The sequence below is a fragment of the Malaclemys terrapin genome, chromosome 10 (genome assembly GCF_027887155.1).
Source record: "Malaclemys terrapin pileata isolate rMalTer1 chromosome 10, rMalTer1.hap1, whole genome shotgun sequence".
In the NCBI taxonomy this organism is placed as follows: Eukaryota; Metazoa; Chordata; order Testudines; family Emydidae; genus Malaclemys; species Malaclemys terrapin.
In genome coordinates, this window is record NC_071514.1 from 35,330,859 (window position 1) to 35,402,947 (window position 72,089).

Genomic DNA, 72,089 nt, shown 5'->3' on the forward strand with positions numbered 1-72,089 from the left:
CGCACTCCCTCCTGCACCCCAACCCCCTGTCCCAATCAAGGTACCTCACTTTATTTTCATTTACTTCCCATTACTTATAGGAGGAGGGTGAAGAAAAAAAGAATGAAAAACTGGGGAGATAAGAGAGAATTTTTTTTTCTTGGCTGGATCCCAAGGGGGGCCCCCCAAAAATGAAGCTGTGCACAGGGGCCCACTAACTCTAAATCTGTCACTGACCAGATGACCCTGGATATTTGTAGCATAATGATAGGCACGTACCTAGACTTCAATCCTTTTCAATCTTGCAATATCTATTTTACCCAAATGGCACCCATTTGCAAGCAAATTCATGGTTATGAAGAAAAAATAATTTGTCTTTTATGCCCTGGAAAGTCAATAAACTACATCCAATACCTTTAACCAGAAACTATCATAATAAAATACCTTTCATGCAATTCCTACATAAGGTTAGTATATATATAGCTCTTTAGAAGCAAATTTGACTTAGGAACACAGACAGTGCAATGTGGTCATAGACCAGTCACAGGCAGAACCTTAAATTTGTGATAAACAATAGAAATGTTGCTGACTTATTTTTGGAGTGCTCAGAAAATTGCTTGCTCCAAATTTAAATTGATATTAAACATGAGAACAGAACATATTTTCATGATGCTCATTAGGCCAAAATGCCTAATTTTATAATCTTATGTTGAATCCTTCATGTAAACTACAAATTGCAAACTAAGGATTAAATCCTACATCTTGAACACCTAAAATTAATGGGAGTTCTGGGGTGCAATGAATGCAGAATCAATCACTCAGTGTATGTAAAGCAAGAGATTGTCAATACTAAACAAGAAGATATATGTTCCCAGTGTATGAAATGTCATTTTTTACTGCAGAGCATTCTAATCCATATAACAGGCCACTGGAGGACTACACTAGAAAAACTACCATGTAAGCAATCGCTCTTTGGACGGCTTATGCTGACTGCATTATGACTACTGCAGACATGAATAATCTCAATATGACATTCAGCATATTAAAACAAAGAGCATACAGGAAAAATTTAATTTAAAAGTGTTAAAGTATTGATTTTCATTAAGGTAAACCAGTGTCTGACATGATGAAGTATTGTTTATTATTTTGGATGGTGTCACAAATTTTATGATGTATACAAATAGGCACACTGATCTGTTCTCTTCTGTAAAACAAATAATTGATATAAAATATAGTTTTGATCACTGACAATATGTATAACAATGACATCCCTAACACATATAATAAACATATTGAAAAGGAGAGAAAGAATTGCTAAAAATGATATGAGTTGAAAATGTTCTTCATTTTCTCAGAATAGAACAGATACACACATGTACCCCACACTAGTACCCAAAACAACTTTTAACATAATGGCTAATAAACATTGTGGCTAATAAATATTGTGTTAAAGTAATTTAACCTATTTTTTCCTCTCCTTCTCTCCACAAACTGAAAAGTATTATCAGGTAATACCTCAAATCAGAAATATATTAGTTTGAGTATGTCAGTTACTTCTATTTTCTGTTTTCATATGTATCTTTTTAAAAGTGTATTTATATTATATTGATATAGGAAAAATCAATAACAGCATTTAAAAATTAGTTTTACTGCTAAGCCCCCACTCAGGGCTGGGAGGAAAGTGAGGACCCACTGGAGTTGCAGGAGGATCAGAAGTGTGGACAGAATTAGTGGGTTGTTTGGGGGGCAGAACTGATGGGGGCTGGGGAGACAGGATTGATCTGGTGTTGTGGGGGCAGAATTAATTGCTGGGCAGGCAGATGGACAGATGTGAAAGTGACAGCTGGCTGCTGCAGTGGGGCCCAAAATCAATACACCTGGGAGAGACAGCCACACTAATTCTCAAACACATACACTGGAGGGGTAGGGGGAATTAAAAAAACAGAAGACAGATCAAAAACAACCAAAAAGCAAAACTTAAAGTAGTATGTTTTTAAAGGTCTCATGGCTTTGGAGGGTCTAACTCATGATTTTTGAGCTTTTGGAGTTGGCAGTAAGAGTCTATAGCAGAACAAGGAATGGGGGGGGCAACAGGATGGTACATGTCTGGCATGGTGTCCAAACATAAGGCCATCTGCCATGCCTGCCATAAGCTCATACACATGGCATACAGCATCTGCCCATGGGCCACAGATGTGCAGCACAGCGTCCAAACACGGACAACCCCATTGTGCCCAGTGTTAGCTGCCTACCAGGTCATTCTTAAGCTGCATGAGGAGCAGGGCTGCACCCATGCCACAGGGCAAGGAAGAGAGGTCTGAGAAACAAGCCCTTCATTACCTCAGCTGTAGCAGGTGTGATGCCCCTGCTGTGCCAAGGCCATTCCGGGACCCCTCCAGGCAGGGCTCGCAGACCCGGCTATAATCAAGCTGAGGCGCGCACATTAAGCACAAAGCTTCCAGATCAAGATAGACCCTCCACTTTATTCAGCCCACTTTAAGCACCGCCCCCATGTATCTTTTGTGACACCCCCCCTCACTTCAGTGCAAGAGAGCAGCCCTCCCCTCCCCCCCTTCAGAGGAGGAGAGCACGCGCCCCGCTGGGAGGGACACAGCGAGTCCCTAACGGGTTCCAGCGCGCCCCGAAGTGGGGGTGTCTCGCTGCGTGCCCCGCCCACTCCTCCCGGCGCGGGGCAGAGCGGGGAAGCCTCGCCGCGCTGGGGAGATGCTCCTTCCCCGAGCGTGAGGCGGAGCTGCCTGAGGCTGGGGCTCCGCGCGCTCTCCGGGCTCCCAGGCGGCGCTGCGCTGTGCTAAGCGATGGCGGAACGGGCAATCCTGGCGCGCCGCCTCCTCTCCCCCGGCACCCGCCTCCTGTTCCTCCTCACCTGCCTCTTCGTGCCCCTCCTCGGGGTGCCCGGTCCGGCCGGCAGAGCCACCGCCGCCAGGGGCAGCGCCCGGACCTCCTACACGGGTAAAGGGACCACGGCTGCACCCTCCCACCTGTGGGCGGGGGGGGGGGGCTTTGGGGGTGTCGGGGAGGCAGTCGAGTGCATGTTAGGAGGGAAGGTGAAGTGGGGCTGAGGAGGGGTATAGCGGGTATGTTGGAGATCGTGGAGGGGTTTGGAGAAGGGGGATGCAGGGGAAGGGGATCGTGGTGGAGTTTGGGGGAGGGGAATGTAGGAGAGGGGGTCGTGGAGGAGTTTGGGGGAGGGGGATGTAGGAGAGGGGGTCGTGGAGAGGTTTGGGGGAGGGGGATGTAGGAGAGGGGGTCGTGGAGAGGTTTGGGGGAGGGGGATGTAGGAGAGGGGGTCGTGGAGAGGTTTGGGGGAGGGGGATGTAGGGGAGGAGGTCGTGATGGAGTTTGGGCGGGGGTCTCAATGGGGAATCACGAATTATAATACTTTTTAACACTGGGTTTCAAATAACACAAGCTGTGTGCAGGGGTAATTTGCTTCCGATGGATAAAAGTCTGAAACCTATAAGGGGTGGTATCAGGGTTATGCTCCTCGTTCTCTTAGCTCATCTTCTCTCCTCACTCTTTATTGCCCCCTGCCTTTAATCCCACATCTCTGAATAGTTCAGTTTGGGACTTTGTGAGATAACAGTGGTGCAGCATGGTGCACAGCTGGCAGTACAAACTCTGTTCAAGAAGTGACAACGGATTTTGGAGTTAAACACAGTTTGCTTGGAAAATCCTGCAGGGATTTAAATAGCAACACATTTTATTTATTTTGCATGCTATGTCAACTTTTTGAAAGACCAGACTCAAACATTTTAAATCTGGTTTGAAGGACAAGTCAAGGCTTGAGCACTAGCTTTGCAATCCTTAGGGACAGTGCAGAGGTAGAGCTCAGAGGAATTTTTTATTTGATTTTTAATGAAAGTAATCTAGAGAGACCATGATTAAACAGACACAGCTTTATTTAACAGAAGAGAGGGAAAAAACACCCCACTAACAACCTTGTTTAGAGGTTTTTCTTTGCCCTTGTCAAGCAAAAGTTCTCTGGGCGCACACATACGTATTTACAAATACTGACCACAATGTCTCATTAGGTGGTTGTACAACTACTCCAAATAATGAAGAATGCTATTGTTGTCATTATATCAGACCTTAGGGTTTTTTATTTTGTTTTGGTTTTGTTCGCTGTAAGGTGTATTGCATTTATTCACAACTGATGTGGTCATGGATTTGTTATGTATTTGCTGAAGCAAGAGTGAAATTGACTTAATTAATTTTCACGTTCTAAACTGGGATGCAAAAAATAAACGAACAGTTCAAATAGTGAAATTTAAACTGGATTAAAAATGTGAATTTTAGTTTGAAATGTAACAAATCCTTACCTATGTTACTATCATGCTAAAAGTGATTTTTTAAAAAGTTACTGTGAATTATACTAGTTTGGAAAATGATATGTTTTCACTAAGTGAATCTCATCACAATAGAAAGAATAATTATATAGGGCTGTTAAAAAAGGTCATAGTCAAGTACTTTTGTGAAGCCAAATCTTGCCCTTGGGTACAAGCATGCAACTTTGTCTTCAGTGAGAACTGTCTATGTGTATCTGAGGGGAGAATTTGTTTCTCTCTTGGCCATTTTAACTACGATAAAATTGTAATTTACTAAAAATAGAAATTGGTGGTAGATATTTAACTAATTGTTTGAAAAATGTGGTGAATTGGGGCAGTAAACTATATTATAGTATTGCTTTAGAATAGTATATTAAAAGTGTGGGAGAAATCCTTTACAAGTTATTTAGTAAACAGCTTATCAGATGTAGGTGAACTAAATTCCATATGACTTGGTTATTATGTTTTCCAAACCCTTGAAAATTAAAATTCAGTTTTCTATTCATTAAAATGCAGCTATATGTGAGTGTGCATGTTGTAACTTTCTTCCTGGAGTATCCCAGTTTTACAAACTGTAGTTGTTTGTTGCAAAACAAAATATGAGATGATTGCCTTTAAATCAATGAAGTGTTTTGTAATATAGAAGAATTTCAACCTAAAGGATAAGAATTAGTTTTCTGAAGTGAATTTTGAGAGAAGCTGCATCCATTGCAATTGTACAACAAAGTTTCCTATATTTATCAGGTTACTTATATCATGATTCTCCTTTAAATGATTTTGCTTTCTTTTGAGAATATAAAAAAATTGAATCTTCCAGTAGATTGTAGAGAAATTTGGGATGGGAGCTCTTGTATAGTTCCACTCTGTCCAGAAACGAAAACCTTAATTTGATATTCTGGCAAATATGTATGGAAAACATACTTGCATAACTTCTGAAATCTACTACTGTTCTTGCACACTGAAGAAGAGTACCTGATTTGTACAAGCCATGGGGACAATACATACCTGTGTATCTGAGATTGGAATCTAGTGGCATGAGCAGAATTCTGCTGTGGACAGATGATGTACCAGTGCACAACATCAAGGGCTGTACTGGCAACTTGCCAGGAGCCTGAGGGCTGTACCTTATTTATATAAGTATTTACAAAATTGTCAATTTAATTCCATGATGCGTACAGAATAAATGAAACTTGTATAAATAAAATGTTTCTAACCTTAAAATCCTTCATTATGGCTTTTCCTTTCTCTCCTTCCACTTCCCACTTTACTTCGTTTGTACGCTTTTCCTACTTTTCCTCTCTCCTTCACCCTTTCAGATGTTTTTTTTCCTTCCAGATTTCCCCATCAGTTGTTTAGTTGCAGACTGCCCCAACATTCTGCATGTCTCTTCTTCTGTCCTCAGTGCCAGGTCCCTGGTCAGCAAGAATTATGCCTTTCCCCCATACTGTTCCTAGGCTGATAGTGGCTTATCCCATTGACTTCAGTGAAGCCAGGATTGCCACACAGTGGCTCTGCCTCCCACTTCCAGGCTGCCAGCCAGCCAGCATCTGGCATTTGGTTTCTTCATCTACCTTAGCTGTTTAGTAGGAAGTAGACATCACTTCTGCTCCCCACTGAACTTATCACTGAGCGGAAGAAACTAATGCTAAACCAAAAAAGAATGTTGCTAGGGCTCTGCAAGGCAGTGCATTTTATCATATGCACAGCAGTGCTGCTGGTATTCAGCGACCCTGGAGATTGGTGGAGCAATAAACATCTTGGCAAGCCATAGGCTGAGACATTGTTTATCATTTAATATTTACAGTAGTGCACACAATACGCTAAGCACATTACAGGCATTCAAGAAGGGGGGCAGTATAAGGTCTGAGGAGCTCTTAATCTAAGGACTAACAGACATGGGCCTGCGAAAGAATAGGCAATCTATATACAAGTCATTCTCTGTAAGCAGCATGGCCATATACTATGAAGATGCTGGTTATCAGCCAGGCTTGCAAAATCCACTAACCAGTGGTAAGTAGTAAACTTTCCCTGGTGCCAAGCCATTAGTAGATATTTTGCAGAAGTTTTGATTTAAAAGTTCCTTGCTTTTCTGACTGCAATAATAACCTTCTAAATGTGAACATAAAAAACATAAGTGTTCCCTTCTTTACTCCACAAACACAGCTCTGTTCTTCTGCTCATGTTCATAACTTTGCCAAGCAGCACCAGGATGAAACAAATCTAAAAAAATCTGGTCAGTCACACAGCTGCCATTCAAACTTTTGCTGTTGGCAGTGTGAAACTGTCAAGGACATCCATTTCACTCTGCTGCTGCTGCCGGGGAAAAAGGAGTGGTAGAAGTAGGCTCTGGAGTTATTCGCTAGGATAGAGGATAACTCTGCTCCCGCAATAGCTAGAAGGCTCTGATGGTGGGAGAAGAAACAGAAGGCTCTCCCTTTCCAGAAGCTAGAGAGGGTGAAGCTTCATACTCATAAGACATTTACTGGCCAGAGGCTGATACAAAAACAAAGCCTCCCCCCTGCATCCCATCCCAAAAAAGGAAAATAGAAATAGTAGCACCCTTTTCCCTTTTATATCAGTTAGGCATGGGGGGGGGGGGGAATCACCCCCCAACCAACATTGCCATACCAGCAAAAGTCCAGTATAAACAAAGTTATACTGGGGAAAAGGTCCTTTTGCAGGTACAGCTTATTTCATTCAGGGATCTGTTAGTTGGCAAAAACACTCTTACTGGTTCAGAACAAGTCTACACTACAAAATTAAGTCAACCTAAGTTATGTCAACATACAGCTGCTACAGTAATTAAATGTCTTTTGCATGTCTGCACTATGTTCCTTGTGTCCGCAGTGCGCATCCTCACTGGCAATGCTTGCATCCATGCAGACAGCAGTGCACCCTGGGTAGTTATCCAACTGTGGAACTCACAACCATCTAGCACAGGGTGTTTTGGGAAGGGTTTACAATGCCTCATTGGGGCAAACGAGTCATGCAGGGGTGATTGGGAACATGGTTTCAATATTCCGTGATGTAGTTTTCTCCATCCCAGAATTTTATCTGCATCCCATAATGTTTTGCACATTTTTTCAAAACCCGTGCAAACCTGTGCATCCGCCATCTCTCTGAGAAGCATGCACAGTTCTACACTATTGTGATGAGCGTTGCAAGCACAGCGCACGTGATCCTGCAATATCTGCAGAGTAGCCCTGGGGAACATGACAATTCTTTGGAGATCAGCTTGCTGTGGGATATGGAAAGAAACAATTCAAGGTTGTTGGCATTCACGGAGCAGCTGCAGAACATTGGTTCTGGGCCCGAGAAACAAGTACTGACTGGTGGGATCGCATCATTATGTAGGTATGGGATGAGGAGGCTGCTGAACTTTCGGATGCGCACGGCCACATTCCTGGAACTGTGTGCAGAGCTTGCTCCAGCACAGTGACACCAAAATGAGACTGCACTGATAGTGGAGAGGTGAGTGGCAATTGCTGTGTGGAAGCTTGCAACGCCAGGTTGCTATCAATCAGTCGGGAATCAATTTGAAGTTGGGAAATCCACCGTATGGGTTGCTGTGATGCAGTTTGCAGGGCCATTAATGGAGTCCTGCTACGAAGGACTGGGCAATATGCAGGACATACTGGATGGTTTTGCAGCAATAGGGTTCCTGAACTGTGGTGGGGTGATAGATGGCACGCATATCCCTATTTTGGCATCAGACCACCTTGCCACAGAGTACATCAATAGAAAGGGCTAATTTTCTATGGTATTGAAAGTGCTGGGTGATCACTGGGGACGTTTTACCTACATCAATGCGGGATGGTCAGGGACGCATCTTTAAGAACACAGGCCTGTTCAGAAAGCTGCAAGCAGGGACTTTCTTTCTAGAACAGAGGATTACCACTGGAGATGTTGAAATGCCAATAGTGATCCTGGGAGACCCAGCCTATCCATTACTGCCGTGACTCATGAAGCTATACACTGGCCACCTTGACAGCAGCAAGGAGCGCTTCAACCACAGGCTCAGCAGAAGCAAAATGACATTGGCACTGTCTACTCAGAAGATCAGCTGTCAGTGAAAAAAATATCGCAATGGTTATAGCTGTCTGCTGTGTGCTTCATAATATCTGTGAGGCAAAGGGGGAAAAGTTTTTGCCGGGGTAGAGGTGGAATGGCTGTCTGCTGACTTTGAGCAGGTAGGTGGAGGTAGGTGGAGGTATAGGGTTCAGGGAGGCTTTGAAAGACCATTTTAATTGTGAGCCACAGTAATGTGTGTTGCTGTAGTGTGCTGTGCCTGGAATTGTTTTTTTGCATCCCGGTATGAACCTTGTAATGAATGCTGTGTGTGCAGTCATATAACATTGCCAATGCACCTATTGCTATTATCTGTTAATGATGTCAGCCCCAGCCAGCATATGTTATGAACTAATAAAGATTAACTAAGTTTCCATAAATAGACTTTTATTCCAAACCCATGCTAACAGACATATTTATAATTGAATGAAACTTTATAAATACAGAGAATAGAACCTTTAAGGGGAAAGAACAGTCATTTTCATTTCACAAACACATATACCAATGTGCGTCTGTTACTGTCTGTACTCTCCCCTGGAGTGGAGTGGTAGGGGTAGTGCAGCAGCCCCAGATACCATGTGGGAATGAGGGATGTAGGGAGATCCTGGAATGCAGCTCTCTATGGGCTGCAGAGGGAGGAGAGCACAGGTCTGTTGAACCTGAAGATCAACAATAGTCTCCAGCATGTCTGTTTGCCGCTTGAGAAGTGCTAGCATCTCCTGCTGCATGTCTCTCCCTGTTCTGTTTTGCAGGGCCATCTCTGCCTAACTCTACAGGGGAATGAGAAGCAGATAACTAATAGAATTGCTATTTCACTACCTCTTCTAGCATGGTTAAAAAGGACTAAACGAACAGATATGTCCCTGCAATATCAAAGCAAATTACATACTTACCAGAGGTTCTTTCCCCCGCATCAGACTTGCCTGCGCTGGACTCTAGGGACTGGCTCAACTGCTCTGGAGTCAAACACAGGTCCTGGCTCACTGTGCTACTGAATCCCTGGTCGCCTGTCCCCCATACTCCTTCTCCTGCTCTTCCTCATCCAACAATTCCTCCTCACTGTTCACTCTGGGGTCTGTGACTCTGACTCCTCTGAAGTATCCACGGGGCTTTTGGGGGTGGTCGTGGTGCCTCTGCTGAGGATGGCATGCAGTTTTTTGTAAAAGCGGCAAGTCTGTGGCTCCACACCAGAACGACTGTCAGACACCATTGCCTTCTGTTCTGCCTGCTGCAGCTCCTTGGCTTTCATGTGGCACTTCTGCGGGTCCCTCTTGTAGCCCTTCTCCCCCATGCCCCAAGCGATTTGCTTGTAGATATTAAACTTTCTATGGCTGTATTGGAGCTGTGCCTGCACAGCCTCTTCTCACAGACTCAGGTCACCCACCACCTCCTATGTACGCCAGGCAGGAGCACATCTGCAGCATGTAGCGAGCACGGTCAGCTGGGCAGTTGCTAGGTGAGCTCTCCACAGCAAGCAAACAAGAAATGGAATTTCAAAAATTCACAGTGATTTAGAGGAGAGGGGCATATACTTGTGTGCTTGGTAGGGATGTAAAATAGTAATGGGTTAACTAGTAAGCATTGGTCTAACTGGTTAACCTGCCCTAACTATTAACCCCAGCCACGCCAGCCGGCCGCCAGCCAGCCAGCCAGAGCAACCCCAGCCCAAGCCGTACCAGCTGGCCAGAGCGACCTCAGCCAGAACAGCCCCAGCCGCGCCAGCTGGCCAGCTGGAGTGACTCCAGCCGTGCCGGCCGGTGGGAGCAGCCCAGCCCCAGCCGTGCTGGCTGGCCGGTGGGAGCAGCCCCAGCCGCGCCGGCCGATCGGCCGATGGGAGCAACACCAGCCCCAGCGGTTAACTGGTTAAACGATATAATTTTAATTATTTAAATGGTTAACTTTTAAAAACAATATTTACATCTCTGGTGCCTGGCCACCAGGTAGTGGAGTTCAAAACGGTGACCAGAGCAGTCATGGTGGGGCACTGTCGGACACTTCCTGGAGACCATTAAAGTTTGACATAAATAACACAATGTCTACACTGGCACTGCATTGATCTAACTACGTCAATCTAAGTGCTATGTCTCTTGCAGAGGTAATTATTAAGTCGGCATAGTGGGCGAGTTACATTGGTGGGAGCAACATTTTAGTGTAGAGGCTTACAAAGTTAGGGCGACATAAGACTTACAGGCCATAAACTCTCTCTCCACTAGGGTTGGCAAACCCTTTTTAGTGTAGGTAAGGCCCGAGTAACTGTGAGGATGGCAGGAATGCCTGATTTTTTCACTGCCTTCCAAGTGTATCAATAGTCCAGGAACACACACACTCAACATTGTTTTTTTCCATTAGAACATATTATAAAAATTACAAATTACCATTCTGAGTCGTCTTCTGCTTTCCCTAGAGTAGTTATTTCATGGCATAGAATTTTTTGTTTGTGTTGTTTTGTTTCTAGTTTGTCCCTTTGTTTTTACAGAAAAAGGAATTAATGATCTACTGTTAAATGGTATCTGGATTACCAAAGATCTCTTGCCAAAAAAATAAAAATAAAAGCAAAAATGTCTTTATAAAAAGATGGGCAGCAAGGATTTTCTGAAACAATTCTATAGTTTTCACTGGAAAGGGATTTTTTTTTTTAGAAATTGAAGGATTGAGTTTCAATCTACCTTCAGTTTTTAATTAAATACTTCTGATTTTGGCATGAATGTGGGGGGAATTCAGCATCCAGGACCTCATTAGGTGGGGACAATGAGTTTTGTTTAGAATTTCTGTTTATGTGGTTATATAGTCTAAAGTAGTTTAGGGCTCCTGGCCTTGAACAAAAAAATTTTTGCAATCAGATTACATTTGTGATTGGAACAGACCATATGTCATCCCAGGCATCAGTTTTAAAGGTGACCTACAATGGACTTGTTTTTAAAATTGGGGTTATGCCCTGTTCTCAGCCCATATGTGCTTCAAATTCAGCAAAGGTTTTTTCTTGATATTTTTGTACTTTTATAAGTATATTTATACAACTTAGAACAGCATCAAACATCCATTGCATTTGGAAAATGAATGTTAAAAAGGAAATGGCAAACAGATACTTTACTCAGTGACCAGAAAAATTTGCTCATTCATACTCTTGTTTGCAAATATTTGAAGTGGTGGCAATAGAAAGCTGATGAAAATAATCTTGCTTCTCACTTCCTTAGTACAGAGTTGTTGACAGTGGGTGAGATTTTAAATAATGTCTTGATCAGCTTTGAACTAAACTGGATATAATAAACAATTGATACAACATTATCACTAGGCACTTGAGCAATTAGATCCTTCAGAAATAGCTTCAAGTTTAACTAGAAGCAGGAAAATTATCTTTTCACTGAGAATTGAAATATCCCAGTTATAGACATTATACCTTAATTAGTAGCACACTCATATCCTAACTAAAAAAAAAATCAGCATGAGATTGACAGCTGTGGATACTGACAGCTTCTTTCTACAGAATAGGTGTCATGTACTTATGTACCAGATATGGATTAGAGTTGCCAAATTTGGTTGGGCATATTCCTGGAGGTTTCATCACATGACATAATCTTTAATTAAATATTAATCTTTAATTCCTGGAGACTCCAGGACAATCCTGGAGGGTTGGCAACCCTAATATGGACTGATCACAGAGTTTGCTTATACACATCACATGGGTTCATCATACAATCCTTTAATGCTCTGCCAGATATGGCTGAGGTTCATTTAAATAAGGTATAACTCACAACCTAGTGGCTGAATGGTATAATACAGTTTAGCAGTCTATTACACCTCCCCTTTTATGTTCTACATTCCTGCCATTTACAATGTGTATGCTATCATGCTGTCTTTGAAGTATGTATGTCTGCTAAGTGTCTCTGAATCATACTGGTTTTCTAATTACACGACCTACATGCGTAACAACTTATCATCTGGCTTGCCATTAGTGGCAACAACTGGCTGTGGTCGGGCTTGAATCATCATTGTCTTGTTCTGCATCTGCCATCTGTAGAGTTTGCTTTGTTGATTGTTCTCTTTGAGGAGCATACTGTAGATGTCAGCTGTTTCCATTGATCTCTCTACTGTTGGTCTTGATCAAATATGATCTGGATGCTGAATTATTTTTCTTTATGACAGCTAGAGTTGTCCATCCCTTTTCTCTATCCAATTCGACATGAACACAGTCACCAGGTTCTAGACCCAGCAGTTCTCTGCGTGACATCTGTTATGAAAGTGTTCATAAGCTCTTTTAGCCCTTGTATCCAATTTGGCTACTCTCTTCAGGTCTGGCCACTTTGGAGATGGATTGTTTTCCAAAATTGGAACAGTAGTTCTGAGTTATCTTCCCAGCAGAAGCAGGGCTGGACTCTATCCAGTAGCTGCTATATGTTCATCATAAGGTCCTTTAATGCTCTGCCATGTATCACTGAAGTTTATTTCAAGTATTTTCATCCAGACTACATCACACGATCCATTGTCTACAGCCAAGCTCTAAGATACAACTGCATTTGCTCCAATCCCTCAGACAGAGACAAACACCTACAAGATCTCTATCAAGCATTCTTCAAACTACAGTACCCACCTGCTGAAGTGAAGAAATAGATTGACAGAATCAGAAGAATTTCTTCCTGGCCCTTCCATGCTGGTATAGGAGTTTGTGGTTGGGAGGGATGGGGAAGAGACAGAGACAGAGCCAGGCAGCATTTATTCTGCTGCCAATTCCCTTGAGTTTGGGTGTGTTTCCAAGTTATTGCTAGGTTGTTTTCAAGCCAGTAGTTCCTTTCCCGCTCCAAACAGCTGCAACTCCTTCATTCCAAATGAGTTAATTAAGTAAACATTAGGGATGAAAAATGTTAACCGGTTAACCGGTAAGCATTAGTCTTACCTGTTAACCTGCCTTAATCGTTAATCCCCGCGCAGGCCGGCCCGCCAACCCCAGCCACACCAGCCGGATCGGCCCCAGTCCAAGCCGTGCCGGCCAGATCAGCCCTAGCCACGCCAGCCAGATTGATCCCAGCCTCTCTCCCTTTAATTGGTTAACCATTTAAACAAAATATTTTTAATAGTTTAAATGGTTAACTTTTAAACGATATTTACATCCCTAGTAAACATGAGTTCTTAAATAACCAAGAAATACAGGAACAGTTTTAAAACTTGACCTTACCTCGTGTTAAGAAGAAAAATACAAAATAGTCTTTCATTTTGCTCAGATTTGAAACAATTACACCCAAGGTACAGTAGAGTAGGATTTATACAACCACATTAGTGAATGTTTTATATGATGCTGTTCTAACCAGTAGATGAAAGTATTCCTTTTGTCTAGTATCAGAGGGGTAGCCGTGTTAGTCTGAATCTATAAAAAGCAACAGAGGGTCCTGTGGCACCTTTGAGACTAACAGAAGTATTGGGAGCATAAGCTTTCGTGGGTAAGAACCTCACTTCTTCAGATGCAAGTAATGGAAATCTCTAGAGGCAGGTATATATCAGTGTGGAGATAACGAGGTTAGTTCAATCAGGGAGGGTGAGGTGCTCTGCTAGCAGTTGAGGTGTGAACACCAAGGGAGGAGAAACTGTTTCTGTAGTTGGATAGCCATTCACAGTCTTTGTTTAATCCTGATCTGATGGTGTCAAATTTGCAAATGAACTGGAGCTCAGCAGTTTCTCTTTGGAGTCTGGTCCTGAAGTTTTTTTGCTGTAAGATGGCAACCTTTACATCTGCTATTGTGTGGCCAGGGAGGTTGAAGTGTTCTCCTACAGGTTTTTGTATATTGCCATTCCTGATATCTGACTTGTGTCCATTTATCCTCTTGCGTAGTGACTGTCCAGTTTGGCCAATGTACATAGCAGAGGGGCATTGCTGGCATATGATGGCATATATAACATTAGTGGACGTGCAGGTGAATGAGCCGGTGATGTTGTAGCTGATCTGGTTAGGTCCAGTGATGGTGTTGCTGGTGTAGATATGTAGATATCTTCCTTTTGTCTGAATCCCTTCCACCTTACTCCGCTGAAGCAAGAAGGCAAAAAACAACAACAACAACAAAAAAAAACAAACCCTGTCAGTCACCCCACCTATAAAGGATGCTGCCATTTCTTTCTGACTTGTTCTTTATCTTTGTGCCGTGGGAGGATGAGACTTACATTGATTGGTGCCCATTTTGAGGAGGGCATTTTTAATATAGTTAAGAGGTGTTTGAAACCACGCTATTATGAATAAGCAGCTGTAGTTAGTTCAGTGGCATTATCTAGTTTAAAAAACACTCTCTGTAGGATTTTTACAGTTACCTGGTACCTGGATGATTTGTAAAAATAGCACAAGAAATTTTTGACTATGTCTCACTTTTTCCAGTGTTACTCATAGATGGTGAGATAAGGGTCCTCTCTTCTTGGGCTTCAGATTTGGAAAGTATGATGGTGCTAACAAGAGTAATGAATAATAAAATCAGTGAATTTTATCAAGCTAACCCTAGGTGGCTTAACCTCCACCACCCTCACAGACAAAAAAGGGGATTAGATGAGAAATAAATTTCTACATGTACATACCTGAATCGATCTACCATAATTAAATATCAAGTTGTACCAATGTTCATGAAAATGAGTACATTGTATTTCACTATATGTGTATATTAAACATATTTCTTTTGTTGTGTAGGTATATCAGAACCTTCTTTTATTGCTAAAAGTGAAGATCGTTTGTTTAAACACTTATTTCAAGACTATCAAAAATGGGTTCGCCCAGTCCAACGCTTGAATGACACAATAAAAATAAAGTTTGGTCTTGCGATCTCTCAGTTAGTGGATGTGGTATGTATGGTAAACAATATTAAAACTACAAACTGAGCAAAGCTTTTAGAATAGGAAAGTGTTTATGAAAAATAACTTGATATTCTATTGTTAAATAATTGTGCATATTATATATATATATAAAATAAATGAAACATTTTAAAAGGAGGCATATATAGATAAGGGTGCAATGAGGAGGGAAGTCTCAGAAAGAGAAAGCCTCAAAGAAGTGAAGATGAAGGAAGAAAAATAGAATTGTTAGAGGCCACAGAGAGAATGATGAAAATAAGTGGCCCTTGGACATATTTTTGTTTTCTGTAAAATTTGTTAACTAAAGCTTTTAGTATATGTAGAGTATCAGAGGAGTAGCCGTGGTAGTCTGGATCTTAAAGCGACAAAGAGTCCTGTGGCACCTTATAGACTAACAGAAGTATTGGAGCATAAACTTTCATGGATGAATACCCACTTCGTCAGATGCATATTCACCCAAGAAAGCTTATGCTCCAATACTTCTGTTAGTCTATAAGGTGCCACAGGACTCTTTGTCAGTATATGTAGAGTTATTGGGTTTTCTATTGTTTAAAATTAATTTCAATGAATAAATACAAAAAGTTTTAAATTGTAGCAATCTGTTCTCTTGTTGGTTCTATAAACATAAAATATAGAAAAGTTATTGCACAAAAAAAGAAGAAATAAAGATAATGTCCTTGAACATGTCAGTTCCATAAAAGAGGAGATAATCTACTGGCATGGCATAGCTTAGAACATTAAAGATTTCAACTTGATATTTTTTAATTTACTAATTTTAAAAATGTTTCCTAATTGAGCACCTTCTGAAAAGTATATTCTGAATTTAAACAGAAAAAAAAAAAATCTGTAAGGCTTTTTCTGTTCCCATAATGGTTTTAAAGAGTATTTTCAATTAGTCATTTTGTTCCTTGATGACTCTACAGGGAAACAGTAGTACTATACGTGAAATGCTGTAAAATATACAAAGTAAATCAATGTTGGATGTGAGGAGGAGGGGAAATCACTTTTTCATTAACTTATTTTGGTTACTGTAATCTTAGTTGGTGGCTGTAACAATAGTAGTTAGAAAAAATAGACAAACAGGCTTTTCAAATGGAATCCTTCTTAATTAATATATTTGTATTGCAACTTAATGAGCCTCCTTTGAACAAAACCACAGTTGGTTACAGTGAATAAGCAGTGTAAAATCATTGTTCCCATAAAAACATGCTGTTTAAATTTTTTATAGGATGAGAAAAATCAGTTGATGACAACAAATGTTTGGATGAAACAGGTATGTGCAAATGTCAACTGAAGAGTCCATTGAGTGACTAAAATGTAAAGTTGTAAGGAGATTTTTTAGGTGGTTGTATATTTATAGGATCTTCATCTAAAAACTATATTAACCTTTATTTTATATAGCATGTTTAACACAAAAGGCACATCATAATGCTCAAAAGAAGTAATAGCCACAAAATTCAGTTCAATAATTAAAAAATACATCTAAAAGCTTTTTCAAAAAAGAAAATTTCTAATAAAAGTGGCATATTTTAGATACATTTATGAAATGAAGATACATATATTCAGACATATATTTTGAAATTCCTATAACCAGTTTTTAGTCAGAAACTGTCACAAGCACAAGATAGTATAGCTTTGTATAATTGTTTTTAAAAAGTTATTTTAAAATTATACTGTTAAGATATTTTTTATCCTATTTTGATTAACAAAGCTCAGGACTTTTAATTTCATGTCCAATAATCTATCTGGAGGTCAAGGAGGAGGGGCTTGCTATAAACACCTAGTTGGTTTATTCTGCCCTAGGTAAAGGTATTAGATCATAAGCAGGAGGTGCCCTCAAGTTATAATAATCACAATCCAGAACTAAACTTTGACGCAGTTATTATCTTTAGATATATTTGTCACTGAGTTACCCTTAAATTGTTACAAAGTGTTTCCTCCTTTCACCCCACTTACCATCTTCAGTCCTCTATCTCTTCCCTGTACCTTTATTGACTTTGAGAAACGTTTAGGCCCCCTACGTGCAGTGAGCACACGGTTTACTGAATTATATTTGTAGAACTTTCTCAATTTTCCTCTTTCCCATAAAAACTGCAATATATACTTAGTTGTTTTCAGTGTTGTTGCAATTGTGTTGGTCCCAGGATATGAGCGAGACAATGTAGATGAGGTAATATGTTTTATTGGACCATCTTCTGATGATGGAAAGTATAAGCTTTTGAGCTACACAGAGCTACTCTTTCCTTCTACAGACTAGAAGAAGAGCTCTATGTAGGTTAAAAGTTTGTACCTTCCACCAACAGAAGTTGGTCCAGTAAAAAATATTACCTCACCTTTCTTGTCTCTTATTTATACTCAAGCATTTCTTTTTAGATTAGCTATTAAATAGTTGACTGTGGTGGGGGAGTACGTGGGACTCCCTTACACTGGTTTTTGAAGAAGTAGCCTGCCCTTACCATCACCTGCTACTACTTCAGAATAGCAAGAAAGTCTGGTGAAATCTACTTATGCCCTCCCCAACTATCACTGTTCAGTACTTTAACTAGATGAACCAGTTCAGTTAAAATAAGTGGCCTAAACTGACATTTAAAGCTCTACCCAAATGGTGAATCTTTTGAGATCCTATTTTTTCTTGCACTTCTACATTTTCTAGTTCAGAAATAAAAGTACCAAAATGTTAAGGTGGAGTTATATTATTTCTAGTGCTGACAGATCCAGAAAGCATTGGCAATCTCATGAGACAGCAGGATCTTCTTTTCTGACCCTAAAGTTCAGATCAGCTTTAGATAAGCTTCCAAACTTTTGGATGCTTATCCAAACCAAACTTTTTAAAGTTTGCTCATCCTTATTTTGTAACTGCTTTAATTTATGTGACTACATTGTTAAAGAGGATTTTAATATTTTTAAAAACTCCATACAGAAGTACTGTGGAACTAAATGGCTCTTAAAATTGAAGAAAGAAAAATTGGACCAGGTAGATAATGACTAACTGGGTCACCATGTTCATTTTAATATGTGAGATGTGGAAGCAAAAAGTCTGATCTCTCTTTTACATCCCTTCTACTTCTTTTTCATCCAAAAACTATCTATATATTGCCTATTTTAAGTCAGTTTTAAAGATACTATAACATTTGTCATGTACTTATAGGAATGGATAGATGTAAAATTAAGGTGGAAACCTGAAGACTACGCTGGAATAACATCTATTCGTGTCCCATCAGAGTCTATCTGGATTCCAGATATTGTGTTGTATGACAAGTAAGATTTTAATCTTATTCTATAAAATAAATCTACCCCTGCCACATTGACCATCCACTCTCCACATAGAATGAGGCATGGGTTCTGCAGGTAAATAGTCTGTGATCCCATAATTAGACTGTATTATAATACATGCTCATAAGGTGTCAGAATTAAAAATGCATGGACTGCCTTACCTTTGACATTTCCAGACTTCTGAGTGCTTTGCTTTACAATCTTAATAACATTCCCTTTTTCTATGAAATTTTCTAGGACTTTTTAAAAAAAATAATTAAATTCCTTCATATGAAAAGATTTGCTAGTCAGAAGTAGAACACTGTCCTGCACAAACATGCATTCATTTATGCTAGGGCTCCTGCAGAGTCCACCAGAGTGCACAGTTCTGAATACAAACTAATAGGCTGAGGCCATCAAAATACATCCTCCTATATATAATACTCAATATACAAAGATGCTAAATTAAACTTTACTCACCTTTCTTATACATCTATGCAGAGAGGTAATAGAACTTGGAGAGACTGAATTTTGAATGAAAGTTTCTGCTCAACTTATATTTGCATACACAGTGCCTGTAGAACACTGGTTGATTGTTTAGTTAAAAAAACTCTGTTATTGTATTTATAAAACAAAAAAGTTTGGAAGTGGTAAATGTATTGTTTGTTTTTTTGCATGCATAATTAAATTAAAGTAAAATTGATTTTCACCAGCCCACCAATATGCACATCTGTTAAGCAGGGGCGATTCCTATCACAAGTCAAGTTTTGACCCCCTCTTCTGAGGCACTAGAGCTGTTCAGAAAAGTTGCACAAATATTATTATTATGGGAAAAATGTTTGTTCATGGTTTGCTTTTCCTTAATCAGCTTAAACTTAAAAAAATAGAGTCCTCATCTAAGGACAAAAGTGCAAAATTTCCACTCTAAAGGTAAAAATCTGAGAGTGATAAGCATCTGAAATGACACTTTGGAATGGTGACACTTAATAGGAAACCTTAACTAAAAGCATCTGGTTGTAATGTGTGTAATAACATAGCCAAATGTGCATATTTTTTCCTTTCAGTGCAGATGGTCGTTTTGAAGGAACATCTACAAAAACAGTAGTAAAATATGATGGGACCGTTTCTTGGACTCCTCCAGCAAACTACAAAAGTTCTTGTACCATAGATGTTACATTCTTTCCATTTGACCTCCAAAACTGCTCCATGAAATTTGGTTCCTGGACCTATGATGGCTCACAGGTTGATATTATTCTAGAAGATTATGATGTTGACAAGAGAGATTTCTTTGATAATGGAGAATGGGAAATAGTAACTGCAACAGGGAGCAAAGGGAAGAGAACTGATGGATGCTGCTGGTACCCATTTATTACATATTCATTTGTAATTAGACGGTTGCCTCTTTTTTACACACTGTTTCTCATTATTCCGTGTATAGGACTTTCATTTTTAACTGTCCTTGTCTTTTATCTCCCTTCAAATGAAGGTGAAAAAATTTCTCTCTGCACTTCAGTACTGGTGTCTTTGACTGTCTTTCTTCTTGTTATTGAAGAGATTATACCATCATCTTCTAAAGTTATACCACTTATTGGAGAGTATTTGGTGTTTACTATGATTTTTGTGACACTGTCCATTGTGATAACTGTCTTTGCTATTAATATTCATCATCGTTCCTCTTCTACTCACAATGCTATGGCACCTTGGGTCCGCAAGATATTTCTTCATAAACTTCCAAAGATACTTTGCATGAGAAGTCATGTAGATAGATACTTTGCTCAGAAAGAAGAAACTAGCAATATCAGTGGATCAGAATCATCTAGGAACACCTTGGAAGCAGCTCGAGAGTCTATCCGATACATTACAAGACATATCATGAAGGAGAATGACGTTCGCGAGGTGTGTGTATTGGTGATGTTGCACTCATTTGTTCAGATTAGAAAGTAGAATAGAAATCTAAACAATGGCTTAGAATACCTGTCTCTGTTCTTATCTAGTATAGCAGTGACCAAATATTTCCTGAAATAGCTAGAAATGCTAGCTTTGTTTCAAGATGTCCTGCTTTTGGGAAGTGATAAAAAGGCCTTCCAGTAAACAAGTACATTTTTGATAGACTCCATATGAGTACTGTATACTTTCTGCAATGGTGATCAAAATCTGCCTGGCTCCCTTTTACAGTTAAGCATTTTGTGGTCTTTCTGAAAATATTTTCTTATAATTATAAATCCCTTAAAGATGTTTGGTCAATTACAACAGTAGAGTGAATGAATATTCTAAATCTTATTTTGCCTGTAGGGTTGCTACTGGACTGTTTCATTATCACATTATTGTTGGAGAGTATGTATTCTTAATTTTAACACATGACAAGATATCTTTGTCATTTTAAATTTAATTGATTTTTATAATTAAAAAAATACACATTAAAGCTATCTTATGTGTAGTTCAGCAAAAATAGAACTAAACTTAATTTTGCAGTCTTAAGTCCAAACCAGAACAATGTATTATTATTATTTGTGTTACTGTAGTGCCTAGGAGATGTAATCAGAGACCAGAGGCCCATTGTGCTAGGCGCTGTACTGGTATCTTATCTTCGTGCATTTTATATATAGTATCTCTGTATGTACAGTATTTCCTATATGTATTATGTCTACTATATTGTTACTCTCAGACCCACAATGTTGAATTTTATGTGTCTGATTCTTCTCTCACTTTCACTGGTGTAACTTTGTTGATTTAGATTTACACTAGAATAAGTGAGTGGAGAATTATTTTTCAACTGTGATGTTGCACCAACATATGTTTTTTGCATTGAACTACAAGTGAAGGGGTATTTGTAAGGAAAAAATGTGCAGGTGTATTTATGCATCAAGCAATCACACATTCAAATAACTGCATACCTGAATGTGTGCTAGGGGTACAACAGTTGCTCTGGGTCAATTTCCTTTTTATCACTTGCATTCTTTGCCATAATGTTGCAATATCTTGATTTTAAATATATATTTATAAATATAGTCTATATATTGTGAGGGAAAACACTAATAAGAGAAAAAAATCATAATCTAAGGTCTTGATCCTACAATGAGCTTCCCCTAGGTAGGCCCCAGTGCCTGCAGGATCAGGACCTTGGTCTAGTAGCTGGATCACTTGTAAATATTTTACTTATCTTTCAATAAGTGGGGGGAAAAAACAGAACTAATTTGATTTCTCATTGTGGGTCCAATCCTGCTAACAGTTGCTACAGGTGGAATTTTTGCTACTGTGAATATTGCTATTGAAGTATGCTAGTAATGAGGTGTTGAATACTTTCATCTCCCAGGAAGTTGGAAGTGTTCAGCACCTTGCAGAGTTAGGCCCTGATTCTTTGGCTGTAACTAAAGTATTCAGCCCTCTTCCCAAAATGAATTTGACAACTTTGCTCTAACTCAAAGTGTAACAATAGAAAGATCTTGAATGCTTATGGAACTGGCAAAATAGAAAAAATTATACTATGTGCTAGCTTCTTCAGTCCTTATTCAGGCAGAAGTCCCATTGACATCACAATATCAATAGGACTTCTGCCTGAATCAGGACTATAGGATTTGGCCCTGTATTTGTAAATGTTCTAGAATATTGAGCAATTCTTGTTTGTTTGTTTTTTAGGTTGTTGAAGACTGGAAATTTATAGCTCAGGTGCTTGATCGAATGTTTTTATGGACTTTTCTTCTGGCTTCAATAATTGGATCAATTGGGTTGTTTATTCCTGTTATTTATAAATGGGCAAATATAATAGTACCAGTCCACATTGGAAACACACACACATAAAATATTGGTGGGGTACCACTTCTGCTATGAACGTGATTCTTAAAAGATACATGGTAGTTCTATGTTCATGCAAATAGTGTGTATGGCACACTTTTAATAGAATTATAATCTTAAGTATAAGGAATCATGCCTATATTTAATCATGGCATTTTAGGACATGTGCAATACCTACTGCTTAGCTGTTAGCCTACTAATTCATTTCTAAATCTGGACAAAACAAACACACCTTTTCAAACACTTGCATGTATTGTATGCCCCCCCAAAATACAGTACATAGATAACTGCTGAGAACTAGAGGGATTTAAAAAACTTTTTAGATGCTAGTTGTTTTAGAATTGGCAAAACACTATATAAACTATACACTGTACTACTGAATGTTAAAAGTGTGTAGATGTTTATGTATTAGAGCATTGTGGTTGGTTACTTAACTTACCACAATGAGCAGAAGAGGATTTTAAGAGAATAAATTCTTTTGAGTGTTCTGAAAATTTGAGTTTTAAAGTAAATTACAAATATTAACCATCTATTCTAATGCACTAGGTGTAATATGTACATTAAAATAATCTATGGTTCTATATTTGTCTTTATTTATACATTTTCAATGAAAAATACTATTAACTTTAAAGACACAGCTCAATTATCAGTTTAAGTTTGGAATTAATACTATTTTGCACTTCTTTAATTTACCAAAAATAAACCTCGCAACAGGTATATAGTATTGTTTCAGATAGGGAAAAACAGGCAAAGAATTAAATGACTTGTCCAAAGTTGCACTTGAATTCTGAAATAATTCTGATTCCCAGTCCTGTGCTATAACCACAAGACTATACTTCCTCTCTAACATTCTTTGTTTTTCAAAATGACATTTGTAAGCACTTATACAAAACAAGAATTTGAGTCCTGGTTTCTGAAGAAAACTTGCTGAAAGGTGTGCATGCCTTTATAACCAAATTCAGTTAATTCAATTCTTCACTTTTGGACTCATGCATAAATCTGAATTATAAGAATTAAGCTTAGGTGGGAACACGTTCTTTGTTTTTTTTTAGCGGTATTGGCAACTAAATATATTTGCATAATAAAGCATCTTTTTTAGTTTTTAAATTTTTTTAAAAATAAAACTGTATTTATTTGACATCTATTCAATGTACAGCCATCTGGTCTGAAGCAAAATTCTGTCTCTGGATTTAATTTTTTTTAATGTAATTCATAGATTACAAAGCCAGAAGGGAAGAAGGGACCATTGTAATAGCGTAATCCAGTGGTGGGCAACCTGTGGGCCGCGGGCTGCACACAGCCCGTCAGGGTAATCTGGTGGCGGGCTGCAAGACAGTTTGTTTACATTGACTGTCCACAGGCATGGCTGCCCGCAGCTCCCAGTGGCCGCGGTTCGCCGTTCCCAACCAATGGGAGCTGCAGGAAGAGCTGTCGCTTCCCGCAGCTGACATTGGCCATGAACGGCAAACCGGGGTCACTGGGAGCTGTGGGCAGCCGTGCCTGCGGATGGTCAATGTCAGCAAAATGTCTCGCATCCCACCAGCGGATTACCCTGACAGGCACCCACGAGCCATAGGTTGCCCACCACTGGTCTAATCTGACTTCCTGTATAACATTGGCCATATAATTTCCCAAAATACTTAGAGCATATCTTGAAAAAAGTCATCTGATATTGATTTAAAAATTTCCAATCATGGAAATTTACCATGACCCTTGGTAAATTATTTCATTGATTAATTACCCTCACTGTTTAAAAATGTATGCCTTATTTCCGGTCTGAATTTGGCTAGCTTCAACTTCCAGCCATTGGATCATGTTACACTTCTCTGCTATATTGAAGAGCTTGTTATCAGATATTTGTTCCCCATGCGGATGTTCATAGTCTGTAATGAAGTCACCTCTTAACCTTCTCTTTGAACTAAATAGATTGAGCTCCTTGAGTCTGTCTCTGTAAGGCATGTATTCTAATACTTCAGTCATTCTCATGGTTCTTTTCTGAACGCTCTCCAATTTTTCAACATGCTTCTTGAATTGTGGTTGCTAGAACTGGACACAGTATTCACAACAGTGCCAAATGTTAAGTGCTGAGAAACGTTTCTGCTGCAACAGTGTTTTTTCCCCAAATATAAAACAGAAATGTTTATTGAACTCTTCTGCCTTTTCTGCGTTATTATTAATGATTCTACCATTTCCATCTAGTAATGGACCAATATTATTGTCAGGATTCTTTTTGTAAACAAAACTGTTGTCCTTAACTCCGCTGTCCATGGATTGTGCCTTGTGTCCCTTTGCTTCCCTTATCAATCCTTCTACAATTCCTAGCTCTTGATTTATATTCATTACTGTCAACTTCCCCTTTCTTCCATTCGTTATATATTATTTTTGTATAGCTCCCTTCACTTCCCCTCTCAATTTCAAGTCAGTTTTTGCCAGTATGTTCTTCTTCCTTGCTTGTGGAATTGTGGCTTTTGGGGCATCTAGTAAAGTGTCCTTAAATGATTGCCAATTATCATTCATGTTTTTCTGATTAAATTCATCTAGCTGATTTGGCTCATAATTGTTTTCAGCTTTGTGAAATTGCCCCTTTAAAGCACTGAGTATAAATATTACCGGTCTGGATTTTATTCTGTTTACACATTATGAATGTGATCACGTTCTATGATCACTTCCTCTTTATCAGTCAAAATGCGGTCTAATATAGAATTCCCCCATGGTGGATGCAACACTTATTGAGTTAGGAAATTATTATCTATAATATTTAGAAATTCCAAGGATGTTTGAGTACCAGCAGCATGAGACTTCCAGCATGTGTCACTCAAACTGTTGTCCACCATGATCATGCAGCTTTTCCCTCTGCACATTAAAAATGGGTGCAAAAGGAGATGGTAATCCTGTTCCCTCATGTGATTGGGTGGTCTGTAGCAGACACCAACTAATACTTCATCTTGTGCTTTATCTGTTAGGACATTGATCCTTATGCATTCAAAATCATTTTCTTCTGAATGATCAATGACTTGGAAACAAGGTAATGCCATTTTTGAGAAAGAGTGCTATTACCTTTCCTCTTTTGCCCACTCAGTTTTTTCTAAGAGGTTATAACCATTGATTGTCACATTCCAATCTTACAACCCATCCCATCAGGTTTCAGTAACACAACTAGATTGAATTTATGCTCATACTGTGCCCTGGAATCTAAGATCTCCCCGTGTATTCTACACTGCTGTTTTTAACATGAGTATGTCACACTATAGCAGCACCCCCACATGCAGGTTTAATTCAGTAAGCCAAACAAGAACATTTTAGAAAATAACTTTCTTTAATACTTGTTTAAATAGCTAGAAAAAATACTGATTTTTCTATTTAGCTACTGTGAAGGTTTCTTTTGTGAAAATTACAACACTCTGTCCTTTGATGTTAATGGTACATGGTAGTGGCTGCAGCGTTGGGGAATTAGATTTTTCTCATTTTTTTTTCTGTTTGGATCTGGTGTCATGCTGATTTTCATACTGTCTGGAATTACTTCATATTTAGTATTTATAAAAGTTATTTTGTGAACATTTTCAATATAGTTGCTCATTTGTTTGTTTAGTATGGAAAAGAGAAGACTGAGAGGGGACATGAAAGCAGTTTTCAGGTATTTAAAAGGGTGTCATAAGGAGGAGGGAGAAAACTTGTTCACCTTAGCCTCTAAGGATAGAGCAAGAAGCAATGGGTTTAAACTGCAGCAAGGGAGGTCTAGGTTGGACATTAGGAAAAAGTTCCTAACTATCAGGGTGGTTAAAGGAATCCAGGGAAGTTGTGGAATCTCCATCTCTGGAGATATTTAAGAGTAGGTTAGATAAATGTCTATCAGGGATGATCTAGACAGTATTTGGTCCTGCCATGCGGGCAGGGGACTGGACTCGATGACCTCTCGAGGTCCCTTCCAGTCCTAGAATCTAATCTATGAATTACTTCACATCCTATGTCATCTGTGGAGTAACTTTCTAGGCTTTACAGAGTGTATAAATTACGCTCACGATCAGGAGAAAAAAACGCACATTGCCATTTTCTGGCCTTTAATTTACAGGTACATGTGACTGAAAAGATTCTAACTTATCTACTTTATGTATATAGTTACATGTAATCAGACATTAACTTGTCTTACTTTGTTGTTATAGTTCTTTTGAAAAATTGACGTCTAATAAGGTATCTGCTTTGACCTGTGGTATGACTCAACTTTTATCTTTCTTAGTATTAAGGTGCATCAGCACCCTAGTCTATCAGCACCCTAGACTATCAGCACCCTAGTCCATTGCCTGTGAGTGGTGACACAGAACTTGTTTTGGATCTCCTCTCACATTCATATTTTCTTCATTGCTTCTGCTTACAGTTGCAGTGGGCACATGTTTAGTTACTGTGGTCATGTTATATGAAAATGAGAACAACAGTATGGACTAGATACCTGGTTCTAACCTTGCTGCTAATGTTTATTCCCCCTCTTGCTTCAATACAAAAATGAAAATTATGCTGTATTTACATTTGAGCTGATTGTCAGGTTCTAATACAACAGGGCCCCAACCCCAATCCTGATTTAAGTAACATTTTTTTCAAAATGGGTGAAGCTTTCAGTCACTTCCATAATTTTTACGTATTACAGAAAGACAAAATTGCTCACACCACAATTATTGGGCTCTACAGTTCATCCTCAAATTGCTGCTCTAAGTGTTTTAAAACCAAATAATTTCTAATAGATCCCCTATTCCTGGGTCTGTGCTTCTGTGAATTATTGGGGTCTGAGTGCACCAAACAATAGCTAATGTTATCCTAGACAGAGTGTCATGCAACCAGAATAACAAATATGTTTTGCAACTACATAATTCTCTTTATTTTTCAAAAATTTTATATACCTACGTTCACATTTCCATAAAATTTCCAATTTTGCACAGAGAACAATTCACATTTTTACCAAGCGCCTTCCCCAACCCTTTTAGTGTACTATATTTATCTTCATGCTCCAATATCTCTACAGTTATTGGTACAAATATATGGGATGTATGTATGAGAAGCAGTTCTATTACACTTTACAGGAAATTTTTATATCTACCTACCTTTTATTAAAGTACTTGTCTATAGCATATGAAACAAAACTATCCTGTAGTATCTTAATTCCTTCATGTGAGCTGTTTGTCTCCTCTAAAGTGTGTATGTGTGTGTGTGTGTAATGATATTATTAGATCTGAACAACGACCTTTTGCTAGCAATTTTGTTCCGTTTCCAAAATGGGAGGTGAACAGAATCATGTGATGGCCACTTTGCTACCTTAACATATTATCCAGCTATAAATGAGTTGGCCTTGTTCTAAAGTAACTTACCCACTAATTGTTCCTCTCAAAACCTGGCATAATAATGGGTACATCATATACCAACAAGTTACATATTAGTACAGCAATTCAAGAGCTACAGTTTCTAAATGGCTGTATACTGGAGTGGCTTTCTGGCACTAGTTGTGATCTTGCTCCCAGAAGAATTGTACTGAAGCATGTCGCATCCTGGAGGATGTAGCACTGGACATGAGTGTTGGAAGTAGGTCAGGTAACCCAAATGCTTCAGCCTTCTGTCAGTCCTCTAAACATTCCTGTGGAAATGCTGTGATTTCCAATTTCTGTTGGACATGTCTATATTATAAATGCTGTTTAACAAACACTTCTGTGAATTTTTATATCCTACTTGTATTTTCTCCAGCTCTTGTAAGGGATATCTGGCAATAGCCTGGAGAATATTACCTTCAGATTGGCTGTCGTGACATTTTAATATCAGTTAAAGCTTTTCACATTTATAACGAAGCTTTGCTGGGTGAAGCTTAATAAGCCTAGCGACATCTTTTTTTCTACTAATAAAACATTATATACAGAAGCAGCTAAAGTAACTAAAAGAGCATAAAATGTTTGGTCAGCAAACAAATTTCTTTTACAACAGAGTATTTTGAATGTCTACATTTCATCTCCAGCCATCAATGGTTGTAAGAACAATCCCGCTGTTCCTAGAATACATACCAGAATAAAAACCCACAGAAAAATGCGATCAATTACCATGGCAACATACTTCCAATCATCCTGAATCTGAAAAATATAAACACAGACAAATAAGACATGAAGCAAGCATGTTCTGATAAAGGTAAAGTTTACTGATCAGTAAATTGTTTGGTAATATCAGAACTCTTTTCTGTGTTCAGCAAAAATGTACATGGGAGCTCTTCCATGTACAGAATGTTTCTTCTTTCATATGAACACAACTTCCAACCTGGCTTTTGAGGTAGCAGAAATTCATCCATCATTCATCCATCTGTAGTAAGGCCAAAAACAGTGCAGAATTAACTACTATCTCTTCGTCCTCCCAATGGTTCGATTCATTATGGCTGAAACTTGCTTTGCATGAGTTGCAGAAGCAATCTTTCTAAATTAATCCTGACTTTGTAACACTATTTTAAGATAATAGAACTGTCCCTTTCACTAAACACACAGGGGACATATGGCCCCTCTTCCGTGGGCACAGAAATTTGAAGGTGAAAGAGACTCTATAGAGGGAGCACTTTCAAAAGTCACTTGGGCACATTTGCCCCAGGGCTCCCAGCTGCCTCTGTAGCTGGTAGCTCAGGGGTGATTTAAAGGCCCCACCTCTTCCGATTGAGGCCACGCCCCCCGCTGAGGACTCCAGCATACCGCTAAATCCTTTAAGTTACTTTCACCCCTGGGAAAGCCTCACTACTTCTGTGAGCCAGGTAAGTAAATATGCATTTTATGGCAGTGGTGACTTGCCCAAGGGCACACAGGGAGCTAACTGCTGTGCTAGGATTTCCCAAGTTCTCATTCTGATGGCAAATCTTGTGCTTGTTCCTCCCTCCAAAAGAGTTAATATAATAGATTCCACTTTAGCAGATGGGTTGGCATTGGCAGTAAAAGGAGTTCAGTGCAACACCGTGTTTCCCCAATATGAATTTCAATCCACTGGGTGATTCATGGCCCCATACACCTGTAATGTAAACAATGTGGGTTATTTGTATCGAGAAATTGTGAATTGTTCTGCAATGTTTTTATGAAAGGCATCTGGGATGTTTATTCCTACAAACAAACAAACAACACACTCCAACACTCATGGTAAATAGTGCCTGTAGCCTCAGTAACTAATGCTGAAAATTATTCTTACCTCTTTGGCTTCATTCTGCATTTTCATATTCTCTGCAATGTATTTGACACTTTCAATGGCATCTCTCATTTCTGGTGACAAAACTGAAAACGAAAGCAGAGCATCTACCGAGTCATAGCTTGTACTCCTTGTAAGATTGCCACTGAAGTCAGAAAACTTTATTCGTTGATACTGACAACAGCTGCATGTTATATCTTGACATATAAAGCCATCTTTGCAGCATTTGGTTTCAGAGCTGCTGAAGCAATTTAAGTCTGAGAGTTCAGCACTGTAAAGTGGCTTTGGCTTCTGATTATTCTCTTCATCACTGGCAGGCCTGGTCATAAACATGATCTTGGGAAGTAAGTTCAAGAAAATGGTCTTCACCCACTCAGGCATTGTGTGTGTCTTCGGTGTTCTATAGTGTACATTAAGTACAAACACAGTAATGACAATGGAAAGAGTTACAAATATCATGGTGAAGAGGAGGTATTCTCCAATAAGTGGGATCACCAAAGAGGTAGAAGGGATGGTCTCTGTGATCACTAGGAGAAATACAGTTAAGGATAAAAGGACTGATATGCATAGTGTCACCTTCTCACCACAGTCTGAAGGCAAGTAGAACACCAAAACAGTTAAGAAAGAAATCAACAGACATGGGATAATCATGTTGATGGTATAAAATAAAGGCAGGCGCCTAATATAAAGAGAATAGGTGATATCTGGATATATCTCTTCACAACAGTTGTACTTAATGTCATGTTTATATCCAGGAGCTTTAATAATAGCCCATTCTCCACTCTCCCAGTAGTCTTTGAGGTTCATTGTAGAGCCAATTAAAACTAAGTCAATTTTAGCTTTATCATAAGACCAGGAACCAAACTTCATGGTGCAGTTTTGGTAGTCAAATGGAAAGTAGGTTACATCTATTTTACATGAACTTTTAAAAATAGCTGGAGGTATCCAGGTCACTTCTCCTGTGTATTTCAATAAGGCTTTTGTCTTGTCATCAACTTGGAAATCCCCAACTGCACTGCAAAAATAAACCAGGGTGGGAAAAAAAGATAGGCAGTTCAACTAATTAGATTACTTTCATATAATAAGAGGTTAAGAACATAGGAATACTTATATACAGTGACTCTGGATTCATGCACTGTAAGTCAGCAAATGCACACTTCAGCATTCCAGCAGTAACGTTAACTATGCTGAATTGCATGGCTGGCATAAATAAGCATAGTTCCATTGACATCAGTGGAGCTACATGGACTTACAACTGCTGAAGATCGAAATGGTAGTATTTTCTAATCCTGTAACCTGGCTAAATGTGATCCATACCCAAGGCAGCAAACATGAGCTCCTTTGTGTCAGAACAAAGTGATGGACAAGCTGATCTTCCTTACTGTGCTTGGTCCACTCTCTCTCTTCCCTCCATCCCCACAGTAGCTTGCAGTATCGCTCCTCTATGAAAGCCGGAATTCAGGGCTCCTGCCACAGCTTGTCACTGCAGATACATGGATCAGAGCAGGGCCAACTCCCCACCCTGTTCACAATCACAATTTCAGCTGTTGTTTACATGGAAAAGTAAGACTGGGAAAGCATTTTTAGCTATTTATGTGATTAGCAAACTGCAGAAGAGAAGGAGCCAGCACCACATGACTAGCCAGCTCTTCATGGACCTACCAGCACGTGCTCTACAGACCACAGTTTGGGAACTCCTGTATTGGAGAGTATTTCAAGCATGTTTCATTGAGGCCAGCTTCCTTATATAGTGTATAGTCAACATATCATCTCAGTAACACATTTGGTCTCCTATTGACTCATTGGAAGCAAAAGTCCTAGGAGTGTACCAACCCTGGAGCTTTTATATAGTTATACTTAATGCTGTGTTGATGTCAGATGGGTAGCAATTTTAACTGAAAAAATGTCTGGATCTAGTAGTCCCTTTCAACTAAAGGTCAGAATTATTGAAGAGTTTCTCATTTGTAAATGAGAGGAAAGTTGTGTAGCAGAACTATGTCCCCCTTCTTACTGCCAGCCTTGCATATAGTGCAGAAAACATTTATAGAAAGAGTGGGAAGCAGAAGGAGCACAGGGATGCAGAGTCTGAAGTTTCCTGTCTGTTTCGCTTATTAAAATGTGTGCGTTTTGAATATTTAATACTTATTAGCTCAACAGACTCCAAAAGTATTGATGTTCAAAAAGAGCAGTGATTGGGGGTAATTCTACTACTAGAGAAGTAACAGTTTGCAACACATACCATAGTTGCTGTGTATTAGTACCTGGGTTTGATAAAAATCTTAGGTCTTTTGTAATATTCATGTGAATGTTCAATTTTTTAAAAGTTCATGATACAAAACCAAAACAAATTAAGAGTAAAGGCACTCCATATGGCATATTCTTACTTGTTATATAAGACAATGTCTGGCTTCCAGATCCTATCAGATGGGACTCGAATAAACTCAGCACCTCCATATTCCTCTGGATTCCACTTAAGTTTATAATCGTTCCAGATCTAATCATGGAAGAAACCAAAGTGCATTAGAATTACAAAAAGACCCATCTGAAATTGTGGACTACTGCCTATTCTTTCCATTAAAACAAATTGCTGTAATGTCACTTTTATAAAGTTGGTGTTTGTTTTTTTCAGAAGCTCTAATGACTAGATGTATCACCTTTTAAGAACATGTTATTTATTTGTATTCATTAGCACATACATTGGGAACCCATTGTGCCAGGTGCTGTATACACACAAGAGAATCTCCTACCCCAAAGAACATATGTTTTAAATAGACAAGACAGACAGAGGGTGACATGGGAAACAGACTCAATTAGGTGAAGTGACTTGACCAAAGTCACACAGCAGGTCAGTTGCAGAGCTAGGAATACATCTCAGGTCTCCTGATGCCCAGTCCCAGTTCCCTTTACACTAGACCAGGCTGCCTCCTCTTCCTCTCAGCCTCCAATTATATTAGAATTTGATTGCTCCTGATATTTTCATGCTATGATCCCAATTCATAAGGTAAAGCAATCTTACAATATCTCTAGAGCAACCAGAAAGATTTCTGAGATCGTAAACTAGCTCCCTGCCAGATCCCTCCAGCTAAGGCAGCACAGGAGGGGAGGGCGGGGTTAATGCTTGAATAGGAGATATCAAAGGAATGCCTAAGTACTATAAGAAACAGTGATGATAGTTCAATAGGTGACACAGTTCCCTCTGAGACACAATGTGGATGTAGTCATATCTTTTATTGGACCAACTTCTGTTGGTGAGAGAGAAACTTTTAAGTTTACACAGAGCTCTTCTTCATCTCTGGGAAACTAAGGCTACGTCTACACTGCACTTTTGTTGGTAAAACTTTTGTCAGTTGGTGCTGTGAAAACAACCCACACCTTGATGGACAAAAGTTTTACCAATGAAAAGTGCCGGTGTGGACACTGCTTTGTTGGCAGGAGAGCATCTCCCACAGACAATGCTACTGCCCCTCATTGGGTGTGGTTTTATTTTGTTGTCAGGAGAGCTCTCTTCTCTCCTGCCAACATAGCACTGTCCAACTTCTGTCGGTGAAACTTACGTCAGTCAGGGGTGTTTTTTATTCACACCCCTGAGTGACATAAGTTTTACCAACAAAAGTGCTAGTGTAGATGTAGTCTGAGTAAGTTTCCCAGAGCTGAAGAAAAGCTCTATGTAAGCTCAAAAGCTTGTCTTTCTCACCAACAGAAGTGGGCCAATAAAAGATATTACCTCATCCACCTTTTGTCTCCAATATCCTGGGACCGACATGGCTACTGCAACACTGCATACTGCATGCCGAGTCAGTATTGAACAAAGAATCCAGCATATTTTAAGGAGAGTGGCAGGTACCGTTTTTTTGGTGAGACTCAAAAACTAAAATCTTGGCCAATTTGGTCATTAAAATGCCATGGTTCTTTTTCAGAGTCAGGGTGTTAATGCTGTTGTCTGGGCCAAGCTGTTGTATAGGTAATTACATTGTCTCTACATGAAGTTCCCTGTAGCCAGTGTAATTACTCTCCACAAGATGAGCTTCACAGAGTTTCCTAGGCCTCCTGCGCTGCTCCAGTGGGTTTTACCACAGGAGACTCCATAATTATTTAATGCAAATAAATAGCCTACCACTAGGTGTCAGCAATGGATTAAGGTAAGTGTGGCCAACCCAGATCTCTGCACCAAAGCAGCATAGTCAGACCAGCATCTCTGATGCTGTGATCTTTCCTTTACTTAAATGCAAGTCAAATCAATACAAATGCTGGCTAGAAAGAATGTCCCAGTATCTTTGAGCATTGGCTTATTTAAGTTTTTGTTTACTAATGCTGAGGCATTTTGGTGTTGGGCTGTTTTTCATGACTGGAGGGACATTTTATTTACTTTACATAATAGTTACATTTCCATAGTAGAAACAGTTTGTATTTAGTAAATACAAACTGTTTCCTCCTCTGTTCCTCCCAAAATATTCCTAGGCCAGTTTATTTAGCTGGTGTTCCTTCTTTTGACCTAAATATTCCTGTTTACAAATCTTTAATGTTAGCAGTTTACATTTTTAATTAAAGAGATTGAATGGAAATATGGGAATTCTGGATGACCTAAGGGTTAGAGCTCTAACATGGGACCTAATGGTTACAGGGAAGAACCCACTGTAGTTGAATGGCTAGAGCATGGAATCAGCAGGTCTGGATCCTGTTTTTTGGCTTGCTATGGGACCTTCTCCAAATCATTAACCTTTTTGTTCAGTTCACCTAACTAATATTGCAATAATAATACTTTCCCACCTATCGTCAGTGCTGTGAGATGTCTGGATGAAAAGTGCTATATAAATATAACGTGCAATGTCACTTTTATACTAGTTAGCTAAATGCTGATACTAATGAACATTACGCAAACCATGGTCAGTAGAACATATTGCTTCTCAAATTGTGGGTGGAGGACACAGCAAGAAACCTCCATATTGACATTAAAAGAAAAATGAACTGAGCTGATATTATCAGTGCTGGGATTATATTTACTTACATGTTTCAGCCACAAGTTGGTCTCCATTATCTGGTTCACTTCATCCTGAAAAACACAGCCATGTTGAAAAAAGGAGTGGGCCTTTCTTTGGCCTAATAATGTAACACTTACTAGGTTCAGAAAGAAGCCAGTACTCACCACCTTCACTAGCTGTGACATGGATACCTCAAACTGAATGATGGCAGGGTCTGACACGTTTGCCACTGGTCTGATAAACTGATTGTAGTTGGCAAACAAGGCTGCAAATAGCCTGTGCTCCGCTTCTGAACAACTGCAACCTGAAAAGAGATCATGTTGGCTTCTGATTTTGAAACAACCCAGGAAGTTTCATGTGGCCAAATGCTATTTCCTTTGAAAATTAAATAACCAGCCATTAAATCTGCATGATGTTAATTTGGCATTCATTTAAGGTGAAAATAGAAGAATAAAATGTAATGGTAGATAGAGATTTTTCATATGTCTCTGCCAGTGGACTTTAAAGGATAATTTAATAAAATCATAGAAACTGGAGCTGAAAAAGCCCTTTTCCCTGGCTCACCTTGTCCCTCAACACTACAAAAAGGAGTTGGGGTTGAACGGGGTCAGAGGAAAACATTTTTCTTACAAACTTAGGCCCATGAGGAGCTAAAACTACATTTTTTAATATGACAAGTTACTGTCCCAGGAGACTGAGGCTCATTGTAGGATGGTTGCAATGATGCTAACAGCTTGTTCATTATAAATAAGGAAACAAGGATTAAAATTGATTCACCATTTCAGAGGGAGTACATTCTATTTGCAATTGTCCCTTTTTGATGCTGGTTTTGCTATCTGTGGTACCTTATGGCTATAAACTGAAGGTCTCAAAGCACAACTGGGAATCTTCTGTCCCCTAAACTATGCTTCCATTCTTATAGGCAACAGATAAACACAGTGGAGGCAGACCCTTCCTGGAATTTAGTGGCCTTGTCCTAAAGAGACTCACTAGTGGTACTTGGATGTAATATGCCCAAATCCTTTCATTTAAAAAAATTAGATCTCTTCTCCATTTATGGATAATGTTATATTTCAACATGGCTGGTGAGACAAACTAACAGTTAGGGCTAAATTCTGCTTTCAGCAACACTTGTGTAAATCTGGAATAGCTACACAGAGTCTGTCGATCTTTTAAAATATGACAGTATGACTGAATATAGATTTACATGCAGTTGCTAGGATATGTTTGAGGGTTTTTTCCCCCAGTCATACTAGGTTAGTATTTTCCAGCAAACAGAAGGGAAGCAGAAATACCCATATGTACAATAACTGATCTATAAAGTTTCACAAACAAAATATCTACCTTCTGATCTATTCTAGAAGTTCTGCTGACATCTAGTCTGAGCGTGGCACAATGTCAGACCACATACAGTTAAACATCCCCACTCTCTATTCATTTTGAAGACTATTTTTTTCAAGGGTAGTAAAGTCACTCAAACTAACACACCAGATTAAAATAGATAGCTTTATACTTTCCTATTTCTGGAAAATTAACTTTTTAGCCAGTAGACTTGCTCTAATCATTTAGTGATATCTCACCTATAATTATTAGCAAGTAAAGATTCCCCTGGATTAAATACGCCTGAGTCCTTTATATAGGTGGGTTTTAAGATTCATGTTCAGCCTTTTGCCAGCTCCTTCCCAAATGCTGTTGACCAATTTACATTTCCACAACGTGTGAATTAAATCTCTGTGTTTACCACACATCCAGCATCCATCACATTGTAGACAATAACTACATATATATAAATCAGTGTTTCAACATTCTGGTTAAAGTTGCTGTCATCCCAGAGCACCAGTAATAGCAAGAAGGAGATCTTTGCTCTGCAGAGATAAGCTGCACTGTTCAGAGCCACCTTTAAGGCTATTTCAAGCAGCTGTTTGGCATCACCTATTTCTGCTGATGCCCCAGCACTTTAGAGCATATATCCACTGTGAGCTAAACCTTAAAACCATTTTGAAGTTTTCCAACTCTTTGGTTAACATTTCAATGGCTTTGTGAGATCCTGGGACCCATTTGGCATGCCAAATCAGGGCTGCTATTTGTCACGAGTTCATAAGGCAAGATTTAAAAATTGTTTAATAAAAGAACCTGGGATTCATACGAATCCTGCAGCATGCCACTTATTAGTGCTGAACCTAAGTCCAGACCAATTAAAAACAATTGTACAAAGCCATATCCCATCCTCCTTCTACCCCCTCCTCTTAAAAAAAAGTCAAGGACCACTCACCTTTAAAGAAAAAGAAAACAGCAGCAGCTAGAAATAGAGCGAATGTGCTCCCCATGGCGTTATGAATTACTGCTCATCAACAGAGACTGCTGGCGACAAGCTCAGCTGCTAGGATTGCACAAGCATGGGAAGTGCAGACAGCTCCAATCTTCCAATGTATAAAATCCTTGTATAAGGCAGACTGCAGGACCCTGGAGAGCAGTTCTGCACCATGGAGATCCCATTAGCAACACTGTGCTGTCTCCTTTTCAGTTGTTCATATTGTCATAAACAGAGAGCACTGGAAACACAAAATAAATCGTAGACAAAATAGATGTAGTTACTGGAGGCAAGAAGTAATCATCGATTCATTGGGCAACAAGGGTAGGCAAGAGGCCATTAGTGGATGCATAAATGAGCCCAGTAATTGGATAATGCTAAGAGTTTTTCCAATCAGCTCCTATATAGGAGATTAATCTTTATAGGAACTTTGTGCCAAGCTATTAGAACAGGTTTAATTAATAAAAATCTTATAACTGAACTGTGCTGAAATAGATATTGACATTAGAGACACTCAAATTAGCAGTAAACTGAGCCCAAGAGACCAAAACTGCCAAAAGGTGGGTGAGGTAATCTCTTTTATTGAACCAACTTCTGTGGGTGAGAGAGACAAGCTTTCAAGCTTACACAAAACTCTTCTTCAGGTTGACACTGGTAAAAATTTGTACCCATTTGAGGCTTTGTAGTGAGGAGAGCCCCAATCCTGCAGGCATGTGTGAAAGTATTTACTTCTTCATCTTAATTTTGCATTTCATCTACTTTAGCTTCACTTTCAGCTTACTGAGGGGGGTGCTCTGTGAAGGCAGTAGTAGACTTGCTCCCCTACTTTGAAATCAATGGGACTACTCACAGTAGGAAAATTAAGCAAATGCATAAGTGTTTGCAAGATTGGGGCCCAGAGATTGACATAAGGTACAGTGACCACAGTTAGATCAAGAGCTCAAGTTTGAGGTTAAACTAGTTTGGGTTTAACAGCACTGAAATCTCCTGAGAACAGCTGTGCTTGCAAGAATCCTGCCATCTTGGGTCAGGAAAATCAAATGTTGGTACCAAATTCAAAGGGGAAGGGAAGGATGCAGCGATTCCAGACTGATTCCTCTGAAACCTGACATTGAGGGAGAGGGGTTGGGTTTGAGGTTCTGTCTGAGGCCCATCTCTAGCAATGATAGTGGCTTGAAAGCTCACTGGCACCTCTCCTTGGAATTTAAAAGGAGACTGTTGCAAATTCCTATGGGGCATCAAATGTTCTGATTTATTGTTTTTTAAATTGCCAGGGTTTTTCTTTTATGCAGTGTTGTAACAACTGTGTTGGTCCCAGGATATTAGAGACACAAGGTGGGTGAGGTAATATCTTTTATTGGATCAACTTCTCTTCATGAGAGAGACAAGCTTTCAAGCTTATACCAAGCTCTTCTTCAGGTCTGGGAAACTAACTCAGAATGTGACAGCTAAATACAAGGTGGAACAGATTGTTTGGTGTAAGTAGTTACCACATATTTCAAGGGACGATTCAAGGTGAAGTGGTCCATTAACACCCCTCCAGTCATAGGGAAGAAATGAAGAGAGGTGGAAAGCAGCTGGGGGCAGATGAAGTTTAAGGGCTTGTTTGTTGAGAGCTTTTCTTTTTAATTTCAGGAATAATTCTCAGGCCTAGGATCTTGCTCCAGCAAAGGACTCTCTCTCCAGGCAGAGAGGGGAGCACACCAATGGAGTGACTTCCTCGTGACTGTCAGCTCTCCTCAGTGCAGGGTGGGGATGAGGGTGGGGGCTCTTACCAAAGCTTTTTCCTCTGCATGACTTTCTCAGGCTGGTTCTTTAAATTTGGCTGAGCCAAGCAGCTGCCACGCTAATGTCAGTAGTTAGTAGTTGGCTGTATCCCCCTCTCTTCCAACTGGTAAATACCTGTTCTGTTTCTTCTTTTCTGACATCCCTAATTTCTGTGGACATCAATGCTTTTTTCTTTAATCATAGGACAGGGATGCCCAAAGAAGCTAATCTATAGGGGCCAAAGCAATTTTTCAATGCAGATTTTGCTTTGCAAAGGTAAAAGTAATGCTGAGTGATACTGAGAAGAATTTATGGAGTAACTGTGTGCTGGACACATAAGAAAGGGCAGCAGGGACAGAGGGAGGGTAAGGAAGAGGCAAAATTCTGCCTGCTAGGCAATGGTGGGAGGGCAGTCCAAAGGGAAGTAAGTGAGGCCCAGTCCAGCTGGTGTTAATCTCCTTCCTATTTAGGGAGGACCACCAACCCATATTAACAGTGAGCATCTGGAGAATGGTAGGGAAGGGCAGGATGGTCTTGTGTCGCAGTCCAGTGGAATGACACAAGAGACCTGGGTCAATTCCCAGCTCTGTCACAGACTCCCTGTGTGACTTGGGAAAAGCGCCTCTGTCAGGGTTCCCTCCCCACTCTGAACTCTGGGGTACTGATGTGGGGACCAGAGCAGAGTCAGAGGGGAATCCTCTGTGGTTTAAATCTTTTTATTCACCCTGTAAAGTTACCTTCTATCCTAACTTTGCAGGTGTGATTCTTTTATTTATTTTTTTTAATAAAATTCTTCTTTTAAGAACCTGATTGATTTTCAGTGTCCTATAAAAACAGGGGTTTGGTCTGTGCTCACATTGTAACCGATTGGTTAGTATTCTCAAGCCTTCCCAGGAAAGGAAGGGACTTGGGGAAATATTTTGGGGAAACAGGGACTCCAAGTGATCCTTCTTCCTGAATTTTTGGCTAAATCACTTGGTGGTGGCAGCAATACCGTCCAAGGACAAGGAAAGGATTTGTGCCTTGGGGAAGTTTTTAACCTAAGCTGGTAGAAATAAGCTTAGGGGGTCTTTCATGCAGGTCCCCACATCTGTACTGCAGAGTTCAGAGTGGGGAGGGAACTCTGACAGCCTCAATTTCCCATCTGTAACTGGAACAAACAATGCTTCCCTCACAAGGGTGGTGGGGAGACCTTCTTTGTGTTTGAAGTGCTTGGATGCAGGGGTGGCGGCCATGTTAGTACCTAGACAGACAAGATTGTATTGAATCACAGAGTTTAACCCCAAATGGAACAGGAAATGAGATGGCAATGCCATCATTTCCTGCTGAGATGGCATTAATAGTGACAGATGTTCACCAGTGGGACGCATAGACAGTAGACTGTTGCCAACTCTCATGATCTTGTTGTGACAGTTTGCCTGGCGCTGAAGCCAGTTGGGCCATAAAGGGAGAAGTTCCAGCTGTCTACCAAAATTGAGCCTTGCCTGAGGAAAAACTCCCTCTGATTGGCTAGTTGTCCCATTTGCCTGTGTCACAGGGATGAGTAACCAATCAGAGCTGCTTCAGGCATAGCTCCCTATCCTTAGCAACTGAAAGTCATTCACATAGGAGGGGAGGAGGGCAAAGGAGTCCAACAGCTCAGGGTGGCTCTGTTCCATCATCCCTTTTCCCCTCCTGTGAGCAATGGCTCCGTTCGCTCCTTGCTTCCTGCTCTGCTGTCAGCAATGAGTCATTCTGCTCCCTCTCCCCTCCACAATACCTGGCTTGGAAAGACTCAGAAGGGGTAAAAGGGTGGTGGTGAAGAGCCCCTGGAGTTGCCCCACTCAGCCTGGAAGTGAGAGATGGGGCCCTGTTGCAGCCCCCTTACACTTGGTGGGGGTGTGTGTGAAGAACACGGGGGGGAATGGAGGTGAGACTTAGTGGGCACTGAATTGATGTGGGGACAGGACAGTATTGATTTGGAAGTTTGGGGCAGCATTAATTGCTGGGCAGGGGACGGGAGATGTGGCAGTGAAAGCTCCTGTAGCAGGGGCCAAAATCCTCTTACTCAATACATATGGTAGAGTAGGGGGCATGAACTGTCACTCAGAGATGCAGGGGATGGGAAGGGAGAGTTCAGAAATCAAGACTGACCAAAAAAACACAATATAATCCTTTTTAAAAAAAGACATGGTTTGGGGGGCCAATCTCATGAATTTTTTTGGGTGGTGGGCTACTCAGGATTTTTTATCTCTTGAGCTTGGCAATTTTGAGTAGTCTAGATTCTGATCTCAGTTACATTGAAGTCAGTGTCTTTATTCCATATTTACACACATATCTGAGAACAGAATTTGGCCCAGTAGAATTATACCAGGCATGTATTTGACCCAATGAGCCTGTGTTAGATCATATTTCCAGGATAAATTGAAAAATTGATTGGCGATAAAACTGTGTAGAAGGAATTCTTAAAATAACCCAGAAAAATAAGGTCAGTGTCTGAGGTGCCTTATGCACCTAAAGAAAAGCCTAAAACATATTAGGGACTGTAGACTTGTGGTGCAGAGGAGACTCTTCTCAAAGAGATGCCACACCTCCCTGGAGCACTGTGACTTTCTTTGTGGTGGGTTGTGACAATTCACCCTGGAATGAATCTCAATTCCTACCAATGAAGTTTACGAATAAACATCTCTGAGACCTCCCAAAGGTTCTCCAACAAAGACAGGGAAGGTGTCTTTATATGCCTGATATATCCCTAAAGTAAAAGCCAAGCGGAGAAAAAAAAATCCTTCTAAGCCATCATCTTACATACATTATAATGAAACAAAAAAAGGGTACATGGCCAATTTAAGAACTCTCTTTCCAGGTCACTTTTAAGGTATTGAGAATCCTAACTGCCCTACAAAGTACCATACTGATTTGCAGCCGAGTAAATTGGAATAGAAATCCTCATAAATATCTGAGTTACGTGTTTTGAGGGATTCTTGAAACTGGCTTTTCAGTCTATGTGGATTTTAGAAAAGGCTATTTGTAGAGGCAAGATGGATCAGTGGGTAGGGCCTAGCCTGGGACTCAGGAGACTGTGATTCAATTCCCTGCTGTACCAGTGACTTCCTGTATGACTCTGGCCAAGTCACCCTACATAGTAAGACAATTAGGCTGCTTAAAGAAGTGGGGACTGAAAAAACTGCAATGGTGATGTATGCTGATGAAAGCCACCAAGATTTTATTTGAGGGTGTGTGTCTATATTGCAATAAAAAACCCACAATACCACGTCTCAGAGCCCAGGTCAGATGACAACCTTAAGTTGTGGGGCTAAAATAGCAGTGCAGATGCTTGGGCCCGGGCTCTGAGATCCTCCCCCCCTCACAGGGTTCTGGAGTCCAGCCAAAGCCCAAACGTTTACACTGCCATTTTTAGCCCTGCAGCCCAAGCCTTGTGAGCTCGAATCAGCTCACCAGGCCAGCCTCAGCTGTGCTGCGGGTCTTTTATTGCAGTGTAGATATACACCCAAGTTGCTATCTTGCTGGTTTGCTGCCAAATGTCAAGGAATCCCTTTTCTATGCTCTCAGCATGGAGTTTATTTACTCTGCTTATCTGTCTCAGAGCATCATTCAATCCATCCCAGACACACACTCTTCTGATAATTTGTATAATTCTATTAGGCTGGAGGAAATGGGCTGTATGTCCCTTTGATTTTTCAGTAGAATCTCAGCCTTTTTAGTCCTGCAGCGTAACTCTTTGTGGATGTGTTCGTTTCTCAGCCTTTCTAGGATTTTCTGACGAGGCTTTTCTCCCCACCCTCCTTCCTCTTCATTTTCATTAATGAGCAGCTTTTGCACTACGAACAAATAAATTATAGCAGCTAGACATGAGCTAAAGCTTCAAAGCTCAGATCTGGATCCAGATTCCCCCAAAGCTCAAGGGGTGTTTGTCTAATAGCAACTATAAACCATTCTAAACTTCAGATGTTTTGCCTTAATTTGGCTTGTTGTTGCAAATTCTCAGTGCTATTTGTATTCCAAGGCAAGATCTTCTTTCTGATCCACTTGCTGGTGCTCATGATGAAATCAGCTGGATCAGTGATAAGGTTATTTTCATGGCAACAGATGGTGATGTGATATAAACATGTGATTATGACAACTGAAGGACTATGTAGAAGGTTTTGTGCAGACAGGGGAAAAGCTCATCCAACCATGAATATCTGCAGTAACACAGAAGCTGCAGTTATACAGAACTGCACAGCATTTGCTCTTCATAACAAAGTGTTTTATAAAAATGCTTCTCGAAATCAAGCGCTATCCAGCTCAGATTATGAGGCAGGGGAAAAGGGATTCTTCTGCCCCACACCATGATATTGGTGCTACTCAGGAGTGAAAGTAACTTAAAGGACTTACTGGTACACCGGAGTCCTGAGCAGGGGCATGGCCTCAATTGGAAGAGGTGTGGCCTTTCAATATTTAAAGGCCCTGGGGCTCTGGCTGTGGCTGGGAGCCCCAGGGCCTTTAAATAACCCCGGAGCTACCAGCTGCAAAGGTGGCTGGGAGCCGTGGGGCTCAGGGGTGAATTAAAGGGCCTAGGGCTCCGGCCGCTGCAGAGCTCCAGGCCTTTTAAATCACTGCAGGAGCCCTCCTGCTGCTACCCCAGAGCGGCAGGGCTCCAGCAGTGATTTAAGGGGCCCGAGGCTCCCCGCAGCAGCTGGAGCCCTGGGCCCTTTTAATCACCGCCGGGGAAGCCGGTCCAGTCCGGCATGGCGTGCTAGCTCGTGCCGGTACGCCATACCAGACCGTACCGGCTTACTTTCACCTCTGGGGCTACCCCTGCAACAAGCCAACATTCAGCTGTTGTCCACTGCTCTTGCTCATCTTGCTTGTTTGCCTTTTGCTACCACAGTCCCAAACAAATTGATCAGGAGCTGTGTCGTGTGTGCAGCACCTCATAAAAATGTTACATGTGATTTCCTAATAGGGGGCCTTGGACCAGTCCTGGTCAATCCGGGCTGAAGTAGCTCTGAAAAGAAAAGGGAACAGTCTCCTGGGGAGGGACCTGCCCCACTAGGATGGGAGCAAGGACTGTTTGAAAATTTTCTATTGAAACTGTTTTTTGACAGAATTTTTGAGTAAACAAATTTTTGTGAGAGGTGTCTGCTTTCCATGTAAAATTTCTGTATTTTGTTGAAAAAACACCCCCCAGAAAAACCAAGTCCAATCCATAGAGAAGAATGGGAGCATGAGGCACTGTAGTGCCAGTTTAAATCAGATTATTTCAATTGTCTGTGGAAATATTTTGATTTTTGATGAAAAGTCAACATTTTCCATTAAAAATTAAAATTAAAATTTTTATTGACACTTTCCATGGGGGAGCAGAGGAGGCAATATTTTCTGACCAGCTCTAATGGGAATAGCTAGTAGCATTGCCTAACATTCTTTTATAACATCCTGCTTAAAACTTTGCCAGACTTTAACTGTTTGGGCTGAAATTTTCTGTGCTAGGTTTTATCACAAGCTGAATTACTTTTGAAAGTTTCAGCAAAAATGGGTCAGCCATTTCTGAGAATAAGATTAGGGGAAAGTACATTGTTTTGTCCATGACAAAAAATTCTTACAGCTGTTAAATTGCGAATCTCTAGTGCCTTCATTTTTTGGAGCAGGGAAGTCATCTGGTGCCAGAGATATACTTTGTACCATCCCTGTGAAAATCCACCAAAATCTGGCCAAATTATAAACGTCTGTGAAATTGCAGTTTGCACATGCTCAGTAGTGACTGTTAGTTTGGCTTTTAAGTTTGCTGAAGATTTTATCTGCCCGGAACATGCTCCAGCTCAGGCCTTAGGGGGACTGAGCAGGCCTTTCCCTGCAACTTCTAGCTGGGGGTGAGGGCTATGGTGGTACCAGGTGCCAGAACTGAGAGCAAAGAGACTCTCCTGCCCTCTCAGTGATCCACCCCTGTGTTGGCACCCAGCAGCATGGCGGGAAAGGAGAAAGCAGTCTGATGTGGAGGCAGAGAGGTGAGGAACGGTGTGTGATGTGTGTGAGCAGAGACAGGCGTAGGCAGAGCTGGTGCTAGGCATAAACAGACTAAGCAATTGCTTAGGGCCCTGAGCCCCCACCCATTACTTATGTGTTGCGGGGGCGGGGGGGGAGAAGGCAAAAATATTCCTACTTAGGGCTCCGGGTGGGCTAGCACCGGCACTGGCTTTAGGGGCAATGGGATAGAGACTGGCTGTAGACTGCAGGGGCAGGACGGCGGTATAGACAGGCTGTGTAGGGGTGATGGGATCAGATGGGGAACATATTTCCTATGGTGCCTATATTGCTGTTCTTAGGTTTCATGCTGTGTGTCCTGGTGTATGCTGGGGGAGGCTGGAGCTGGATTCTGCAGGAAAGGTAGGGTTACCATATTTCAGCAAGAAAAAAAGAGGACGGGAGGAGCCCCGCCCTAGCCCCGCCCCTGCCCCTCCCACTTCCCGCCCCCCCAGAACCCCCAACCCTCCCCCCGTTCCTTGTCCCCTGACTGCCCCCTCCTGGGACCCCTGCCCCTAACTGCCCCCCAGGACTCCACTCCCTATCTAAGCCTCCCTGCCTCTTGTCCCCTGACTGCCCCAACCCTTATCCACCCCCCCACCCCCAGACAGACCCCTGGGACTCCCACGCCCCATCCAACCACTCCCCACCCCCTGACAGCCCCCCCCAGAACTCCCAACCCATCTAAACCCCTCTGCTCCCTGTCCCCTGACTGCTCCGATCCATCTCCCCACCCCTGCCACCTGACAGCCCCCCCCAGAACTCCCAAACACTCCCCCCCTGCTCCTTGTCCCCTGACTGCCCCCTCCTGGGACCCCTGCTCCTAACTGCCCTCCAGAACCCCACCCCCTACCTAAGACTCCCTGTTCCTTGTCCCCTAACTGCCCCCTCCTAAGACCCCCCCCAACTGCCCCCCAGGACCCTACCCCCTACCTGTATCCTGACTGCCCAAAACTTTCTCCACTCCCCCCAAAAAGCCCCCCCGTTTCTTGACTGCCACCTCCAGAACCTTCCTGCCCCCTGACCTCCTTACCCTGCTGCTCAGAACAGAGTGTTGGGCTCTGTGCAGCCGAGCCGGACATGTGGCTGAGCTCCCCTGCACAACACAAAACCCGGTCCCTGGCCCTGCACAACAAAACCCGGTCTGGCCCTGCACAGTGCTGCCGGACTGGGCTGCAAGGGAGCTGCCGGCTCAGAATGCAGGGCGGATCCGGCTCCTCTACAGCTGCTCCTGAGTCCAGCCCGGGACTTCCCTGCAGCCCTCCCAGCCGCTCGCTCTGCTCTGCGGGGGGGAAATCCCGGACATTGTGAGTGCTTTACAAATTCCCCCCGACGCTATTTTTAGCACACAAAAGGAGGACATGTCCGGGTAAATCCGGACGAATGGTAACCCTAGGAAAGGCTCCTTAGTTTCTGTGCCCTTCTAGAGGGCAGACTGGAGAGTCTGAGGCAAATCTAGTGTGGCATCCCTTGTGTTGTTTGTTTTTTATACTAAATTAATTTGATTTTATTCTGCTCTTAAGCTGTCAAGGCCAGATCCCTGGGTCTGGTCACGCTTTGTTGGGGGTTCTTCTTCTCTGCTGCCCTATGAGGGTATAGCTCTCTGTCCCCTTTACACTGCCAGAGTGGTGCAAAACAGATGGCGTCTGTCCAGTACTTAATTTATAATGAAAGAGGTGCTGGGACTCAAGCAATTTTTTTTTACATTCATAACTGGTGCAGCAAGCCCTAGAGGTGCTGGGGCTATGAACTGCCAAACCTAGAGGTGCTGGGGCTATGAACTGCCAAGCCCTGGCATAAATTAAGCCCTGAGTCTGTCCCTGTCCCCTCCATTGTACTGCAGAATTTTTACTGAAAACACTTCACTGCATTAGAGAGACTGTAAGGGGAGAAACTGGAGGTTTTGGCTGCTGGGTAGGGGACAGTTAGGGCTTTTGGGACCCAGAAAAGCATGGGAAGTGGTTTGGGATTGTGGGATAAGCAGATTAGCTGAATGTTTTTGCTAAAATGATTGAAAGAATTTGATAGTTAATGTTGACATTTATACTGTCATTGTTAGGTTTCAGCATTAGCCCCTATTGAGATGGTTGGGGGCTGTTGACACTTCACAGCTTTTGGTTTGGGTTATCAGCAGAGCTAGGCAAACATCATGACATCTGGTTACACTCGTAAGGTTCTTCCACAACCATAAGGGCTAGAATAACATTTTTTATATGAAAGCTTGGATTGTAGAGCACAGTTCTGTGAAAACCCTGCAGCTGCAGAATCCTGGAGTACAAGGAGGCCTGCCTGTCTTACTGTACGTATGCATTCTCTCCAGGTGGTGTAAGCAGGCCTGATCCTTTCACAAATTGTCCTGACCACAAATTGTCACAAGGACATGGCCACAACATCTCCTGTTGGGAAACCTGAGGTACTACCACACTCAGAAAAAGGAGAACATTGCAATTCATATTTAATATAGCTGCCTTCACCCTACTTCTATACACCACTCACAGTGGTTTCCTGAAAGTACTTTATTTAGTAGGTTGCATGTAGTGGGGTAATTGGTTTTTGATACAGAAACCAAGTCTGGTAAAACTAATGGTGTCTTCACCTGTGAATTATCTACTAGGTTTAAACTTTTACAGTAGAACCATAGACTAACGAACACCTCAGGAATGGAGGTTGTTTGTAACTCTGAAATGTTTGTAACTTGAACAAAACGTTATGGTGGTTCTTTCAAAAGTTTACAGCTGAACATTGCCTTAATACAGCTTTGAAACTCTTCGATGCAAAAGAAAAATGCTGCTTTCCCTTTATTTTTTAGTAGTTTACGTTTAACACTGTACTATACTGTATTTGCTTTTTTTTTTTTTTTTTTTTTTTTGTCTCTGTTGCTGCCTGATTGTGCACTTCTGGTTCCAAATGAGGTGTGTGGTTGAGTGGTCAGTTCATAACTCTGAAGTTCTACTGTATTCTGTTAAACTCATATAGAAACAACAGTTTAGAGCTCCTGTGGAAATACTGATGCACCTTAGTGATTTGTTTCAGTGCTGTTGCTTACTGGTGCTCACCTGACTATATATGATATTGACAGATGAAGCTGAGACTGCTCCAGCACAAAAAATGCAGTTCTCTTGCAGCAGGGTATGAGTAACAGCTAATAAAGACAGTAAGGTGTTAAGGCCTATCCTCTAGTAGGAGAATCAGGCCCCCAAATATCCAGTCCCTAAGACATGTTTATGTACTTTCTCAGCTATTTTCTGAGGATTGCGTTGTAAAATACCTTAATCTACACTCATGCCCAAAAATAATTTACTCCAGTAAAACAGGATGGTCAATCTGGATTGTTTCTTCTGTGCTGTTTCTTCCCCATTTTAGCACTGCTCTCCTTTCCATAGATTGAGCTTGCAGTCCAACCTCTCTTGAGTCACCATTTGCCTCTGCTCCTTATACACTTCCCTGTTGAGCTTCAGATTCGTGGTGCTGTATACCAATTCCCCTTTTCTGAGTTATAAAGGCTACTGGAACATTTTGGAAGTAAGGCTATGTAAAGGAGAGTTTTTCACATTTTATTTAGATTTCACCAATGAACAGAGTGTATAAATATGTTTATCATATATTGATTTGGGCTCCATAAACCAAACACAGAGTTTTGATGCATTTTAAGGAAATAAATACTGTAGCAATTGTTTCTCTTGAAAGAGCAAAATTGTGCAATGTGAACTGCAGGATCTTCTGGAAACACAGTCTTTCCCAAGGTGGCATAAGTAAATACCATTTTAATAATAATCCTGGTGCACTCTGAGGAAAACTGGCAAGTTGTAGAAATAAATAAATTTCTCTGTAAAATGTTTAAACATATTGAAAAAAGAGCCAATATTTCATCAAAAGTAATGAAATTAAAAAAGAAAAGAATGTCTTCTAGAAAATTCCTAACATCATGATAACACAGCAAGCCAAATTCTGCTCTCAGTTCACCAGTGTATATCCAGACTAACTCAACTGACTTCAATGGTATCGCTTTGGATTTACACCAGTGGAACTGGGAGCAGAATCAGGTTCAGCATCTGTGTAAGCATTTTACAGTTTTAAATGAGAGTTAAGGGCTCGCAGCAGCAGAGTGGTTTTGAAAAAGTGGCTGGAGAAATAGCCCAACAGTCCCAAGGACACAAACAAAGATGAATATCCAGAGAAACAGTCTGTCCACTACCATGGCAACATACTTCCAATCTTCGATGACCTGGAAGAAAAAGCCAGTTAAAGATGCATAGCAATTTACCATGTTCATCTCCATCTCTTTTGTTGAAGCTCAATATTTGTAGTTTGTATATGAAAATAAGAGAAAACAAATCGTAAGGTTCAGGATCACCACAGGGGTCAGGAAGGAATTTTCCTGGACAGTTGGTGAATGACACTAGAAATAGTTTACACCCTGCTCTGAAGCATCAGATATTGATCACTACTGAAAGCTTGGTGCCAGACTGGATGGACCGTCAGCATAATCCAGTTAAGATCCTGTGTGTGAATTTTAATTTGCTGATACTATTCATCCCAATTAACAGGAATGAACAATACTTACTGCTTTTAAGAAAAGAATTCTGTAGTTGATCTTGATTCTCAGTATGCAAGTGTTTTAATACATGTTAGCACTGCTGGTTGTACTCAAATCCCTGTCCAGTGTGGATGAGATCCTGGACCCATTGAAGTCACAATGGGAGGTGTGCCATTGACTTTAATGGGGCCAGGATTTTACCCCCTATCCTTACATTCAGTTCTTACACTACAGTGACTGCAGGCATACTAGTGAGTTGTAAAGGGAAAGTGTTAATCTTTTTTTATCACTTTTATTTTTTCCTTTATAATTGACTCTAGTTACACATGGGAACTCTTCCTCTTAACGACTTTATAGTACTTCCCAATTGACTCCTGCCTTGTACTAGACCATTACATATTTTCCCCCTCAATGCACACATGTACCTCCCATTGCCATTAATGGGTGTTACATGCTTCTGAGAAGAGAATATACTGTAAGTACATGAACAGTTGTTATCAGACCATCATACTAATGGAAAAAGCAGAGATTAGAATTATGAATCTAGAAAACAATGGTTTGTAGCTAGGCACTTGAAGTTAATGTCAGAGGACCTGTGTACAGAAAGCATTTAATTAATGTTTAACTTACAATATCTTGGATAATTGCTCTTTAGTCTAGGGTGAGGACAGGGAGTTTGTGAATCATAGGACTGGAAGGGACCTTGAGAGGATCAATAAGTACCCTGCACTTATTTTTTAATACCCAGTACAAGTTCTTTACAAAAGCACAGATAGTATTGAAACACTTTTTCAGCATTGTGAGGCCTATGCTCACATCAAGTCCATTTCAATTTGTTTAAACTTAAGGCTATATTTACAGATTTAGCATCTGGTCTTTCTTTTTTCTGTTGACCAGTAATTCGTTCCTTGAAAATGCAAGAAAGTCACCAGTGTGGCTTTATGAGGGACTCCTGCAAGATCTGAGGTTAAAAAGGACCCAGACTTTCAGACTACTTAACTTGTATATTAAAAGGAGAGGAGGAAGACAGAGCAGTAATGGAGAATCTAAGGCTAGATTGGGAGTTGGGGAAGAGGAGGGTAGGAAATTTTTCATGGATGCGGGGTGGGTGTTGTGGAAATTCATGAGTTTTCATCTGTGCCCTCTGAGATTTGCTGAATATTACTCAATGGATACTTATATGAACTTTAATGTACTAGCTAGTGGAATGTGTCTCTATGTATCACTACAGGATGGCAGCGGAACTGCTCAAATGTGTGTCATAGGTCTTATACTGCTAATAGCTGATGGAGAGTCTCCTTTCGCTCAAGTGGAAGAAGCCTCAGCTTTTGCAATATGAATATCGTGGTTCTATCCACACTCTTGCCAGAAAGTTCTGAATGGTCTTGGGAGGCAGCATAATGACCACCATGTGTCAACCACCCAAACAGGGTATGGAGGGCTAATGGATAGAGGGCACTTTTAGTCCAAAATAATAGTGTTCCTAGAAAGGGTTTGTGCCAATCTAACTAAATCCATTTCTAAACCCATTTAGTTAAACTACTTTGTGTAGCCCAGCCCTAAGTAACTTACTCTAGCACAGGGGTGGGCAAACTTTTTGGCCTGAGGGCCACATCGGGTTTCTGAAATTGTATGGAGGGCCAGTTAGGGGAGGCTGTGCCTCCCCAAACAGCCAGGTGTATCCCGGCCCCTGCCCCGTATCCAACCCCCCCGCTTCTCATCCCCTGATGGCCCCCCCCAACTCCTGCCCCATCCAACTCCCTCTGTTCCCTGTCCCCTGACGGCCCCCGGAACTCCTGCCCTGACTGTTCCCCACCACCCAATCCAACCCCCCCTCTCCTTCCTGCCCCCCCCCAGGACCCCTGCCCCCATTCAACCTCCCTGTTCCCCGCCCTCTGACTGCCCCAACCCCTATCCACTCCCCCGCCCCTGACCACCCCCCAAACACCCCTGCCCTCTATCCAATCCCCCCCCTGCTCCCTGCCCCCTTACCACGCTGCCTGGAGCACTGGTGGCTGGCGGCGCTACAGCTGCACTGCCCAGAGCACAGGACGGGCAGCTGTGCTGCCCGGCTGGAGCCAGCCACACTGCCACGCAGCACAGAACACCGGGTCAGGCCATGGCTCTGCAGCTGCACTGCCCAGCAGGAGCTCGCAGCCCCGCCACCCAGAGCATTGCCGTAGTGAGCTGAGGTTGTGGGGAAGGGGGAACAGCAGGGAAAGGGCTAGGGTCTAGCCTCCCCGGAGCTCAAGGGCCGGGCAGGAGGGTCCCATGGGCCACATAGTTTGCCCACCTTTGCTCTAGCAGAACCCAGCCATGCTCATGGCTGGCTTACCTGCAGTCCCTTCATTGTGGGCCCAATTATATGGTGTTTCCTTTGAACAGGTATTGAATGTTAACCCTCTCCCTGCCACACACTAGCTGGGGTCTCTACACCCCGTTACCTTCCTGATGTGAAAACACAGTTTGTTTAACATTAACTCATCTCCATCTCCCTCCGCCCCAAAGCAAGAAATGTGTTCTGTTTGTGGGTCTGAGATTCTTGCCTAGCACACTGCTTTTTAGAACAATATCAGCTTTATCAAATTGTTATTCATAGGAAATTTATAGGAAAAGAAACTTATTACTAAACAGTGATTAACTATGAAAATTATAGCTAGGATCGCTACAAAAAATTAACACTAAGGAAGATGGTTGGGTTCTTATTTCCCTTCTGAAGAAGAATACACTTATTTGAGACATCAAAAGAAAGAAAACTGGGGTTTGGAAAGATGGGAATGATTTCTCCTGTTACTTACACTCTGGTCGTTGTCCTCATTTTTCATGTGGTCTGCTATAAAACTGACTCCATCAATTGCTTCTTGGACTTCTGGAGAAAACTTCATTGAAGATCTTAACCTAAAATCTTGATGGCCACTGATGTTATCCGGATTCTCAGTAACTTTCAAATCATATTTTTTGGCAAAGGCTGTGTTCACAAAGTAGGTGGAGTTTTTGTACAGGTCGGCTGGATCAGTGCATAGATGATCAGATTTATTCTTTCTGCGCTTGCTTAACCTTTGCCATGCAGAGTTATTCTCTGGGCGTTTCATGAACAGAAAAGTTGGAAGTTTCTGAAGGAAAACCACCTTTACCCATGGGGGCATAGTGTGGGTGCTGGGAGATCTGTGATGAACATTCAGTACACAGACACTGGTAACTATTGAGAATGTTACTAATACCATTGTAAACATCAGATACTTCCCAATCAGTGGAACATCCAGTGATGTTGGAGGGACAATTTTGGAGATCAGCAATAAGAACACAGTCAAGGCAAGCAGTACAGATATGCATAAGGTCATCTTTTCACCACAGTCTGAAGGCAAGTAGAACACGAGGATAGCCAATGATGTAATAAGCACACAGGGAATTATAAGATTGATGGTATAAAAAAGAGGTTTCCTTTTAATAATAAAGTCGTATGTCACATCAACATACTTTGGGTCTAAGGGGTTTACAGTCCTTCTTCCTGGAAGTGCTACAATATCCCATTCTCCACTTGGTGTAAAGTCATCCATGCTTGCCATGGGAGTTTTAAGTACCATATCAATTTCTGTGTGATCATATGTCCAAGAGCGGAACTTCAGTGTGCAGTTTTGTTGATCAAATGGGAAATGCTTCACCTCAATCTTGCAGGCACTCTTGTAGATGGCTGGAGGCAACCAGAAAATGCTTCCATTGTTCTTTAAAATCACATTTGTATACAAGGAAACTTCATATGTACCATCCGCACTGAGGAAATGGGAGAAAAAATAAAGAAACGGTGAAAAGACAGAATATGGGTTCAAAATACAGAAAAGTACATTCTCAGCCCCCTCTACTGAATCCAAAAGAGGTCCCACTGTCTCTGCTAGAATTAAACTTCTGTACCCTTGCAGTGATGAAACCCAATCCTCAGGTATTTATAACTTGACAATGAAAACTATGTATACATTTTCCAACTTGGGAATTAACACTTTTGCCAATATTTAGACAATGTCATTTATTAATGATAACGTGTATGTCTAGTGCCTGTTTCATCCAATAATCACAAAGTATTTTATAAACAATTAATTACGCATTATTACACCCCATTGGGATGTGTAAAGAGATGTAAAGATAAGATCACCCATCACCAAAATGCAGCCACCTTTGCTTTGGAACAGAGCCATTAGGAGCACATGGCAACACTTTTAAACAGTTTTGAGCAGGAAGTGAAGAAGAATGTTATATTCAGTTGGGAATACAGGGGGAACATAGGCAGAATGAATGCAATTACATGAGTTGTACTTTAGGCAGGATAATTGTGATTAAAGCTCCTGCTCTTACTAAAAGTGCCATGGGATTTTTAGTGCCCACAAATTCTCTTGGTTTTGTGTCTCATCCAAAAGACTAAAACTGTACCAGAAGAGTGTCCTCCATCACCGAGGTGGGTCACTGGTTCAGCGGGAAAAGTGTGCCCTAAGTAATGGTGAACACCACTTCCAGATATACTTTAGTGCTTTTTGCAGGTTCCTTGGACTAACAGCTTGATGCCACTTAGCTTATGATATTTGTTAGGGCAGCAATGCAAAATGGCATGACTGCAAATAAATATTCCTGAAAGTATAATCAGTCTGAGATAGGTTTAACGGAAAAGGCTGTTAAAATGATCCCAAGATTATTTTGCTTAAATATGTCATCCACTCAAGCAGGACTATTTCCCAAATTCGTATTTGTTGATAAACTTAATGGATCCTGTTATTGAAGGACACCGTGAGACTAGAAAAGAGTAACTATTCATCACTTTATTTCTCTGTAAATTAACAAACAAATTAATAAAACCTTGAGTAGGACCGTCATTTTTAATAAAACTGGGTTAGTCAGTTTTTAAAGTTAGATGAGAGAAAATATAGTAAGAGAGAAATTGTCTGAACTACAGTACTTTTTATATTTTTCCTTTTCATTTTTATTAAAGAAAATAAGGGGGGAAATATATAATTTAGAGGCAATCTATCTTGAGCAAAAAAATCAGATCAAATTCACCACTGATATAAATAGCTCCATTGACTTCAACTGAGTTGCACCCACTTACTGAAGCAGAAATTATATGCCATAATATTTAGAAATAGGCATAAATAATTATTTACTTTTAAGAAAGCTCCTTGAAGAGGAAAAGAGCCGTGTAAGTATTAACATTTTTCTTCTAAGTAAAGTGTGAAACAAATAAACAGCCAAATAAATTCTGTGTGTGTGACTGCATATCAATACTGTGTGTGAGTACTGATGTGCAGAATATATATATAATTATATATATATATATATATATAAAATTCTCCCAATCCGTTACAGTTTAAAGGTGCCAGTCTGACAACCCCAGAGAATAAAAGTCAACTGAGACCATCAAAGCCATTTCATGTAGGTAATTAACAGCCACCAGAGGCAAGCATGTTTGAATCACTGACAGCTTGGGGCAATTACAACGAGCAACATTGAAGTATAAGGCTCTTTAATCCATTGCCAGTCATCTGGTACTGAGCAACATAGAATCTCTTTGCCTTATTAATTTTATCTCTTCATGCTAGTTCTATCGGCGTGGATCTACAAAGGAACCCAGGTGTGATGCTAAGCATCACAACACAGAACTTTTAGGTGTCTAGAAAATCACAGAAACAACACTGTGACCCACAAAACCTGAGTTAGGCACCTGGCACCCTATACAATGAATAGGGAGAGAGAGGCTCCTTAGAATACAATCCACAAAAGCCAGCGTGCTAGGTGGGAAGCCACCTATACTAGGCACTGGGAGATGCTGACCAAAGGAGTGTGTCCTCCACGCTGCTCTGCTTTCAGAGATAGGTTCTTAAGTCTGGGCTGCAGGGAGCTGCCTATCTGTTCTAGTGATCCATGAACTGTGAGACATGTTCTGGCATCTAAATTGATTGCAGGGCCTGATCCAATATATGGGCTCAGAGGCCACCTAAGTCCACACAAAACAGCTGGGAGGATGGAGGAGAAAGACCACCCTTATAACCTTTAGCCCAATGGTTAGGGTAATCACCTGGGATGTGGGAGACAACTGGTTCTAGTTCCCCCTCTTCCTGATGAGAAGGGATTTGAACAGGGATCTACCACCTTTCCTTGGAGAGATTTTTCATTGTGCAGTATTATTCATTTAAATAATATCCTAAGCTTACTGTAAGGTTATGTTCCCTGCAAAAGAAAAATATTTGTTTTTTTTTCTTGTTAAATCAATAGGATTTTTGTTTCTGTTTAAAATCTTTGCAACATTTTTTGTATCAAGACTTACTTATTGTAAAGCACAATGTCTGGCAGCCAGATGTGCTTAGAAGGGATTCTCAGCTTATTTATGCCTTCATAGTCAGAGGGCTGCCAAGCCAAACGATAGTCAGTCCATTCCTAGAGAAAGAATTGTACAGCAGTGATGTAAGTTATTTTGTGTCAGTCAAGTCATATGGACAACAAGAAAGCAATGTGTTGCGATAGCATCCGCAGGGGATGGTTACCTGGTTTAGCCAGACATTTGTGGTCATGATCTGTTCACGTTCATTCTAAAGAAGGAAAAAACATTTATAAATCTATACTGTACAAAGTCCTAATATTAGGATTTATTCATTAATCTTTAAGGAATACCTCAAACTCCTGGCTGCCTAAAACCATTGCATATAATGTAAAATCGACCTTTTATAACATTAGGAATCTTTCTGTGTCTACTGGTCTATCACTAAAATGCACAATTCTGACTATATTAATAATCACATAAAATATGACATGGTACAGTATTTCATGCAATTATGTAATTCATTATAACTATTAACTAAGATGGACTTGGGTATGTGCAGATTTAAGAATCTGTTTTAAAAACCCAAGAACAAGCAATGGGTAAAGTAATAGTCTTCTGGCAATCTTTTTCTATTCATCAGGCCAATGGAATTGTCATTTTGGATTAGATCACTATTGGGGCTAGTACAGGTGGGGGCTCTCATCCACGCTGAACTGGACGACCTGCACCTAGGAGTATTAAAAGAATTGGCAAGGAGCTCTCTGAACGACTACTGTTGATTTTTAACAAATCTTGGAATACTGAGAAAGTTCCAGAGGACTGGAGAAAAGCTAATGCTGTACCAATATTTGAAAAGGATAAATGGGATGACCTGGATGAGTGCAGGTCAGTTAGCCTGAAAATGATCCTAGACAAAATCATAGAAAGGCGGATATAGAACTCAGTCAGTACAGAATTAATGGATGGTAGCATAATTAATGTCGGTCAACATGATTTTATGAGTAATAGGTCTTGTCAAGTGAACTTGACATAGATTTTTTTGATGAGATTACATGTTTGGTTGATAAAAATAACTGTTGACGTAATATACTTAAAATTCTGCGAGGCATTTGACTTAGTCCCACAGGTCATTCTGATAAAAATAAACAGTGATCCTAGCAATATGCAGAATCAATGAGGCCCATATTAAATGGATTAAAAACTGGTTAACTGATAGATTGCCAAAACTAATTGTAAATAGAGAATTGTGATTCTGTGGGGATGTTTCTAGTGGGATTTCAGGGGAATCTGTTCTTGGCCCTATGATGATTTGTAAGAAAATATAAAGTCATTGCAGATAAAATTTACAGATGACATAAAAATTAGTGGAGTGGTAAATAAAATGAGGATAGATAAATTATAAAGAAAGATTTCTATAAAGCTGAGATTCCTGAAGCCACACCAGCTTTGACATTACCATAAGAACCAGAAAGATCCCAGCAATAGAAACAAGGCTTATTCTCACTGCAGTTTTGTGTTGATTCAACAATGTAAATAATTCTACCAGTGATCCAAGAGCAGCAGCACCCTGAATAACACGGATGATGAAAAGCAATAAGGCTGAGAGAAGAACAAAGGAGTGTAAAGCAGAGTGACTGGTGACAGTTACTAACGTCTGAGTGAGGCTGGCAGGGAGTGGACACTGTCAACTAGCTGAGACCCCAAATATTGTCCTACACAAAAACGGCGAGAAGTGAGGGTCCTGTGGCACCTTTAAGACTAACAGAAGTATTGGGAGCATAAGCTTTCATGGGTAAGATGCAAGTCTGAAGAAGTGAGGTTCTTACCCACGAAAGCTTATGCTCCCAATACTTCTGTTAGTCTCAAAGGTGCCACAGGACCCTCTGTTGCTTTTTACAGATTCAGACTAACACGGCTACCCCTCAGATTCTAAACATATTTATCTTAAAAATCTATCATGCCATTGAAGATATTCTATTTTTCAAACTGTTGAAGGGGTATTCCAAACAATAAACAGTAGTAAACTCCTCCCTCCACTATTCCAAGAGACTTGATGTCTTGGGAGACTGGTAATGGGTAATAGACCCTTTCACTACTGGGTTACTGATTTACATCTAGACCAGGTAAATAATGACTGCAAGAAGCTGTTAACATCTGATGGTCACTCAGTGGTCTATCTAAAATTATTACATAAGAATGGTGATATTGGGTCAGACCAATGATCCACCTAGCCCAGTATCCTATCTCTGACAATTGCCAGTACCAAATGCTTCAGAGGGAATGAACAAAACAGAGCAATTTCGAGTAATCCATCCAGTCCCAGCTTCTGCCAGTTGGAAGTTTAGGAACACCCAGAGCATGGGGTGATCTCTGTTTAAGAACACCCAGAGCATCTCTGATTGTCTTGGCTAATAGTCATTGATGGACCAGTCCGCCATTAACTTATGTAATTCTTTTTTGAACCCAGTTATACTTGGCCTATGCAACATCCCATGGCAATGAGTTCCACAGGTTAAGTGTGTGTTGTGTGAAGAAGTACTTCCTCTTGTTTGTTTTAAACTGTAGTTTATTAATTTAATCAGGTGACCTCTAGTTGTTGTATTTATGTGAAGGGGTAAATAACATTTCCCTAGTCACTTTCTCCATGCCATTCATGATTTTATAGATTGCTATCCTATCCCCCCTTAGTTGTCGTTTTTCTAAGATGAACAATAGTAGTCTTTTTAATCTCTCGTATGGAAGTTGTTCCACACCCTTAATAATTTTTGTTGCCCTTCTCTGAACCTTTTCCAACTCTAATATATCTTTTTAAAGATGGGGTGACCAGAACTGCACAAATTATTCAAGGCGTGATATTTCCCGTTTTATTATCTATCTCTTTCCTAATGGTTCCTAACATTGTTAGCTTTTTTGACTGCTGCCGCACATTGAAGTTTTCAGAGAACGATCTATGATGACTCCAAGATCTCTTTCTTGAGTGGTAACAGCTAAATTAGATCCCGTCATTTTGTATGTATAGTTGGGATTATTTTTTCCAATATGCATTACTTTGCATTTATCAACACTGAATTTCATCTGCCATTTTTTTGCCCAGTCAGTTTAGTGAGATCCCTTTGCAGTCTGCTTTGGACTTAACTGTCATTTTGTATCGTGTGAAAATTTTGCCACGCACTGTTCACTCCCTTTTCCAGACCACTTATGAATATGTTGAACAGCACAGGTCCCAGTACAGATCCTTCTGGGACCCTGCTATTTACTTCTTTCCTTTGTGAAAACTGACCATTTATTCCTACCCTTTGTTTCCTATCTTTTAACCAGTTATTGAGCCATGGAAGGACCTTCCCTCTTATCCCATGACTGCTTAGTTTGCTTTAAAATCTTTGGTGAGGGACCTTGTTGAAGGCTTTCTGAAAGTCAAAGTACTCTGTATAGATTGGATCACTCTTGTCTACATGCTTGTTGACTTCCCCAAAAAATTCTGCTAGATTGGTGAGGCATAATTTCCATTTAGTAAAGCCATGTTGACTCTTCCCCAACATATCATGTTTATCTGTGCATGTAATAATTTTTTTCTTTACTGTACTTTCAAACAATTTGCCTGATACCGTAGGTATGCTTACCAGCCTGTAATTGCCAGGATTGCCTCAGGAGCCTTTTTAAAAAATAGGCATTACATTAACTATCTTCCAGTCATCTGGTATGGAAGCTGATTTTAGTGATAGGTTACATACCACAGTAAGTAGTTCTGTGACTTCATATGTGAGTTCCTTCAGAACTCTGGGGTGAACACCATCTGGTCCTAGCGACTTATTACTATTTAATTTATCAGTTGTTCCAAAATGTCTTGTATTGACACCTCAGTCTGAGACAGTTCCTCAGATTTGTTACCTAAAAAGAATGGCTTAGGTGTGAGGATCTCCCCCACATCCTCTGCTGTGAAGTCGTAGATGGTCTCAGTCCAATTCATGGTGGACACATCACAGAAAGTCAACATAACTGTCACATGTTAAGAGTAACAAGAAGGGTTTCTTCGGGTATGTTAGCAACAAGAATAAGGTCAAGGAAAGTGTGGGCCCCTTAGTGAATGAGGCAGGCAACTAGTGACAGAGGATGTGGAAAAAGCTAATGTACTCAATGCTTTTTTTGCCTCTGTCTTTACGAACAAGGTCAGCTCCCAGACTACTGCACAGGGCAGCACAGTATGGGGAGGAGGTGACAAGCCCTCTGTGGAGAAAGAAGTGGTTCAGGACTAGTTAGAAAAGCTGGACGAGCACAAGTCCATGTGGCTGGATGCACTGCATTTGAGGGCGCTAAAGGAGTTAGCGGATGTGATTGCAGAGCCATTGGCCATTATCTTTGAAAACTCATGGCGATCGGGGGAGGTCCCGGATGACTAGAAAAAGGCGAATGTAGTGCCCATCTTTAAAAAAGGGAAGAAGGAGGATTTGGGGAACTACAGGCCAGTCAGCCTCACCTCAGTCCCTGGAAAAATCACGGAGTAGGTCCTCGAGGAATCAATTCTGAAGCACTCAGAGGAGAGGAAAGTGATCAGGAACAGTCAGCTTGAATTCACCAAGGGCAAGTCATGGCTGACTAACCTAATTGCCTTCTATGACGAGATAACTGGCTCTGTGGATGAGGGGAAAGCAGTGGACGTGTTATTCCTTGACTTTAGCAAAGCTTTTGATACCATCTCCCATGGTATTCTTGCCGGCAAGTTAAAGAAGTATGGGCTGGATGAATGGACTATAAGGTGGATAGAAAGCTGGCTAGATCATCAGGCTCAACGGGTAGTGATCAATGGCTCCATGTCTAATTGGCAGCTGGTATCAAGCGGAGTGCCCCAAGGGGCAGTCCTGTGGCTGGTTTTGTTCAATATCTTCATTAATGATCTGGAGGATGGTGTGGATTGCACCCTCCCAGTTTAGTGTCATCTGCAAACTTGCTGAGGAGTAGTAGATACACTAGTAGATAGGGTAGGGATAGGATACAGAGGGACCTAGACAAATTAGAGGATTGGGCCAAAGGAAATCTGATGAGGTTCAACAAGGACAAGTGCAGAGTCCTGCACTTAGGATGGAAGAATCCCATGCACTGCTACATACTGGGGACCAAGTCGCTAGGCAGCAGTTCTGCAGAAAATAGGGTGACCAGACAGCAAATGTGAAAAATCGGGACGGGGTGGGGGATAATAGGAGCCTATATAAGAAAAAGACCCAAAAATCGGGACTGTCCCTATAAAATCGGGACATCTGGTAACCCTAGCAGGAAAGGACCTAGGGGTTACAGTGGACGAGAAGCTGGATATGAGTCAACAGTGTGCCCTTGTTGCCAAGAAAGCTAACGGCATTTTGGGCTGTAAAAGTAGGAGCATTTCCCGCAGAATGAGGGACGTGATCATTCCCCTCTATTCGACATTGGTGAGGCCTCATCTGGAGTACTGTGTCCAGTTTTGGGCCCCACACTAGAAGAAGGATGTGGAAAAACTGGAAAGAGTCCAGCGGAGGGCAACAAAAATGATTGGGGGCTGGAGCACATGACTTTTGAGGAGAGGCTGAGGGAACTGGGCTTATTTAGTCTGCAGAAGAGAAGAATGATGGGGGATTTGATAGCTGCTTTCAACTACCTGAAAGGGGGTTCCAAAGAGGATGGATCTAGACTGTTCTCAGTGGTACCAGGTGACAGAACAAGGAGTAATGGTCTCAAGTTGCAGTGGGGGAGGATTAGGTTGGATATTAGGAAAAACTTTTTCACTAGGAGGGTGGTGAAGCACTGGAATGGGTTACCTAGGGAGGTGGTGGAATCTCCTTCTTTAGAGGTTTTTAAGGTCAAGCTTGACAAAGCCCTGGCTGGGATGATTTAGTCGGGGATTGGGCCTGCTTTGAGCATGGGGTTGGACTAGATGACCTCCTGATATTCTATGATTCTAATGTGTACCCTGGTAGGAAGTCTCAACAAGATGTCAAAGACTGAATGGATATGGAGACCTCTCTGGTTTCTTGTCTGTAGAGGTGGTTACTCTAGCTGTGGGAAGAGGCTCATTAGTGGAAGCCTCCCTTGCTGCTTCTTATGCTCTACCCATTCTGTGGATAAACAGAAGTCTCCTCAATTCTGCACCTTTCCCCAGCATTAAATTCACGGGCACATACTCTCTAGAAACAGGTGAGCTACCTGGCAACTAAATTGACCAAATCTCATTGACTCTCTTTTTCGTGTTAGTTGGCTGTAAACAAAAGGGGCCCTTTAAATTAAGTAGCTTGGCATCCAGCATAAAAGCAATTTGGATGGAAGATAAGGACAAAAAGGTAATCAAGCTGTCCTTAGATGTTGCTGCAGACCTGCAGGGCAACAGCAGAAAGTGGAGCTGGAGTGGCTTTTCAGATAAGAGACGCCAGTGAAAAGGGCCAAAAATACAAAGATAAACTAAATAAGTTAAGACTCAATATTGTCCCTTAGCAATATTGCTAACTGCCTTTAAGTTCCCAGCCATTGTCCTGGGTTAGCCTTGTCTCACTAATCTCAATGCCATATTTATCTCTAGAAATTGAGTCTGTGTCTTCAAATTAACAATGTTAGGTAAATAGAATACATATAAGTAATAGCTAGATTATTATTTGTTTTTATTTTCTTTCTTGATCTTCTGTTTATTTTATTGTCTATTCTGCTTGGGACTCAGTTGGATTCAATAAATCCATTCCTTCCTTCATTATTCGTCTGATGGCCATACTAATTGGTCAGTGAGACTCTTGATCTCTCATTTTACAGGAAGATTTATCATAAAGAGGCTCTAGATTAAATCATGTGAGGCCCTGTATGGGCCTGGATCCTGATTTCAGGATAGGAAGCAGGGTTGTAGGGTTGTTGTGTTACTGTGACAATGTGAGTGGAGGCTATGCATGAGCAATAGTACATTTCAGGCTCCCTGCACTCTACTCCCTAAAGGGTATGTCTACAGTGCAAATTAAGGTATAATTGTGGGTAGGTAGGCAGGCATACCCAAACTAGATTTAATCTTGATAGCATGGGTAATGATGGCAGTGAAGACTCGATGGCATTGCTGCACATATCTTCCCTCTGTTTGAGTGTGTGGAACTCTCCCTGGCATGGCTGGGCCTCTAAAGATGGGAGGACTTCTGCTAGGAAATCCCTGAAGGTGGAGCTAATGCTCCTAGAAAGCACCATTAACTCTCTTAGGAAGCATCTGTCCCTATAGAAGAAGTGGCAAATGGCAATGCTGTGCCTAATCAATTCTTGCTGCCATGTGGGAGGAAGGCTCTGGAGGAGCTGGCTAACTCAAATGATGGTCTGGGATCTGTGCACTTACTGTTTACCCTCAAGTATCAGAGGGGTAGCCGTGTTAGTCTGAATCTGTAAAAAGCAACAGAGGGTCCTGTGGCACCTTTGAGACTAACAGAAGTATTGGGAGCATAAGCTTTCATGGGTAAGAACCTCACTTCTTCAGATGCAAGACTGAAGAAGTGAGGTTCTTACCCACGAAAGCTTATGTTCCCAATACTTCTGTTAGTCTCAAAGGTGCCACAGGACCCTCTGTAACTGTTTACCCTGTTGCTCCTGGGTTCTGTGGGGTTTGCAGACCATGCTTCCCCCTACTCTGTGAGTCTGCACCCTTTATTCCTTGTGGGAGGACCATGGGGACACTCTGGAAGGGAAATCTCTCAATATGTCCAGATGGAATCTCCCAGCAGAGGGGAACATCGGACCTACAATCCCTTTGTTTATATTACAATATCTGTTGGGTAAGGAATTCCGTATATTCAAGCGCATCCATTCATGCAGCTTCCTGTCACTTCCATCAGTGTCTTTCTCCTTCCTCTCTTATATCAAAATTAGAAATATATGTCACTTTCCAACTTCAGAGTACTTTATAATTAATCACTAGTTCATCATTACAAAAACCATGGCAGGTCACTCCTATCCCATTTTATAGCTCGGGAGACTGAGGCAGAGTTCAAGACATCATCCCTATTTATGGACCAGATGCTCTTCCCACTGCAGTCAATAACAAAACCTCCATTGCCTTTATTGGTACAGCATCCCACCCTAGAATAGCTCTTAGGCATTGTGTACAAACCCCACCTGGGCAACAAGGGGTTAAGGTCCTACATTGGACCTAGACAGCCCTACCCTGCCATACCTCTAGGATATGCTCCAACTGGAGGAAGAGTTAAAAGGCTGGGGATCAGCTAATTTGGGGCAGACCAAGGAAGAGAGCAGACTCTCCAGCAGAGAGCAGAAGGAAGGCAGAAATTTCTCCCTAAGACAGCTGCCCAAAGGTCCCTCCCTGAGGGAAGGGAGGACCTGCCACAGAGACAGCCTGAGAAGGAAGCACTCTCCCCCTCATATGAGCTCTGGACTTTGGTAATTCCCTTAGTCTTTTTGTTTGGGCTACCCCAGCAGGGAAACTAAAGCCCCTTGGACTGAGCTGGCCCAGGAGGGTGGGCCATACCATGGGAGAAGGCAGTTACCACCTGAGAAAGGGAGATACCATGCTGCATGCCACCACCAGAAGGTGCTTTGTGGTGAACTGGCAGCCTTCATGCCGCCTTAGCCCAGACGGTGACTTGGGACAATCGCGGGGGGATGGGGAGGTGGGGAGACAGGAAGTGGCCCAGGGAGAGCAGCCTCTGCTGTCAGATCACTGATAGCCCTCAAAGGGCCTTAGGTCAGAGCCCAGTGAAGTCGAGGGCCCGAGCTCCCCTACAAACAACCCCTCTGCAGGTCATGGGCCTTAGCCCTGACCACTAGGTGACACTACCTGACCAACCAACCCCTGAGTGAGGACCATTATAGGCACATATTTAATTTTAAGAATGTGTTTGAACTATTAAGTTAATAGGACTAAAGCTAATGCAAAAGTTAAGCATATAGCTAACTGCTATCCTAAATAGGGATTGGTAAGTCCTTTCCTAAGTGATTTGGTCTAGACCCCACAGAGATTCAGAGCTCTTGGACAGGAGTTCCTGGCCCTCACTTCTGTGCTCAGACCATACCACATTTTTTCACTGTACACAGCAAAAGATAATTTATCATTATACACATTATGGAGAAGATCCTCATCTGATGTAAATTGGTGTAGCTCTGTTGAAGTTGATGGAACTATGCCAGATTGTGTCAGCTAAGGCTCTGGCTCTGTATTTTTCAGTATTTTATAATTTAGGAATAAATAGATCTCCTTTTGCTCGAATAAAGGTTATACTTATACATTCTGAATATTGCCTGAGGGACAAATAGATAATAAAATATATGTATCTGCCCATATCACTTACGATTATAGAAACCATATAACAACAGAGAGACAGTCATGCTAATACAGTCTGTCACCTACGGAGTGAGCTACCTCTTCAAAGTTCTGTACAAATAGTAATGAATGAAAAGGCACATCTTATTCAAACTTACCACACTGATTAGCTGTGCCAGGGAAACCTGCAATTCTATAGATACCAACTGCGAGGAGTTGACAGCAGGGCGAATTAACTTATTATACCTGGCAGGGCTCAGTAGGTGGTTCATTAGCTTCTCCTCAGCATCTGCCGCGTCGCTTCCTGTAAAACAGCACAGAACAAGATCCCAGAATGAAGAAGAGATTACATTATGAAGCGAGCATTGCAGCACAGAATCCTCATTCAAATGAAATAAGAAAAGCTCTAGATTTTTGAAAGACTCTAATTGAATGTGAAACAGAAAGATCTGGGTTTATTATGAAAGCCCTTTGGGACAAATTCTGGTCTACTGAAGTCAGCTTTGTTGGACAAGGCATAAATCAAGGCAGAATTTACTCCTTTGCTTTTCATGTTAAAACTGGAAACTGTTTCTTCATCACTGCAGCACGAAACCAATAGGTACTCTCTGTGGTATGGTGTGAAATAGAAATTGGAAGTCCTTTTTCATGTTTTAGGAAGAGATTTTTGAAGACACAGAAGACAGATCTCCAATCCCATTTGTGACTTGAAAATCTCCCCTTTGACTGTCCTCGCAGATGAAGGGGAGGAATCCCAGGCACATGTATGGTAGGAAAAGAGAGTGCTATGTATAGGGAAGAGTCTGGAGATAAACTGTAGAAAGGTTTTCAAATGATTGAAGAGCACTATATATTTCTGGTTCTAGACTATTTTGCTGAAGTATAGCAGAACCAAAAGCACTATCCTAGACTTGGGCCTTTGGACACTTGGAAACAAAAACTGAGCTATGGAGTAGCCATAATATTAACACTTTAAAATTCTAGGTGACCAGTTATTTAAGTGACTGTAAAATATAACATCCTAGGGATTCCAGGTTATCAAGCAACCCAGAACATTTTCTATTAGTTGATGTAGTCTATGGCACAACTCCAGAGATAATGAAATCTGTTATTAGGCTCTTGCATATGTTCTCCAAGCTCCCAGTGTTGTCCTCTGCAAACTACTGTTGACAACATAATAGATTGAGGCAAATTCTGCTTTTAGTTACACAAGTGTAAATCTGGAGAAATTCCATTGACTTCAGTGGTATAATTCTGAGCAGAATTTGGACCTAAAAGATCAACATTGTTGCTGTTATAGACCCAGCAGCTTCCCATAGGGATACACATCCTCTACAGGAAGCAGGCAATTTATATAAGGGCTAGATTCTTTTCCTAGTTACAGAGTAACTCTGTTGAACTGGTGTGACTCCACTGACTGATGTAAATGGAGTTACTTTCTAATTTATACTGGTGTGAATGAGAAGACATTCTGGTCCAGGGGATAGAAATATCAGTAATGTAAATATCTTCTCCCCTTCCAAATAAGCAAGTAACTCTATCCCCAAAAAAATTTGGGGAGAGGGGGAGATAATCTGACCCTGAGTAATATTTCTCCCATTTACACGCTCTTCACCCCCATTTCCAATATTCCTAAAAACATTGTCATTGCAAAGCAGTTATGTGCAGTAAAAACCATTAAGCATTACAAATATTTCACATTTATAATACATTAGGGTAGCATGTTCAATACACAGTAGTATGTCAGTAAAACCCAAAGAGGACCAGACATCAGAAAGCTTGTACCCAATAATCTTCTAAGTGGTTGAGTTGCTTATATCTGAAGAGTTGCTTCAGAGACCTAGAATTGGGCTAAAATCTCTTGAACAGGCTTTCTCTTGAGAATCCTGGTATGTTTGGATTATACCGAGGTTAGAAATGCTACAAGAAGAGCCTTTCAGCATTTCTGCTTCTGATTTAAATGAGGAAAATGTAGGATATAGTCAACCAAACACTTTCACATCTAAGAGCAGGATCTATTAAAGCTTTCAGGAGAGGTTGAGGTGAATATTAGCGTTGCTCATTCCCTTAAGAACCAGCATCTAACAAGGCATTGATGGCGTAGCAAATTTACACAATGCATGACAGAAATGTATGCCATCTCTCTCTGCAAATATGTCCATGGCGCACATTCACTAGCTTAACCTCACACCTTTAATTAGTTTACTGATGTTTCCATGGGAGAAGATGTGATGTAGAACAAGCAGTGATCAGTGCCTGTGTTTGAAAAGATGAAGCTAAGCAAAACGCAAAGTATTCGCTTTGCATATTTTCCACTGTGAAAAGAGAGAGATTTGTGAAATTTTACAAAAGCAAAAACTGCAGAAATGTCAACATCCTATGCTCACAACATTCTTTTTGCCAGTTAAAAAAAATTTATTCAGATCCAACCTGATTAGCATTGACCCAAAGAGGAAAAATCTCTGGTAAGCCATTAGTCTTCTAGGGCAGTGTTTTTTCCATGCCTCAGATCCTACTTTGCCAGTCTGGTGGGTCACTCACACCCAAATGGGGTTGGTAGAGTGGTGTATGATGTCTTTTCAGCCAGCAGACTGCCTAAGATGACATTGCAGTTTCAAACATTGGAATTCCCAACAGTCAATGGTGTTGACAGCAACGAGGTGTTTCATACAGGTACTACATTTTTCACTCTCTAAAAATCCAGTGAAAAGTTGGTGTCTTCATCAAGTAGGATTTTTTTTCCACAGAGCCCTAAGAAAAAGAAATTATACCTCCTTTGGTGATTTGTGTAGCCTCTGGTGATTTAAAGGTGTAATAGCTATAAAAAGACAAGATGCCAAATTATCTTCACATTTATGTTGTTGCTACCACATTGAGGATGTACCATTGTAAGTGAGAGGACAGTTTGGCTCATGGGACATGTGGGTATGTAAGTTAGGGCTCACATATGGGCCATGGATTTGACACAGTAGTCACTACAATCTGGTGATGGGGCGTTCAAGAGCCAACTTGAGTATCCCATATGCAGCGTGTTAACAATGTAGACAATTTATTAATCTTTATATTGGGCTCACAGTATGCCTGAACTAGGAATTCCATATAAGAACACTTTTGAACATGTCCATTTGGTTAGGGGAACCAGCTTAGACCTGAATTCAAGGCAGATGGAATATACTGCATAGGATCTTCAAGATCATTGAAAAAAAGTGGAGATTTCCCCTACCCTTTAGAAAAAGCTCTGCTTGTCATTTAACATCTTGCTTACTTTATGAACTAGAAGTGCCACTTTGAGATGATGTCTGTTGCAATGACCACTCAGTGTGTGTTCTGTAGCTCTCCAGCTCTGAAAATACTGTCATAACAAGAGACAACCATGTGATCAGTTACCAAACGTGATCAAAATAATTCAGACTGAATTGCTCAGGTCAAGAACTTCTAGACAAGTAGCAGCCAGGTGGGAAAAGATTTTTATTTACTGTTGAGTTATTACTCTGTATGTCATGGTATCCATTTCTACAGAAATGTATAGGATAAGAGTAACAGTCACAAGACCTCATTATCTAATGCAGATGGTAAAAAGCTGAGTTAGCAGTTCATTCCTGTGTCTGTCTCTTTAGTCTTAGTCACAGCAGCAACAGTAACAAATGCAAGCCCTATACTATTTCACCAAAATGGAAAATTGAAAACATACATCAAAATCGTTAGCATGCTGCCCTTTCATCCGTTACTCCAGTGCATGCTGGGACAGCCTCAAATGGGTACGGAAAAGGTGTGACTTGTTCTCATCCAGAAGAGCCTTGATGTTCCACTGCTGTTCTTAAGGAACTCAGATTATAACATGCAATAGTAAAGCCGTTTTTTCTTGTTCATTACTATTAATGAACTATTACATATAACATCACCTCTTTGGCAACAAACCACAATTCTCTCCTTTCTTCTTGTGGAAGTGATGGGCCGCTCCCACTGGTGTTTCTCTTCCCTAGGGCTGAGTTACATATTCTGGCAATTGACTGCTTTCTGAGTAGACACAGAATAATAAAGTTAATGAAGAAGATGATGATGATCATACCTAGCCTTTCTACAGCATGTTTCAGTTGAGTGAAACTCCCATTGATTTCAGTGAGAATTGCACTGAAATGACACACTCAAGGTCAAAGAGTGAGTCAGTAACAGAACAGAAGCCAACATACTATCTGGAATTAGGCGCATGATCCTTGACACTCCTTCCACCCACTCTTACCCATGTCACCTCTAACCCCTAGCTCATGCTCCAGCTTGGGAATGGTACAGAAAAGTATCATTTTCTTCTTTTGAATGTCAAAAAGTTTGTTCAGTTTGCCTCCTTTCCTCATTATTAATAGCTGCCTGTTCCTAGCTGCTGATATTCACAAAGCCCTGCAGTGAAAAATTCCACCAAGTTTATTGTACTGTGATTAATTTCACAGCTGGGATGCTTTTAGGGTAATTTTTCTGTTATGCAAATATTGTGTTTGGTGTTTTTTTCTAATATGTTATGGACATGAAAGGCCAGGTTGTGCCCTTCAGTAAGGCCCCTGATCTTCTCTGACACTACAACAGAGCTCTAAAGCTGCACTAAACTGGCAGCTGAAATTTCTCTGAAATAGAAGAGTCCTCAGCTAGTGTAACTGCCTTTGCATCTGCCCCCCCAGACTGTCAGCTGGTGTATGGGGTGGGCTCAGAATATGTGGCTAGAGTGCCGATTCTCCAGTGATCCCCAGCCAGTGTAATTTAGACTGCTCTAAGCTACCCCAAGGCCAGACTGGTCCCTAGCTGCCCCAGCAATTGGTAAGCACAATGGCTTTAAGCCACCTTGCTCCCTTTCCTCATTCTCTGCTCTGGAGCTGCTGAGGATCTAACCCAAAGAATATAGCATTCTCTACTACCTTATGCCTAGAATTGCCACTCAGTGAGGTTTTGTAATGAGACAGAAAACCAGCTTGTGTTACTACAAGTTCAGAAAGGGAAGCTCTTTCAGTGACACCATTCAGATTTTTCCATCCTGAGACTCATTTGAGAGTCACAAAGCACTTAGCTAGCTTTTCTTTTTTTATATTCTATGAAGTTGGTGAAAATCAGTTCAAATACATCAGTGGGATTTAAGTGCATATTTAAACTAAGCATGCATTTGAGTGTTTTGCTGAATCAGCATCTCAATCCTGACCTACAGCACCCTTGCTGCCTCTGTCCAGGGCCTCTCTTAATCAAAGACTGTCAATTGTGTGGTGGATACATGGTAGAAGACTGCCACATTTATTTTAAACAGTCATGGCTTGAATCCGGAGCTCTATTCCTGAAATACACTAACCTACCGATGCTAAAGTATATTGGCATCAGCCATAAAGACTGTGGGCTTTTGGTCCATCAGAAGCAGCAGGGCAGCATGGATAGATTATAATGAAGCTGTTCTATTTCCTATGAATCCAAGCAACTCTAATATGTTACAGTGGAGGCTGTCTCTTTGTGCCAGATGACCTTCTCCCATTGACATCAGTGGTGCAGGATTGCACCAGAATACTGTACAAAGTGAATGTTTTATGTTGCAACTTTTGTTATTTCCTCATATGCTCCAGAAAGAGAATTGTAATGTCCACATTTGAAATCACTATTCAGATATAACACTCCTGATCACTTCCTTCTCACAAGCCTTTCTGTGAGCATTGATTTTAGACAATCTTCAGTTAGAATATCTTGAAACCTGTGTTTTCTTTCTCCCATGTGGGGGATCTATTTAATAATGGTTCTTATGTGATGAACCACCAGAAAAAATAAGTAACTGTAGCTCTGCACATCAGAACAGACTCCACAAAAATGTTCCAAACTATTTGAAAAGTTTTTCACACCAATGCTTCTGGGTGGCTGTTTTTGTTCTGTTTTCAGTCAAAAACCATAGTACCATATGAGATTTTAATAGCATATTCATACTATGGCATTTCTAAATCCAAATCTGCCTCATCAAAGGCCTAACAAGATAGAATTGTGCTGATCCATGCTGAACTCTGGGCTTGCTTTCTTTTCTTTTCTATTATATCTTCTCACTAATGTAGAGTAAAAATATCTATATAGTGAAGAAACTGAGAAATACTACAGACCCAGTGATTAATTTTAATTGTGTGTTTATTAGAGGTGATGTCTTGAGGTGGTTGAAAAGAGTATCTCTGTTTAAACACAAAGATAATGTTTTAAAATCAGTGAGGTAACTTCAATGTATAAATAGTCTCAGCAACAAACCCAGTGCTCTAGCTTCTTTGCATAAGAAAGCCAGATAGAAATGGAGTGCAGTTTGGTATGAATTAAATGGAGCTGAGTGACCTCTGCTAACAGATTTCAGTGCTTATATCTTTGTTAATTCACGATATTAGGGTTTACACCCGTCTGAGATTATTCTAGCAAATGAGTTTACTCCCTGCAATATCTGCTCAAATGGCCAATGGTAAATGAATACTGCAGAATATTTGCAGAAGGTGAATTTTGAATTTGTGTTCATGAGTATTCTCCATTGGAAATCTGATTCTAAACCTCATCTGCTTCCAAGTAGGAAATCAAAACATCCCATGGGACTTGAGTCCAATCAGAACAGCTCATATTTGGAATATCAAATATTTGCAATGAATTGTTCACAAATAAGTTACAGGCTAAGAATTATTTTGAGAAATTCTTATGCAAATATTTTCAAATAAACAGTACGTTTAAGAAACTATCCTTGCTCCTGGGCAAGTCACAAGCAAGTAACGAGAAGGAACTTTTTGAATAAATGATTCTTATGAATTATCCGTTCACGTCTAGCTTTAAATGACAATTCATCATCATTCAGATGCACAGATAGGATGCCACTAGATGTCACCAGTGCATTGACTTAAAGATTCCAGGATCAAACTGTCTGCAAATAGTGTCTAAAAATTATTTTTGTTCCTGAGCTGTTTTTATAATCTACTTTCTGTTTGCCAAACTACATATTAATTAGATGGCGCCTAATGAAAACAAAGTAGCCAAGTGGACAAGGTCCTATATATTTCACAATGTCCGTGGCAATGTATTTCAAACCTTGTTTTTTTTAAGTGCTTCTTTCCTTGACAAAATGTTTTCCAAATGGCAGTAACCAACAAAAATGTTGCATTTGAGTAGACAGATGCTTTTGGACAAACGATTGTAACAAGAATAATCAAGTAGCTCTAATTATGAGGTGGACATATTTTTTTCACATACTGAAAACAGAAATGGAAAAAACAGCTAGGGCCAGATCCTCAGCTGGTGTAAATTGTCATAACAGCTGTGGACACGCAACAGTACAATGAAATAAAACCCAAACTGGTATGTAATTTACAATATACCTTTCAGCTGCAACGTTTTTTCCCACAGCTCATTTGCTACGACAAATTCCTTCCATGATATTTTGCATTTCATACTAAAAGAAACAAAATCATACGTTTTATTAAAGCATCAGTGTAAAGTTTCTCTTTTACACAATCTAGTAATTAA

The 72,089-nt window shown here is 40.9% G+C and overlaps 3 protein-coding genes across 3 annotated transcripts in view; 1 reads left to right on the forward strand and 2 right to left on the reverse strand.

Annotated features, from left to right (window-relative positions):
* The first annotated feature begins 15,114 nt into the window (after positions 1 to 15,114).
* On the forward strand, positions 15,115 to 22,750 carry CHRNA5 (cholinergic receptor nicotinic alpha 5 subunit). Its single transcript, XM_054042268.1, has 5 exons — positions 15,115 to 15,203; positions 16,441 to 16,485; positions 18,361 to 18,470; positions 19,529 to 20,360; positions 22,101 to 22,750. Exons 2-5 carry the CDS (start codon positions 16,459 to 16,461, stop codon positions 22,260 to 22,262), a joined length of 1,131 nt encoding a protein of 376 aa, XP_053898243.1. The 5' UTR covers positions 15,115 to 15,203; positions 16,441 to 16,458; the 3' UTR covers positions 22,263 to 22,750.
* Positions 22,751 to 27,099: 4,349 nt separating this feature from the next.
* CHRNA3 (cholinergic receptor nicotinic alpha 3 subunit) lies at positions 27,100 to 36,861 on the reverse strand. Its single transcript, XM_054042196.1, has 6 exons — positions 36,690 to 36,861; positions 34,582 to 34,721; positions 34,444 to 34,488; positions 31,823 to 31,932; positions 29,442 to 30,453; positions 27,100 to 28,357 (listed from the first exon to the last, which is right to left on the reverse strand). Exons 1-6 carry the CDS (start codon positions 36,742 to 36,744, stop codon positions 28,229 to 28,231), a joined length of 1,491 nt encoding a protein of 496 aa, XP_053898171.1. The 5' UTR covers positions 36,745 to 36,861; the 3' UTR covers positions 27,100 to 28,228.
* An 11,264-nt stretch (positions 36,862 to 48,125) lies between these two features.
* Positions 48,126 to 72,089, reverse strand: part of CHRNB4 (cholinergic receptor nicotinic beta 4 subunit) — a 25,416-nt gene continuing 1,452 nt past the window's right edge. The window contains exons 2-6 of the mRNA XM_054042352.1: positions 64,751 to 64,896; positions 55,557 to 55,601; positions 55,340 to 55,449; positions 51,831 to 52,803; positions 48,126 to 48,720 (exon numbers count right to left, since the gene is read on the reverse strand). Coding sequence (XP_053898327.1) covers positions 48,580 to 48,720; positions 51,831 to 52,803; positions 55,340 to 55,449; positions 55,557 to 55,601; positions 64,751 to 64,896 — 1,415 coding nt within the window. The 3' untranslated portion in view covers positions 48,126 to 48,579. The remainder of the gene's footprint in view (positions 48,721 to 51,830; positions 52,804 to 55,339; positions 55,450 to 55,556; positions 55,602 to 64,750; positions 64,897 to 72,089) is intronic.

Coding starts and splice junctions, on each gene's coding strand:
- CHRNA5 (XM_054042268.1), top strand. CDS start 16,459: ATGACAACAAATGTTTGGATGAAACAG. Junction 18,471..19,528: donor GATATTGTGTTGTATGACAA/GTAAGATTTTAA, acceptor TTTTCCTTTCAG/TGCAGATGGTCGTTTTGAAG. Junction 20,361..22,100: donor AGGAGAATGACGTTCGCGAG/GTGTGTGTATTG, acceptor TTTGTTTTTTAG/GTTGTTGAAGACTGGAAATT.
- CHRNA3 (XM_054042196.1), bottom strand. CDS start 36,744: ATGGGGAGCACATTCGCTCTATTTCTAGCTGCTGCTGTTTTCTTTTTC. Junction 34,489..34,581: donor TGTCACAGCTAGTGAAGGTG/GTGAGTACTGGC, acceptor TGTGTTTTTCAG/GATGAAGTGAACCAGATAAT. Junction 31,933..34,443: donor CCAACTTGTGGCTGAAACAT/GTAAGTAAATAT, acceptor TTCCATGATTAG/ATCTGGAACGATTATAAACT.